This window comes from Amblyraja radiata, chromosome 5 (assembly GCF_010909765.2).
Source record: "Amblyraja radiata isolate CabotCenter1 chromosome 5, sAmbRad1.1.pri, whole genome shotgun sequence".
In the NCBI taxonomy this organism is placed as follows: domain Eukaryota; kingdom Metazoa; phylum Chordata; class Chondrichthyes; order Rajiformes; family Rajidae; genus Amblyraja; species Amblyraja radiata.
The window spans coordinates 70867521-70939609 of NC_045960.1; the positions used below are offsets into that span (position 1 = coordinate 70867521).

Below are 72089 nucleotides of genomic sequence, written 5' to 3' on the forward strand. Positions count from 1 at the left end.
TTTGGTGCTCAATACATAATAGGAGAAACAATGGCAGGAAGTTATTGATGTGTTGTAATTTATTTGAATGGATGGAAAGACAGAATTTTCATGTCAATGTGGCCAGTGTAGGTGGACTCCCTTCTGACAATGTAAACCTGGCACATCCGCCCTTGACTTTTGATGTTGAAATACAGTGCAGTGAAGTCGGACAGTCGCACTGACAACAAGGTGTCCCTCTCCAACAAACTTAATATATTCTCTGCTCACTTTGAACATAATGTCAGTGGAACAACATCATCCTCCCCAACAGCCTTGAGTGCCCCTGTATCCATGGCCACTGTTGCATAAATCATATTGGCCTTCCCGAGAGTGAACCTGCTGAAAGTAACAGGCTCAGATTAAGCCCCTGGAGTCCAAAGACTACGAGGCAGCAGTATTCGTAGACATCTTTTACCTCTTCCTACTACATTCCGAGGTTCCCACTTGCTTAAAAAAATTAACTAACATCCCAATGCCAAAGAAAACCTGGTGTCTTAATGATTATCCTGTGGCTTTGACATCCACTATCATGAAGTGCTTTGAGTAGCTAGACATGGCGCACATTAACTCCAACCTCCCAGGTAGCCTTGAACCACAGCGGTTTGTCTACCATCTCAACAGGTCCATGGCAGATGCCATCTCCCAGTTCCTACACATTACTGGAATGCCTAGATAAAGAGGACACCTACGTCAAACTCTTCTTTATTGACTATGGCTCTGCCTTCAACATCATTTTTTACAAACGCCCTGTACCTAGCATCCTATCTAGATGCCTCACTGCTTGGTTTGATAACTGCTCTGCCCAAGACAGCAACAAAAAATAAAAATTCTATCTGCCAGTGCTCTGCCCAATTTTCCAACATGTCTATGACCACCTTAATCCTTTCAGGCTTTCTTCCCTATTAATGTTCCATCATTTTTCGTGTCAGCAGTAAACTGAAAGTATAACCATCCTTTGTACCACAACGGCCTACATTTGTATTCTCCCGTCACTGGAGTGAGACGTGAGGCCACACAACCTGTGAATTGAGCCTATCTACAAAACTATAGACTTCACTCAAGGACAGAGGAAGAACAGATTAGTCTGAGTTTCCGCTTGCACTTTTTTTATGTTGTTGCCAGAGCATAAGGATTTACAACCCCATGAGTGTTACCCTTTCTATTGTCTCATGCATTACGACACCAGTCACATGGATCTATTGGCTGGAAGGACATGTTTTGAACAGTTACTGGGCCAAGCCCAGCACAGTATTGCATCCATGCGGTTATGGAATCCAGTAAGTTGCACTAAAAAGTTCCTGAAGTATAAACACCACAAATCTGGTGCCAGCATTGTTCTGTCACGAGGAAATGGCTTAACTTCTGTTGCTCTGTCAGTAGAAAGCTGGGAACTAAGATTTCAGCATGGTGGAAGAAAACTCAGACTCTCTTGGCTGGGTAATTATGGTGCAGGAGCATAAAGGTAAAGGTTCCTGATAATCACATGGAGCTTGGCCTTCAGCAAAGAATAGTGTATGCATGTCGTGGAATTCCAAGGCGTGTTTTGTGGGGAGCCCATGGAATATCATTAGTACTGAGAAAAATAAGTTGCATCGGATGTACGTCATGAGTCAATTGGAGCCGTCTCTTCTAATTAGGGGTTGACTAATTAGTATTGAATATCTTCCGACACTCACATTATCCATGAGGAGAGAAAATTGGCAGCCTTGACTGCTTGCTATTTTGTTCCCATTCAAGTGCTAAATTTTCACCCGACTGCAGTACACACTGTGCATTTCAAAAAGGCGATTAATTCAACCATTCATTCTTCTCAGGACTTTCGTCAACAGTTTAAAAGCACAGACTCTGGGAGACAATTCACATCTCCAGAAATATTTCTCTCATGATTTACATATTAGCTATAAACACAACTCACTTCTTGTTTATTGTAGTACAGGGAATCCTTTCATATTCATATTGGGGGCTTTGTTCCTTCCAGATCTGATCCCTGCTGGAGGGTCACTGCAGCTGTTGGAAATGAAAATTTGTCTGACAATCTCCCACACCAATGACCCCCCACTTCCGACTTTGAAAAGGCAAGTAATTGTTTTACAAGGACCTTTGAAAAGAGCCATTTTAATGATAAAAGATTTTTTGACTAAAACAAAAGAACACTCACAACTCCCAAACAAAGACCCCATTTTGCTGCATTTGAACTAATTCTTACCGTTGCAAATATCTTACTACAAATGTCCTCTGGTTACAAATGTTTTTTTCCGTGATGTCACTTTTCATTAAATTACAATAAGATGCAAAATTGAACTACTTAAAATGGGATATATTGTATTAGAAACAGCAAAAAAACATGATCTTTAACTGGAAATTCTTTAAGCAACTAAACAACACAGGCCATGATAATCTCTGTTCAGACACATGATTTCTGTTGACTTGATCTTATCTAAGTTGTGGGCACACAATGTCACAAAATAGAAACTGTATTCATTTAGAAATGTTGTTTAGTTTTGCACCCCCTTCAGTCCACTGAGTCTCTGCTGACTATCAATCATCAGTTCACACTAATTCTGTTATCCCACTTTCTCATCCATTCCTTACACACTAGTGGCAATTTACAAAGGCCAATTATCCTGCAAACCTGAACGTCTTTGAGATGCACAAGGAAACCAGAGCACACGGAGGAAACCCATGTGGTCACAGGGAAAAGAGTGGCTCAGCTGGTGGAGTTGCTGCCTCAGTACCAGAGACCTTATCTTCTATCTAAATGGAATGTTCACATTCTCCTTTGACCACATGAGATTCCTTCAGGTATTCTCATTTTCTCCAATCCCAAAATGTGTGGATTTGTAGGTAATTAGGCCTATAAATTGCCCCTAGTATGTGCGGAGTGGATGCGAAAGTGGGATAATATTGAACTAGTGTGAGCGGGTGATTGATTGTCAGTGTGCACTCAGTGGGCCGAAGGGCCTATTTCTATGCTGTATCTCCAAAACTGAAATCTAAAACATGTAAACTACCAGCATCAGAGGACAAGATTGAAGGTCTCTAGCAGCTGTGTCACTGTACCACCCTATAACCTTAATTTTAAATACTTCAGTGCACTTACAAATAACTTTTTACGTACTGATTAGTACGGGTGTCAGAGGTTAAGGGGATAAGGGAGGAGAATAGGGTTAGGAGGGAGAGATAGATCAGCCATGATAGAATGGTTGAGTAGACTTGATGGGGCGAATGGCCCAATTCTGCTCCTATCACTTATGATCTATTAATTTTCACATCTCTTAGACTTACTGAGAAGCGAAGGTCTTTTTTTTCAAATATATACCAATTTCTAAAATATATATTGATACGAGGGGTTTAGAACGATCTGGGACAAATCAATGGGGCTAGCCCAGACAGCCCACTTGGGCAGCCTGGATGTTGGGCTACAGGTGCCCGTTTCAATGCTATATTGCTCTATGACTCTACCAATACCTGACATTAGCTCACATTGTTTGAAGTCAAAGAACTATTACGGGCAAGAATGCAGCTGACAAAATGCATCAGAGATGTCCATTACTTTTAATACAAACTGATGTAAATAATAACACATATACATTGTGCGCCACATGTGACACAGCCATATAAATCTGCAAGCAAGATTTTCATTCTACCTGGACCTCACCATTCTTGTGCATGTGAGAATAAACTTGACTTAAATAAAACTAATACTTACGTCTGGAATTTAAAAATTTGAGGTGGATAGTGTTTAAGGGACATTAATAGATGGATAAAAAATGTGGTTTAGAGTCAACAGCTGTGATCTCCACATGTCTGTACGTACTTAACTGGTCTGCACCCACAGCTCCAGTGGGGGGTCTCAGGATAAGGATAGGAAGGAAATGCAGATGCTTGTTTAAATTGGATAGACACAAAAAGCTGGAGTAACTCAAAGGGACAGGCAGAATCTCTGGAGAGAAGGAATGGGTGACATTTCGGGTCGAGATCTTGCAGAAGGGCCTCAACCCAAAATGTCACCCATTCCTTCTCTCCAGAGTTGCTTCCTGTCCTGCTGAGTTACTCTAGCTTTTTGTTTCTATCTCAGGATAAGGCTGTTGTGTGTTATGGGGGAGAAGGCAGGAGAATGGGGTTGAGAGGAAAAGTTGGATCAACCATGCTTGAATGGCATAGTAGTGGCGGCGCTGGGAACGGATGCGGCTCGCCTGCAGTCCGTTTGTCTTTTACTTTTTTGTGTTGTTTTTTTCGTTTTGTCTAGTTACGTTTTTGGTTTTTAGGTCGTGTTTATGTGGGGGGGTGAAACGGGGCTTGCTGTCTCTCCCTTCGGGGGAATACGACCTTTTTGTCGTATCCCCCTTCTCTGCCTCCGTCTACGCTGAGGCCTAATGGCGGAGCTGGCGACCTCGGGACTCTGGAGGCAGCTGACAGGACTCGCCCTGAGCTCCCGTGAGGATGGCCCAGCCCGGGGCTGGAGCTGCGCTCTCGTGAGAGCGGCCTGGCGAGGGGCTGAGAGACTTTCCCGTGAGGGGCTGTGGCCCGTCGGAGTGGCCCAGCCCGAGGGAGGAACGGCACTCCCGTCGGAGTGGCCCAGCCCGAGGGAGGAACAGCACTCCCGTCGGAGTGGCCCAGCCCGAGGGAGGAACGGCACTCCCGTCGGAGTGGCCCAGCCCGAGGGAGAACGGCACTCCCGTCGGAGTGGCCCAGCCCGAGGGTGGAACGGCACTCCCGTCGGAGTGGCCCAGCCCGAGGGTGGAACGGCACTCCCGTCGGAGTGGCCCAGCCCGAGGGAGAACGGCACTCCCGTCGGAGTGGCCCAGCCCGAGGGAGAACGGCACTCCCGTCGGAGTGGCCCAGCCCGAGGGTGGAACGGCACTCCCGTCGGAGTGGCCCAGCCCGAGGGAGAACGGCACTCCCGGCGGTGACCTGAGTCCTGGGTTGAGCCGCGGGCCAGCGGCTGCGTGTGCTGGACTGGAGGGCGGCAGCTTCGACCACCCCTGGGCCGCGGTGTTTGAACCGGCCCGTTTGCGGGGTTCGGTGAGCCGCGGGACTGTTGTGCCATCGCCCGGTGGGGAATCGCTTCAGCGCAGAGGGAGAAGAGGAGGGAAGAGACAGTAACCCTAAGATTTTTGCCTCCACCACAGTGAGGAGGTGCTTGGAGGATACACTGTGGTGGTGTTAATTTGTGTTTATTGTTGTTTATTATTGTATGATTGTATGTATGACTGCAGGCACGAAATTTCGTTCAGACCGTAAGGTCTGAATGACAATAAAGGTATTCAATTCAATTCAATTCAATTTGATTGGCTGAATGTCCTAATTCTGCTGCGAGTACTTACGAAGCGGTCTCAGTCCAGGTAATGTTAAGGACACCATGGAAAAGTACTGACAGCCTTTGGCAGAAGGTAACGCTGAGGGGGTGATGCTTTGTATCCTATCAAATATTTAATTGACTTTTAACAGTTTTTAAATGACATTCAGAGATATTAAAAATGTTTTTTTAAAGAAATCTTTAAAAACTAAAATGAAATATACATCATAAACCACGAAGAGATAACGAAAACTTTATCAGGTAAAATAACTCAATAAATATAATGTATTTCTCCTTTTTAGTACGGGGTTGGAATTTTCCTTCAAATCAACAGAATCTTAAATTCTGCCACAGGTCTGACATGCAGGATTAGGGTGGCGAATCCAAGGTTGAAGGTTACATCCAAGAACCTTGCTCAAGTAATCCCAGCAAGGCTGCTCCATCTCCATGTGGAGCCCAGTAGTGAATAAATATGTTGCCATCTGGCAAACTGTAAGTATCTGACCTGGTTGTCTGGCAGTGTATATGTTATGGGGAGAAAGCAGGAGAATGGGGTTAGGAGTTTGAGATAGATCAGTCATGATTGAATGGCGGAGTAGACATGATGGGCCGAATGGCCTAATTCTGGTCCTATCTCTTATGTCAAGAGTCAAGTCAAAAATCAATAGTGTTTAATTGTTATATTGTTAATAGAACAATTAAACTTTTATTTGCAGCAGCAGAGCAGGTCTGTAAACACAATGCAAGTAGATATACATGGGGAAGAGGTCTGTGACCTAAGTATCAATATGCAAAAAAAAGTCTCTTCCACTCAGAATCACTAACAAGCCAGCATAATTAGCCTCATTATGAGCCTGCGGACTCCGGTGGGAAGCGGCCGTTTAGGAGGTCCAAGCTGCTGAGGTTGGCCTCCAGTCCCAACGTCGGAGAGCCAACATCCCGGCGAGCGGGCCTGAGCGGCAGGCTGCCCGTAGCAGTGACTACGGAGGGCTCCGGAGGCCCCAACCACGGGTGAACCGAGGAAGAGACTGACTTTGGTGCCTTCCCTCACAGTGGGAAACTTTTGATTCTGCTGTTTGGGGATGTTTTATGTTTAACTCTATCGTGTGGTGTGTTCTTTATTTTATTGTATGGCTGTATGGTGATCACATTTCACTGTGCCATCTGGCACATGTGACAAATAAATATCTTGTATCTTGTATTATTATTAATACCTGTATTACATTTTTGTAAATCTTTTCCCATTAATATTTATCCTTGTGAATTGAATTGACAATGGAACAAAAAGTGATCTGAAAAGTGTGGGGTGAGCACAGAGGAGTTGGAATAAGAAGTGTTCTGCCTGTCCTAAAAGGGGAGGCTAGATTGAAATGCTGTGAGTGGGTTTTCCACTCCCATAATCAGTGCACAAACTCACATTTTATTCAGTCTTTTAAAATGTCTCTTTTAGATCCAAGAACAATGCGGTCTGCTTAATTGGACATGGTTAGCAGACTGTGGGTTGAGTTTTCTTTCATCCCACAGAGACCCTAGAGTTGGCAATAAGCAGAATATGGACAACCTCTCCCAACATCATTCTAAAATTAGCAGCAGGGAAGGACACCCAAATTATACAACTCTTGCAAGTTTAATAATCATAGCAGGATTGATTAAGAACTAAAATAAATATTTTCCTTTTCGGAACTCAAAAGATGTGTTATTCAGGTGAGTGACACAGGCACGCTCTTTCACAAATTGTACCCATTTGCTTGTACAACTTGTTCCAAAGATAGTGCCAAAACCCATCTGGTCTCTTCTGCTGCATCAGCAAGTTCTATTATAGACAGCTGTTGAAAACTCACATGAGCAATAAACCATTCATTACAAATTTTTAGACCAGTGCCTGCTGTGAAAATTATTTATAGAAACAATTTTCACAGTTTATCTAGGAATGTGAATTAATTGTTGCTCATATTGAAATACACTATTATGCAAAGTAAAAGTCCTCATCTTTAATAAATAGATTTAATCAGCAATATAAACCAGTTGGGTGTTCTATTCTGATAAACCTTAATAATCCATAACTGCTATAAATATGCATATTTGTTTTCTTACTATTCCTTAGATAGTCAAATGCTATAGAAAGTTGTTCAATATTAGCATGCAGTAAAGTAAAATCTAATGAAATCCAAACAATTTTATGCAATCCTATCCTTTTGTTTAAAGGCCAACGAGTCTTTACTGGAAGCCATGATGGTTACGGGAGATAATGAGAAGAGATTTGAATGCCAGTATCTTAGTGGTGGGGTAAGGTCACCTGTGCATAATTTTTTTCAAAAACTTTGGGCAATGATGCCAATGAGTGATGAACACAAAAGTTACTAATGTGGAAACAAGGAACTACAGATGCTGGTTTACAATAAAGGACATAAAGTGCTGGAGTAACAGAGCTAGTCAGGCAGCATCCCTGGAGACCATGATTTGGTGACGTTTCTGGTTGGGACCCTTCTTCAGACTGATGTGGAACTACTGCTGCACAACCTCGTGGCATTTCTTGGGTCAGTCCCATAGTATTAATCAGAGCAGCTCCTGGCTTGGATTCATCCTGCTGTTAGTCCAGCAAAAATAGGTTTTGCAGCTGCAGCTCTTCAAAGGCAAGAACTGCTATATATATATCAGAAATGCTCCATTGTTGCTGAGCATATCTTCCCATTTCTCCTTCTCCTTACTATGATCTCTTTCTTTTGTTTCCTTCCCTCTCCATCCCATTTTACAAGAAGAGTAGTAACAGGCTGAAATAAACTATTTTCAGTGATTATGTCATCCAGTTTATCAGCAAGTTCTTTTTCGAGAGCAGGGTAGGATATCTCCTACAGGTGCATCCTGCAAGGGTTGCATTGTTTAAAGCTCATACAATAACAACGGAAGTACTGTCGAAGACATCTGTCTAAAATCAAATATTTGGTTGAGTCAGACTTCCATAAACAATTCCTTACAGAGCACATTAATGGTTTATCAATCAGCTAAGGTTTTGTTTCAGTACTTGCTAGCCTCTTCATGGAATTACATGACATAAGAAGCTAAAATAACGTTTGTATCCAACCAACATGTAAAAGGCACTGCAGTGCAAAGTTCACCAGTTTTACGTCCCAATTGTCCTTTAGGAGATTTTCCAAAGATTAAATTGTTTCTGCGTCGTGACATGAAATTGTGCTCCCTTCATCTTGCTTGCAATCATCATGTGGCTAACACGAGGTTACCTCTTTCCATCATTAAATCATTGAATTATACGAGGATGCAATTCCAAGCAGAATCCAAGACATCAAACTTCAATTATTGAAGTAATTACAATTTTAATCATTACTCTGCTGAGATTATGATTTTTAATGGGGTGTTGATCCAGAAGCGCAGAGACATCTTGTGGCGGCAGAGATTGTGTCTAACATAACCTGGAGGCATGTTTGCATGGGAGAATTGGCACATTATCTCAGCATTAGTCAATAATCAAGAAGCTCAAGCTGTGCTTGCCTGATATTCATACGTTAATACCTCCTAGCAAAAACTCATGAACTGAGCAGGGACTGAGGCTCAAAATGGAGACCCTGGTTTCATACCTTGCTGTACACTTGCCTCAGATCAAACCGCACTCCCAACAGCAGTCCAGGTGCAGGAACAACCATGGTCATGTGTAAGGAATGCCTCGGCCATTTTGTTGTAGCTCCTTGATATTTTTCAGGCAGAGCTTTTTGTTGTGTGTGCAGAAATCACTCACACACATGCATTTTGGGAAAGTTGTGAAGCCTGCAAACCCGAACAGATCTGTGTGTGTAATGCTGCTTTTCTTCCCCCACCTGAGATTTTGGCATTTGATTTCAAAGTCTGCCCTGACAGAAGTACAATAGTGCAATTTTTCTGGGGGAAGGAGTGTCCGGGGGTGACTGGCAATCACCGAGGTGCAGAGTTAAGTTGTGTAACAGCCGCAGGGAAGAAGCTGTTCCTGAACCTGCTGGTCCGGCAATGGAGACACCTGTAGCGCTTCCCGGATGGGAGGAGGATAAACAGTCTGTGGCTGGGGTGAGAGCAGTCCTTGACGATGCTACGTGCCCTTCGCAGACATCGCTTGCTCTGGACAGACTCAATGGAGGGGAGTGAGGAACCAGTGATGCGTTGGGCAATTTTCACCACCCTCTGCAGTGCTTTCCGGTCAGAAACAGAGCAATTGCCATACCATACTGTGATACAGTTGGTAAGGATGCTCTTGATGGTGCAGCGGTAGAAGTTCACCAGAATCTGAGGAGACAGATGGACTTTCTTCAGTCTCCTCAGGAAGAAGAGACGCTGGTGAGCCTTCTTGACCAGAGTTGAGGTATTGTAGGTCCAAGAGAGGTCATCAGAGATGTTGACCCCCAGAAACCTGTGGACGTAACTTAGCGACTCGTAATGTTAACGGCAGGTACAAGGAAAACTTGTTAACTCTTGAAAATTTTTCAACATGTTGTAAGATTTCCACGAGTCAAATTTACTCCTGAAGGAAAAATTTGAAACATTTAAACTTGTTGTAATACCGTAGTAGCCCGTGAGTTTACCGTAGTGACTCGTGAGTAACTCGTGGGTTTGGCCTGGGTGCCAGAAGTGAAACGTTGAAGATTAGTCATCTCCGGAGAACTTGGATAGGTGACGTTTCGGGTCGGTACCCTGCTTCAAACTTCAGACCCTTCTTTCACCCGAAACGTCACCAGTCCATGTTCTCCACAGATACTGCCTGACACATTGAGTTACTCCAGCACTTTGTTTTTTTTTCTCGTAAACCAGCTTCTGTAGTTCCTTGTGTTCCAAAATGTAATGCTTTATAAATCTCCAGAGATGCTGCCTGTCCCGCGGAGTTACTCTAGCATTTTGCTTCTGTCTCCCTGGAGACCTCGTTTCCCACGCAATGTGACATCTACCGTACATACATTGCCAACTGTTGTTTTGGCAGCAGCAACATAATCTCCCGGTTAGTACACTCAGTGTTGCTGAGGCCTAGTTTATGTAGAGACAAGAAACTGCAGATGCTGGAATCATGATCATAAAAGCATACACAAAGTGTTGGAGGAACTCACATAGCGCTGGAGCTACTCAGCGGGACAGGCAGCATCAGCGGAGGGAATGGACAGACGTTGATTCGGCTCGAAAAGAAGGGACCCGATCCAAAACGTTGCCTATCCATTCCCTCCACAGATGCTGCCTGACCCGCTGGCTTACTTCGACACTTCATGTCATAGGAGCAGAATTAGGCCATTCGGCCCATCGAGTTTCTCCAACACTTTGTGTTTCGCTCAACACGCTCAACATCTGTGGTCCCCCATGTCTCCATTTGAGAGCTGGAAGAACTCAGTGGGTCATGAAGTCTGAAGAAGGGCTCTGACCCGAAACCTCGCCTGCCCGTTTCCTTCCACCGATTTCATGTAGTCACTTTTCGATAAAACCCCACCTCCCCAGTTATTCCAAGTCCATTTAATTCCGCGTGTCTCCATTTCATTCATTAAGTCGCCGGTATTGTCACATCGTTTGTTTTTGGTCAATACAACGGAACAGTCTGAAGAAGAGCGACGATAGACACAAAAAGCTGGAGTAACTCAGCGGAACAGACAGCATCTCTGGAGAGAAGGAATGGGTGATGTTTCGCGTTGAGACTCTTCGACAGACTGGTAAGGGAAACGAAATATATAGATGATGATGTATTGTAGAGAGATAAAGAACAATGAATGCAAAATAGTGACGATGATAAAGGAAACAGACCATTGTTCGCTGTTCGTTGGGTGAAAACGAGAAGCTGGTGCGACTTGGGTGGAGGAGGGATAGACAGAGAGGGAATGCCGGGGTTACTTGAAGTGAGATAAATCAATATTCATACCACTGGGCTGTAAGCTGCCCAAGCGAAATATGAGATGCTGTTCCTCCAATTTGCATTTAGCCTCACTCTGACTGGAGGAGACCTCGGACAGAAAGGTCAGTGTGGGAATGGAAAGTGTTTGGTAACCGGGAGGTCAGGTAGGTTCAGGTAGCAACCGGGAGAGTCGCGATCTGAAACGTCACCCATTCCTTCTCTCCAGAGACGCTGTCTGATCCTCTGAGTTATTCCAGCTTTTGGTGTCTATCGTTGGGGTAAACCAGCATCTGCAGTTCCTTCCTACACAACAGAACAGTACGAGGAGCGGTTAATGTTAGAGGCTGCTCACTGACCTCACTATGTTTACATCGTTCTTCTAGCAATGAATAAATATCATTCGGTTACCGTATTATTGACTACAACTGCCCATTTAAAAACACCAATGACTGCTCTTTAATTCTCAACCACTGGATATTTGCCTGGAAACATATTGCATGTTTTCGTTCAGTGAGATAATTCAATTTTAATATTGAGGTGTTAAATCCGGCGCCACTTCACAACAAACTAAACGACCTATAATTTAAATAGAGCATTTAGGATCGATAATAAAATTCCCAAGACTATTTCACATATATAAATCCAGCACCACTTCACACTGAGCTGTCCATGATGTTTAAAGGGGCTGGCATCTGCCCTGATCCGTTGTTCGGATAAAACACTGTTTGAAATAATTTGAAGTTTTGAAATTAATCCTCGCCGCCTAATGTACACTTTGGGCTAAGATTTGATCCCTGCACAAAGCGCAATGTAAACGGAATGGAATCTCTATTAACTGATGAGACTCTCTACATAATGGAAGTGATCACATTCGGCCCTTCGAGCCAGCATTGCCATTCAATATGATCATGGCTGATCATCCAAAATCAGTAGCCAGTTTCTGCTTTCTCCCCATATCCCTTGATTCCGTAACTCTAAGAAATTTAAACATGGGAGGTTTTTTATAGTGAAAAAAAAAACTGCATGACATCATTTTTATCATGTGATAATTTTTCCACACGCCGGTAGTCGTTGTTGGCTCAAGAGGAACTTGGTAACTCGGGAGAGGAACTTGGTAGATCGCAGAAATGAGAAGTAAACGGCAAACTTAGACATACACGTGGGAACTCGTTTAAACTCGTGAACATAAACTTGGAATCTCGTAGAAAACTACGAGTTTGATTTTTTCTTTCACTCGGGATCATTCGTGGGTGGACTCGCACCGTGGGACAGGGCCATAACAATGCAAAATCCTTTCAGTGAACAACAAAAAATAGATAATCAGTCAGTCCCTTTCAGTCTACTTCACAGCTCCATTGTGCCTTGGCTTATCTGAACTTTAACTCAATTTATTTGCCTTTTCTCCATGTCCTTTCATACTGTTACCCAACAAGGACATCTTAATCTTAAAAAAAACAACTTGATTTAATATTCTTCACCTATCAGGCAACTGATGATTTCCAGTACCCTTTATGTGGAAATATTGCGCCTTGATTCACTACGAAACAAAAAGCAAAAAACTAACTGCTGGAAAAATTCAGGAGGTCAATATATTTTTTTATTTCAGCGTCTGCTCCTGGGCCCGGCCACCCGCAGGTCCATGCAGCGGGCAGTCGAGGCCCGCACCGGGGTCGACCGCTCGCCCCTCCTCCGGGCCCACGCCAGCATGTCCCCGGAGAGGGAACACGCAGTGTCCACAGGGACCTCGGAGGTCCTCTGCGAACCCTGCAGGAAGTCGAGCGCTCCCTTGATAAAGTTGGCGAAACATCAATTCGATGATCGTCTGCCTGCAAACTGTCAACCAAAGATACTAGAGGAGCAAGATAGACCACCTGACGAAAAAGCCGTAGTACAGTCATGGGCTCATGGGTAATTTTTTTCGCGCCATTTTGGGAATCAAATATATGAAGGTTTTTTTTTTAATGGGCTTCTGTCATGGCGTCCACATCTACCAGCGTAGCGAGCTGTTCTGCTATGGTGCTCGAATCGCCAATGTAAGTGATTTGAGCACTTTATAGCAGTGTTTCTTCAGGTTCCCCACTAAAGATGAAAGGTAAGAAAAAAATTATAACTTTCTGTCTTGAGGCCTGCTTGATCTCTTCCTATAGCTCAGATCGCGGAGCCGGGGGTCACCAGAAGAATTGTTCTGATCGCTGGCCCGCGGACTATAACACCCTGAAGCCACGGTGTGTGGAGCTTCTAGTCGCGGGGGCAGCGTGCACTTTCCCTCGCGGAGTCTGGGATTCCTCGCCGGAGAAGAGCTCTGACCGCCGGCCCGCGGCCTATAACAACATGAAGCCACGGTCTCCGGTAGGAGGTGGCCGATTCGGGACCCCCAAGCCGCTGAGATTCCGAATCGGCTTGTGTTTAAGCCGGTTTGAAATAGTGTTTAAAATACAGGATAAATGGTGTTAAATATACACAATGTACACGGATCAATGGTGTTTAAAACATATAATAAATGGAGTTATAGGGAACAACGACAAGCCACAAGGAGCACACATTAAAGCCTTAATTTCCTTCCCAATGTATGATGACTGTAACATATACAATTCTATTCTTATGATCCCGACAATGTATTATATTATATAAGACATGTTTTGGTACATGAGCAAGTTATTAGAAAGTCTTCTTTTATAGATCTAGACTTACCACAATAATAAAGGTAGACAAAGATGTTGGAGAATTTCTCCAGCATTTTTGTCTACCTTCGATTTTCCAGCATCTGCAGTTCCTTCTTAAACAATAATAAAGGTATCAATGTTTACACTGCTGTACATTTTTGGTTTTGTTCATGTTGTAAGGCATGCAAGGTATTGTAAACTCTTCTACATTTAAGATAAAGTGACCTATAAGAAGAAAAATGCATCTTCAATATACATATCTCTCCACACCCTTGAAAACAATTGCATTTAAGTGACATATCATCCATTCTGCAGTTATGTGGTTATAATCAGATTTGTTCTTATAAGTTAATTCTATATGATATTTTACTGTAATTTCAGATGTTGACAGTGGGTCCAGAATACTCGTTGATAAGATCTCCTCAAGCGAACTACGGAGTACTTGTCGTCTTTGTTCTGAAAGACGACAGTCTCACACATAAAACAATAAATTATGTAAATCTTACCATAAATGACAGAAATAAAAAGTGTTATCCTTTTTTATGAATTTTGATGTATAATTATTTAAAATTGAGTGAATTGATGCAATATACTGCTAACCCACAAATGTTTAGTTATGAGATATTCACATATAAAAACTCACTCAGTAGCTCGGGTGGTTGTGAGCGGCCACCGGGCCCGGACAGCGGAACCGCAGCTGGACCCGGGACTCGCAGGTGACCTGGGAACTGCAGCTAGTCTCGGAGGGTCCTGGCCCCTATACAAAAAAGGCTGCGGACCCCTGGACTAAACCAAACCCTTGATCCTGTCCCGCCATCCTTTTTTCAAAATGTACTAACTCAAATGGTGGTGTGTCTTCATTGCCGGGAAATACGGTAACTCATTTCACTCAAATATATGTTAGATTTTCCTCAAATATATGTTAAATTAAAAACTAAACTATGGAAGCACAGTATTCATGTCTAAAGCTCGCACTTCGACATCAATGTAGGTATGTATACACTATATTTCTTTACACTAATATAGAATTAAAAAATATCTGGGCATGTGTTCATTTATATTTTATTTACAATATTAGGATTTCAGAGAGAGAGGTAGAATGAAAGAAAAAAAGTTCAACAAAATTAGAGGAGATCACAAGAGAAATATACATATGTGTGTTATATATTTATATACATATATATCACACATATATACGCATCATATATATAATATATATACGTGTTTATAATATATAAATATAGGCAAATATATTAGCTTATGGCTTATGTTCCTTATACCTTATAGGCAAAAAAATAAAGGCAAATATAATTGCCTTTATGGCTTATGTACATCATGAGAATGGCTCATGTACATCATGAGTTGCTTTAAATCAATGTTGCTTCTGATCCATGAGGAACTTTGAAATCTATTATCTCTATCTTGCCACTCACACACAGAAACACACACATACCGTTCCCCCACAACACTGATTAAACCAAAGATCATAGAATGCATATGATCCAGAGACCTTTCATTGCGCATTGTCGCCCATTTTATACGCCCATTTTTAAAGAAGCTCCTTATTTATTATAAACAAAGATCATAATGGTTTATCATAGAAGGCTAAAATAGACCAAGATAAACTGCAAACTTCAATGGACTGACGTGGATTAAACTGCGAGAGGATTAACGGGGATCGGGGTCTTATTCATAAATTGGCAGAAATGACGTTCCGTTGCGTTCCGACATGTCAGTCCATTGGATATCATAGGAGTGGTCTATCTTGCTCCTCTAGTATCTTTGCTGTCAACATAGGCAGTCCCTGATTGTGTCAATACTAGCACTCGGCCGGCCATCCGCAGCGCAGTGCCCTGCCCCCTCCCCCTCCCCCACTCCCCCCTCCTCTCTCTCCCCCTTCCCCCCCTCTCTCCCACTCTCTCCCCCTCCTCTCTCTCCCCCCTTTCCCCCCTCTCTCCCCCACTCTTCCTGTCCACCCCTCTGCCCTCCCTCCACCTCACCCCTCTCCCCTCCCCACTCCACATCCAGCTCCCCCCCTCCCTTCCCCCTCTCCCATACTTTCCTCCACTCCCCCCTCTCTCCCCCCCTCCTCTATCTCCCCCTCCCCCCCTCTACCCCCCTTCCACCCCACCACCCCTCCAGCCCCCCTCGCCACTCACCTCCCCCTCCCTTTGCCCCCCCCTCTCCCCCCAACCCCTCTCCCCTCCCCTACACCCCCCTCTCCCCCTCTCTCCTTTCTCTCCCCTTCTCCCCCTTCCCCCCCTCTCTCCCCCTCCTCTCTCTCCCTCCCTCTCCCCCTCCACCCCTCTGCCCTCCCTCCACCCACCTCTCTCCCCTCCCCACTCCACCTCCCTCCCCCCACTGCCCCCTCTCTCCCCCTCCTCTCTCTCTCCCCATCCCCCTCCTCTCTCTCCCCCTCTGCCCCCCCTCCCCTCCCCTCCCCCTCTCCTCTCCCCCTCCCCATCCACCTCCCTCCCCCTCTCTTACCCCCCTCTCACCCCCCCCCCTCCTGTGTGTGTGTGACGCTGCAGGCCCCCCCCCCCCCCCCCCCCCCCACGCAATCGGGCATTGAGGGGACGGGACCCAACTGGTCCACCTTGGTCTAGTTGCTATTAAATATATATATTAAAAGCAATAACAAGCAAACATTATCTCAAACCTGACACTGTGAAAGAATCCAATGGTTTATCAACCATAATTCACTACAGAAATAAAAGAAACTTCAATATTTGCCAAATATCGCAGAAAATAGAGCAAAAATGGAGAAGCACATTTTGCTTCAGCTGAACTGTAACTGACCTTATAACTATCACCATTATACTGCCCGTGAGTGAGTGGGTCTATAATTAACGGTAACAGCAGTCGATAAATCCTGATAATAATTCTCCAGAGGCTGCAGGCCTAGAACAAAGCCATCAACCTAGATAAGAAACAAACCTTCTCTTTAAACACTTCTCTTTAAAAGCCTGCAAATATTAAAATTTTGAATTTCAGAATCATAAATTATTATTCTAATTTTATTTAAATTATGCTCTTGTTCATTTGACTTCCTTTTTAGGATTTAAACCTTTTTAAAAAAAACAAATCAGTTTTTAATTGTTTTTTTAAATGTTAAGAACTTAACAAATATTAAGGGGAAATTGCAATGCCCAAAGGAAATTGCCAGTTATAGACCAGTGCTATTTTTTGTTAATTTACAGCAGAACTCACTTCACTTAGTTTAGTTTGGGGTACAGCATGCAAACAGGCCCTTTGCCCCACTGAGTCCACACCGAGCATTGGTCACTAGTTCCCACTTTCTCACCCAGTCCCTACACACTAGGGGCAACTTGCAAAGATTAACCTGCAAACCTGCACATCTTTCGGATGTGGGAGGAGTCTGGAGCACCAGGAGGAAACCCAATGCCCCTGTTCCAATATGGACACCCTGGGTGTAGGGGAGAGGGTAGCGCCGAAATGTCCTGGTTGGGTTGTTCCTGGGCCTGGCCAATTCAGGGTTTGACTATTAAAAACATGAACACTGTCTATTCTGCCCTGCTAGCCATGTTGCCTGTTACAATATTATCTTTATTTGCAAATTTTCATCACCTACCTGAAGAAAGAATGAAGAATAGCATGAATTAGATCTGGCAATAGCATTGTCCTTTTAACACGAATTGCAATCTTCCAGCAGACAAAGATAATCTATATTACTAAATCTCTGTTCTTGACCACTTTTGGCCGTCTGTGCTGCGATGTCCGAGAGAACGACGCCACCTACATCCGTCATTTTTGGCCACCTCGCTCACAGCCCCCCTCCGTCACATGTGTGCCAAGGATTTTTCCCGTCGATGAAAAATGACAGAGATATTAATGTTTTTACAAAATTCACCATTCTCTCTGCTGCCCCTGCTGGAGGGAGAGGGAGGGACTATAAAACAAGGAAGTGGTGTGCCTCAATTAGTCTCTGCAAGACGGAGCTCTGTTAATTAGTCTCTGTCACTCTGAGCTCTGAATGACACTGAACAAATGTCTACATCACTGTGAGTACCCTTAATGTGGTTTGAAAATGAATATATGGTTAGTTTGAAGTAAAAAAGCATTGCCTGCAAATGGTTGTTTGGGTTTGGGTTTGGGTTGAAGTAAAAAGGCACTCTCTCTCTCTCTCTCCTCTCTCTCTCTCTCTCTCCCCTCCTCTCTCTCCCCTCCTCTCTCTCCCTATCCCTCTCTCTTTCTCTCTCTCTCCTGTCTCTCCCTTTCTCTCTCCCCTCCCCTCTCTCCCCCCCCCCCTCTCTCCCCCCCCTCTCTCCCCCCCCTCTCTCCCCCCCCTCTCTCCCCCCCCTCTCTCCCCCCCCTCTCTCCCCCCCCTCTCTCCCCCCCCTCTCTCCCCCCCCTCTCTCCCCCCCTCTCTCCCCCCCTCTCTCCTCCCCCCCCCTCTCCTCCCCCCCCTCTCTCCCCCCCTCTCTCCCCCCCTCTCCTCTCTCCCCCCCTCTCCTCTCTCCCCCCCTCTCCTCTCTCCCCCCCTCTCCTCTCTCCCCCCTCTCCTCTCTCCCCCCTCTCCTCTCCCCCCATCTCCTCTCCCCCCCCTCTCCTCTCCCCCCTCTCCTCTCCCCCTCTCCTCTCGCCCCTCTCCTCTCCCCTCTTTTTCTCCCCTCCTCCCCTCCATCCCCTCCCCCACCGTCCCTCCCCTCCCCCACCGTCCCTCCCCTAAACCCCCATCCCCTCCACACACCCCTACCCCCTTCCCTCCACCCTCCCACCCCCTCCCTGCTCCCCACCTCCCCCCCTCCCCTCACCTCACCCCCTCTCAGCACACCATCTCTCTCCCCCTCTTCCCCCCCTCTCTCCCCCCCTCCCCCCTCTCTCCACCCCCTCCCCCCCTCTCTCTCTCCCCTCCTCCCCTCCATCCCCTCCCCACCCCACCCTCCCCACCCTCCCTCCATCCCCTAAACCCCCTCCCCTCCACGCCCCCTACCCTCTTCCCTCCACCCTCCCCCCTCCCTGCTCCCCACCTCTCCCACTCACCCCCCTCTCAGCACCCCCTGTCTTTCCCCCTCACTCTCACCCTCTCTCTCTCCTCCCCTCCTCCCCCACCTTTCCCCCCTCACCCACCCTCCCTCTTCTCCTCCTCTCCACCCCCCTATCCTTCTTGCCCCTCTTTCTGTGTGTGTCTTTCTCTCTGTCTCTGCCCCTTCTCTCTCTGCTCTCACTCTCTACCCCTGCCCCCCCCCCCCCTCTCTCTAGATGTGACTGCAAGTTGGGGGCTATGCGTCAGTAGATAGGGTGGATATGGGGTAATAGGGGCAAATTAATAATATTAATATAATATCAAGGGGGGTAATTAGCGTGAGTGCGGGGGGGGGTGGGGATAGTTAGTGTGTGTGACGCTGCATGCCGCCTCCCCCCCCACAACTGCACGTTGGGGGAACAGACCCAACGGGTCTGCACTTGGTCTAATATAATTATAAAGATTGCATAGTAATGACTAAAACTCCATTCGTGGTTGTAAGTACTGTAAGTTTGTAAGTTAATTGAATCAAGCATAGGAAAATATCCTGGCTTTGTTTACATGAGTTTTTATCTGAGGCAGATTAAATCTTGTATTCCAAAATTTTGTGTAACCATGTCCAATTTAATCTATTTTGCTAAACTAATTTGTCTGGTAATGATTTGACTTCAAGAAACAAATCCCTACTAACAGTAACAAATTTATTAAATTAATTCAATTACTTAATGGTTTGTCCATTAAAAAAATGTTCCATATTCGAAGTGTCATGTAAAAAAGAAAAGTCTTTGGAAGATCTTTTCCAGAACTAAAACAAAATCATTAGGGCTGTTTAACAGACAAGTAACTTTATGTATGATCATATACATTGGTTCTTCCTTTGTCAGATTGAGGAATGTTAATGCAGGAATTGAACTAGTTTCCAATTTGTATACAGGAAGGAACTGCAGGTGCTGGTTTAAACCGACGATAGACACAAAATGCTGGAGTAACTCAGCGGGACAGGCAGCATCACTGGAGAGAAGGAATGGGTGACGTTTCAGGTCGAGACCCTTCTTCAGACGTATCTGTGATATCAGAGAGAGGAAGTAGGTGGGAGCCCATGTGAGAAACAGGGAAAGAAAATAAAGTGGGGGGACAGGTTAGTTAGAAGCTACCTAAAATTGAGAATTCTATGTGCATACCATTGGGTTTTAAGCTACCCACACGGAATAGGAGGTGCTGTTCTTTCAGTTTACGTGTGGCATAATTCTGACAATGGAAGAAGCTAAGAAGTGAAAGATCAGTGCGGGAGTGAGAAGGGGAGAATGGTTAACAACCAGAAGATAATCATAATCATAATGATCATATTTTATTAGCCAAGTATGGTTTGCAACATATGAGGAATTTCATTTGCCATACAGTCATACGAATAAAAAGCAACAGAACACACAAAATACATTTTTACATAAACATCCACCACAGTGACTCCTCCACATTCCTCACTTTGATGGAAGGCGAAGAAAAGGTAAATCTCTTCCCTTCTTTGTTCTCCTGCAGTCGGGCCTTCCATTGACGGAGCGATCTTGGCTCCCGTAGCCGACAGCGTTTCGACCCTCGCGTCGGGGCGATCCAGCTCTTGCATCGGGGGGGAATCTCAGCTCCCCCGCGCCGGGCTATCTGACCCTGGGTCGGGGCTGGTCGAAATCTTCTGTTTGGAGCTTCCCGAAATCGGTCTCTACCCGAGACTGCAAGCTCCTCGATGGTGAAATCCGCAGGACAAGGCTGGAGCGTCGTTCCCAGGCAAGGGATCGGCTCCGATGGTAAGTCCACGTCCCTGCAGTGGGGCTCAAAGTCAGTCCCGAGCAAGACCTCCAGCTCCATGATGTTAGGCCGCAGAGTGACTGAAGATATGATCCGGAAAACAATCGCATCTCCGGCAAGGTAAGAGATTGAAAAAAGTTCCCCCTGACCCTCTCCCCCACATAAAACAAACCAGAGGACATTAAAACACACTAAAAATAACAACAACAAAAAGACAGACAGACTGTTGGCGAGGCTGCCATCGTGCGTCGCCCCATTAGGTCTTGATGGATCGAGAGCAATTGTTCAGCAAAACAGTTGCCATGTCTACGTTTGATCTTAGTGATATACAGGAGGCCACATTGAAAACACCACGTGCAGTAGATGAGGTTTAGGACTGTAAATAGCAAGAAAAATTAACCCTGTTCATGCTCATTGTCCCGTGGCATTGACTGCAAAATAAATGGATGTCGATAGAAATCACATCCAGCCACAACGACCAATATGCTGAATGAACCACCACACTCATAGCCGGGGTTCAATCGAACCTGTTGAAACTGACTTAGACATCACAGATTGGGAATCAGATTTGTAGCCCTTCAGTCCACATGGTTATTGGCACATCAATGTGCCTTTACTCAATGAAATCGATGAGTGGAGTTGTACACATCATTCATGATAATAAATACGCCATCAATTGTTTCCGAAGGGATTGTGATTGTATATCGATTTCCCGAAGTTTTGCCCAATATGCAGGATGTAATCCTGTTGCTGTAAAATTGTTACTAAATGACATTATTGCCCCACAATGAGAATAATCAGTAACATGCAGACACTTATTCAATTATTTTACTCTACAGATGCTAATAGCTCAATACAATTTTAGGGCCCATAATAACTTGGATCACAGATGCAGTCTGATCTGATGATTACTATTGGCATTTTCTATGTCATTAGAGTAGAAAATTATGAGTACGAAGTTCAAAAAAGTGGTGAATTGGTCATTACCAATTAGAAAGAGGAAGCAAACAACTTGAAAGGACTTGCAAGATGTTTAATAGAAAGCTTTTAGAATGAGGATTTGTGATTTTTTTCATATAGAGCCGCTGTCCAATGAAAACAGAAGATTCCTCAAAGAACTAGATAGAAAAGCTATCATTAAAGATCATCCCAATGAAGAAACTGAAGGAAATTAATAGAAAAGAAAATGTATATAATGAACGGACACAGTCTAATCCACAAAGGGAAATGCAATAAAATGAAGCAAAGACAATATACTGAATTTGAAGTGAGGGAAATTGAGTTTTTAGTTTCTTTAATTTAGTTTAGATGCAGCATGGAAACAGGCCCTTCTGCCCAATGAGTCCATCCCCATTGATCACCCATTCACAGTAGTTCTGTTATCCCGCTTTCTAAACCACTCCCTACACACCAGGGATAATTTTACTGAGGTCAATTAACCCACAAACCCGCAAGTCATTGTTTTATTTTCAAGTGGAGATTCCCAGGTTCTTGATTAGTACGGGTGTCAAAGGTTACAGAGAGAAGGAAGGAGGCTGAGGGGGGAAAGAGAAATCAGCCACGATTGAATGGCAGAGTGCACACGATTGTTCGAATGACCTAATTCTGAATGAATGAACGAATGATACTTTATTATTGCATGTGACTTGTCACGGTGAGATTGTTTGTTTTACATACACAAGAGTCGCCACATATAGGGCGCCGACAAAGTTACAAAGTGTTCCATTTAGACCACAATGGTCACCCTTTGTTCTCGGCGGCACCCAAGCTGGGACCCTCTTTGTTCTCTGCGACACGTCTGCCACCCACCATGCGCTCGTCCAACTGTAGCCTCCTGTACATCGGTAACTCCAAGTGTAAACCCGCGGCCATATCGCCATACACGTGCTCGGTCCACCTAGGCTTGCAAGAGCTCCCAGTTGCTAACTATTTAACTCTCCTCCCCTTTCCTCTTCTGACCTTTCTGTTCTGGGCCTCCTCCACTGCCAGAGTTAGGCCACTCGCAAACTGGAAGAACAGCACTTCATGTTCCGTCTGGGTAGCATACAACCCAACAGTTATGAACCATTCTGCCTCTATGACGTATGTAGCCGGAACATCCAAAGGAAACCCATGCCAGTTACAGGGGGAACGTGCAAACTTCACACAGATAGCACACAAGGCCAGGATCAAACCAGGGTCTCTGGCTCTGTGAGGCAGCAGCTCTACTAGCTTTGCCACTGTGCTGCCCAAACAGTGACCAAAATTATACGAAGCACTCCCAATAAGTGCTAGGTAATTTCTCCAGAAAAATATTGAGTGGAAAGTTGTATTTATGTTAAAAAAATTACCTTAAGTCACTTTCAGCAGTTTTCAAATGAAGAGACATCAGGTTAACAAAATGTCATGCGGTGCTGTTTTTCTGCAGGCTTCCAAGATGATCTGTGCAATTGGGCTCACTGCCCAGAGTTGTTCCTTTAGATATTCACACTACAATGTGAAGCTGTCAGGTTGTTTTATCCACAGTGCCAACAATTAACACAATGAAGCCATTGGCAGACAGCCGGCCGGCCGAAAACATTCATCTGAAACCATGAGCAGAGAACTAGGTTTCACAATTACTTTGCTGGATCAAGGACTTACATTTAGAATAATCTTATAAAGTTTTCTAAGCTATCTTAAAAGTATTTTAATTTACAGATGTTCATTTCTGTTCCACTCGCACCATGACTTCTCTATCCTCAGCTTCCTACACAGTTTCTAATGAAGCTCACCACAAGTTCAGAGGGTCACACTTCCATTTCTAGTTAAGAACATTACAGTCCTCTAAACTTAACATCAACTTCAACAGTTTCAGGTAAACAGCACTCAGTATTTTCTGGTTGTAGTTCAGACACGAGCCTCCATGGTATTTTCCATCAGGAATTTCAAATACCAATTCCATTTATAAATCCTCAAGATCCATCTTCAATTACTTTACTTGCCTTATTTCTGTTTCTGTTACCTCATTTTGTTATTTAATTTCATTTACCTTCCACTTTATTATAGATTTTCCCCATTGTTCTCTCCTCTCACTCTCCTTTCTCGGCATTTTTAAAATCGTTACCTTTGACTTTCATCAGTTTGTTTTAAAAAAATCATTAAACTCCCCTCACCTGTATCCACCTATCACTTACCAGGCTTTGTCTTGCCCTCACTTGCCCTTACAGGCTTTGTCTTGCCTTGACTTGACTTGACTTCCCTCTCACAGCTTTCTCACCCCCCCTCCCCCAACACTGCAATCAGTCTGAAGAAGTGTCCTGACCTGTCGATTTCCTCCACAGATGTGGTGTCCAGTCAGGGAATGTTGCCAATTGACTCATTCCAGACTGCAGTAGTACGTGCTGAGGGACACTGAAGCTTGGTGTAGCCATTGCCAAGGCTCTGTTGGGGAGGACCAGTCGAGGGCCATTCTGCTGCTGGACATTGGAGGATACCCCTCAAACAATGGAAGGGATATCACCCCAGGTGGCCACATGAGTAGCAAGGTCGTTTTGTTTAAAGATAGGTGCAAAAACGACTGAGTGCTACACAAAGGAAAGTACTGATGCTGCAAATGTCGGAAGAGTTTTTACAGTTTTTGCTTTGTCTATATTTTTTATTCTGAATAAAGTTTATTTTTTGGGAAAAAAATCCTCCACAGATATTGCCTGACCTGCTGAAATGCTCCAGCACTTTGTGTCTTTTACCTGAATCTCCTTGAATAAATTGTGCATAAATCCTATTCATAAATGCTGCCTACCTGAATACTTTCAGCATTTTCAGTTCTTTTATTTTAGATGCCCCAACATAACGACATTCCCCCTTTGAAGAACATTAGAATTGCTTATGTGTGAGACATTTTATGGTTATTAAATCAGAAGATCTAATTTCATCACAAAATGTTTGCAATACATTGGATGATGACATTGTAAATTGTGTGTTGCAGATAGAGGCACAGACAGGTGCAGAAGCCCTCTCTGTCTGCTCCCGTGGACTGTGACATGGTGGCGCAGTGGTAGATTGCTGCCTTACAGCGCCAGAGACCCCGGCTCGATCCTGACTACGTGTGCGGTCTGTACAGAGTTTGTATGTTCTCCCCGTGACCTGCATGGGTTTTCTCCGAGATCTTCCGTTTCCTCCCGCACTCCAAAGATTGATAGGTTTGTAGTTTAATTGGCTTGGTATAAATGTAAAAAAGAATTGTCCCTTGTGTGTGTTGGGTAGTGGTAATGTGCAGAAATCGCTGGTCGGTGCAGACTCGGTGGGCCGAAGGGCCTGTTTCCACGCCATATGTCTAAACTAACTGGTATGACTGTATGGCAAATCAAATTCCTCGTATGTTGCAAAACATACTTGGCTAATAAAGTGTGCTTATGATTAAACTAAACTAATGGAAGAGTCTAGAATCGTTAGATTAAAAGGAGAGCACAGCATCAGATTAAAAGAACATACCTTCAGAATAGAGAAGGTGTTTCTTTAGCCAAGGGTTGGTGAATCTGTGGAAGTCATTGCCACAGATGGCTGTGGAGGTCAGAACATTGGGTATTTTTAAAGCAGAGATTGATAGGTTCTTGATTAGCAAGGGTGTTGAAAGTTACGGGGAGAAGGCAGGAGAATAGGGTTGAGAAGGAAAAACAGATCAGTCGTGATTGCATAGTGGTGTAGACTCTATGGACTGCATGGCCTACTTCTGCTCGCGTGTCTTAATTGCCTGTCCCACGAGCATGCGACTCCATGCGGCAAGTGCGAACTAAAGGGCCTGCCCCACGAGCATGCGACTGCATGCGGCAAGCGCGACCAAACCAGAAGCGGGGGCCGCGCGGAGTTCTAGTGAGTGACATGAAGTTCGAGCGAAGTCCGTGGGACGTTCGCGCGTGACATACGGCGTCGAGGCGGTGCGTATGGCGTCGAGGCGGCTGTGGGCCAGCAGGCCGTTGCCGCGCAGAATTTTTGAACACGGTCTGTTTTTCGGAGCCCCGCGCGATGTCGGGACCAGCTCCGCACAACTCCATACGACTCCGGCGATCGAAATGGGACCGGCCCCGCGAGGCCGTATGGCTCAAGCCACCACGTTAGGTCGCGCTTGCCGCATGGAGTTGCATGCTTGTGGGACTGGCCCTTTATGGTATTCCACCATATGCTGAAAATTCCAACAGTGTTCTCTCTATTGCAGAGCTGTTTGGTTCCATTTTTATATGTCCATTTATAGTCAGAGAATTGCCTCCAATAGCTTCTCTTTTTGGATCTACATTATTACCTTTGAATTCCCCCCAAGAATATTTTTGGAATGCTTCTCAGCCATTGAGTAACTTTATCTGAAAAATAGTGCTGGTTTACAAGTTCACAAGTTATGGCCCTGTCCCACGATGCGAGTTCATTCAAGAACTCTCCCGAGTTTAAAAAAAAAATCAAACTCGTGGTAAGCACAGAGAATGAACGAAGCGGGTACATCGGGTAATTCTAATTGACACCCATTCTAATCAAGAATTTGTCTATCTCTGCCTTAAAAATATCCACTGACTTGGCCTCCACAGCTCTCCATGGCAATGAATTCCACAGATTAACTACCCTCTGACTAAACACAGATAGGTTTACAATATCACAATGGCTCGCCGTATCCACATTGCTTCTAAATTGCAATATTGCTCAGCTGATATCTAGTACCAGATGAACAGAAAATTCCTCCACTAAGTGTTGGAAAGACTTTGGTTTTGGCCCTTGCTATAAATTGTGTACCATTGCCACTGACTCTGCCTTCTGGCTTCCTGACTGGTCTAGACTGAAACAAAATGATCGCATACTTGTTGGCATATTAGGATTAGATCATTTATCCACATTCTAACCAAGAGCACCATTTTCCACTTTGTGTACGGTTGATCGATGGCCAGTGTGGACACGGTGGGCCAAAGGGCCTGCTTCCATGCTGTATTTCTAAATTAAATATCCTGCTTAACTATCACTTTCATGCTCAGTGACCAGAACCAACTCGTGGTGAAGCAATACCTTGATATTACAACCATTTTACCTCCATGAATTCACCCTTCCCTAAATCTGTAATCTCTTGCATTCCAATAAATACTCCAAATAGCTGATCCCTTTGAATTCAAGAATTCCAGACTTTAATCACTCCATCTGTGCTTCCAATGCGTCAAGCTCTGGAATTTCCCTGGTAAATTCCGCACCTCTCTTTCCTTTAAAATGGCATTCGGAAAACCTACATCCTTTGGTCAAGGTTTTGGTCAGTTGCCCAAATGTCTTCTTCTGTGGATTAGAATCAGAGCTTGTGTTCAGACTCTTCTGTGAAAAACCCCAGTATATTCTGCAACGTTAAAGCCGTTTGCGTGAACAAGAGTCTTGCCTAACAATGCATAGTCAGAAATATTGTTACTTTGGAATGTAGGAAATGTAATAGAATTGATATTTCACTGAAATTTGCAGTAACATTTCTTGGATATATTTGTAGACACAAGGAACTGCACCTGCCTGTTTACAAAAGCCTGAAATATTTCTTCCCAGCTGTCATCAGGCTATTGAATCATCCTACCACAACCAGAGAGCAGTCCTGAATTACTACCTACCTTGTTGGTGACCCTCAGACTATCCTTGATCGGACTTTACCTTGCACTAAACGTTATTCCCTTATCATGTATCTATACACTGTAAATGGCTCGATTGTTGTCTTGCCACTGACTGGATAGCACACAACAAAAGCTTTTCACTGTACCTCGGTACACGTGAAAATAAACTAAACTGTAGAACTGAAGAAGGGTCCCAACCTGAAACATTGCCTTCCCAGGTTTTCCAGGGATGCTGCCTGACCCATTGAGGTGCTCCAGCACTTTGTGTCTTTATTTGATGTTTTTGTTGCCTTCAGACACACAGACTTTCAAAGTGTTAGCGTTTCCACAGGCACCAACCATCCTCTGGTACTTTGCCAAATGAGTAATTTTGTGCAAATCTAAATAACAAATGTCAGCAGATTATTCAAGTATGGGGACATGGTGGTTCAAACTCAATCTGGTTCCCTGCCAATGTTCATGTTTGGCATAGGGAGTAGAAGTCATGTACTAATTCTTCTCTCTGACGGAGTCACTTGTGCTACCACTTCAGCCAACACAATTCAGACCAGGAATCAAACCCTTTGCTACCAACATTTCCTTATTTCCATGCATTGACAAATTGGACACAGGTGGAAAGCATTAATGTATATATTTCATGCTAATTTATATTTAACTTATTATGCAGCCATACATTACTTTCACAATTAGATCATTCATTCTTGTCAGCACATGGTGTTAACAATATGAAGTCATTTTTGAAAGGTATATTTATGTTCCTGGATCTACATTTCAGGAAAGGTAGGAACCAATAGTGAAGGCACAACAGAGGATGTACTTTGTGCAGCAGCTGAGGAAACACAATCTGCCACAGGCAATGATGGTCCAATTCTATACGGCCATCATAGAGTCTGTCCTCACCTTCTCCATCATGGTCTGGTTTGGCTCATCCACCAAGCACAACACCTGGAGGCTGCAGCGAATCGTCCGATCAGCTGAGAAGGTTATTGGCTGCAACCTTCCCTCCATTGACGAACTGTACACCGCAAGGGCCAGGAAGCGAGTGGGTAAGATCATCTCTGACCCCTCTGGCCACAAACTCTTTGAATTACTTCCCTCTGGAAGGCAAATCCGGACGGTCAAAGCTGCCACAGCCAGACATAAAAACACAAGTAGTAGTTCTACTCAATAACCAAAAATCTGTAGCCTGCTTTTGCTCTGGTATTTTATTTAATTCACATGTTTAATCAATAATTTTTTATTATTAATGTTTAATGTTTTATGTGTCATTCCTAGCTGTCACTGTTTGTCATGTTGTCACTTGCGGGCGGAGCACCAAGGCAAATTCCTTGTATGTGAATACTTGGCCAATAAACTTATTCATTCATTCATCTCCAAGTTTATTTCTTCAGTTCTCACCTTCTTTGTGGATTCCTCTTAAAATAAAATTCTCAAATTACAATGAATCCAATTAAACAAATGGAGAATACTTCACAAATTCATTAAATTAATTCTACATAACTTCGTTTACATGAGCAGACAGAGCTATATTCAGTGTGTAGGAAGGAACTGCAGATGCTGATTTAAACCGAAGATAGACATAAAAAGCTGGAGTAACTCAGCCGGAAGAAGGGTCTTGACCTGGATCGTCACCCATTCCTTCTCTCGAGAGATGCTACCTGCCCCGCTGAGTTACTCCAGCTTTTTGTGTCTATATTCAAAGTATTCTTATTCTGCCAAGAATGCATAACAAATTCCAAACAAATTCCAGCAACCTGGAGCTGCAGATGTACATACTTATATTATTATTGTAGGCAGGTGCCACCTGTTTGACTGCAGCACACCACACCAAAGGAAGCAAACACAAAAGTTTGATCATTTTTAGCTGACTGACTCTGCATCTGATAGTATAAAATATTAGATGCAAAAAAGAAAAAGATCTGAGCAAGAAAAGTTCAACAATGATTCTGTTTATAGTACACAACGTTTTCCCCAAATACTAGTTGTGCATGCAGCTCTTACTGGGATTGTTTGGGGGGAGAGGAAGGATCTCTCCTTGTCCGAGAACACTGATGCAATCATAAAGAAAGCACATCAGCGCCTCTGCTTCCTGAGAAGATTACGGAGAGTCGGTATGTCAAGGAGGACGCTCTCTGACTTCTACAGGTGCACAGTAGAGAGCATGCTGACCGGTTGCATCGTGGCTTGGTTCGGCAACCTGAGCGCCCAGGAGCGGAAAAGACTACAGAAAGTAATAAACACTGCCCAGTCCATCATCGGCTCTGACCTCCCTACCATCGAGGGGATCTATCACAGTCGCTGCCTCAAAAAGGCTGCCAGCATCATCAAGGACCCACACCATCCTGGCCACACACTCATCTCCCCGCTACCTTCAGGTAGAAGGTACAGGAGCCTGAAGACTGCAACGTCCAGGTTCAGAAACAGCTTATTCCCCACAGCAACCAGGCTATTAAACTCAACTCAAACTAAACTCTGAACATTAATAGCCCATTATCTGTTTATTTGCACTTTATCTGTTTTATTTATTCATGTGTGTATATATTTATACCATGGTATATGGAGACACTGATCTGTTCCGTATTCATGCCTTATATAATTCTGTTGTGCTGAAGCAAAGCAAGAATTTAATTGTCCTATCTGGGACACATGACAATAAAATCTCTTGAATCTTGAATCTTGAATTGTTTGCTTTGTTTTTGAGCCATATGCTTTGAACGTTTCAGGTTCAGATTTTAATTTCAGTGAAGCATCAAGCTTCAGTTTCTCTCCAACAACCCCCCACCCCCCCTTGCCCCTCCTCCCCAATCTGTTCAACATTTTCTGAAATAAAATTTGCTTTCTATTCTCAGCTGCTTGACTTTCTGGTGTTCAAGATGGAAATGCGTTAATCAGATTCTTTACACAGACATTACTTACTAAAGCTTCAGCACTAGAATCCTCACCATCTCTCCCACAAAATCTTATTTATTCAGTCCTTTCTTTCATCAAAGAAATAGCAATTAGGAAACTCCTCCACATGCAAACTGAGTTCAAAAACACCCACTCTATGTATCCCATTAAACTCAATGTGCATGAAATTGAACAGTACAGGAAGTGCCCAACTGATTTATATAGTGAAATGCAAATCAGACATGCAGCAAATATGAAGGCATTTCAAAAACTCAGTGTCATTATCTATATAATTTAAATCTGAAGCTTGCCTTTGCTGCTTTAATTCTGTCTCCCTTTTCCACACCACTCCGTGCTACCACAATGCTTCCCTTTCAGCATTTCAAAGGGACTATTCATATGATAGGAGCAGAATTAGGCCATTCGGCCAGTCCGAGTTAGGCCTACTCAGCCAGTTAATCATGGTTCATCAAACTCTCCCTCCTGACCCCATTCTCATGCCTTCTCCCATAACCCCTGACACCTATACTAATCAAGAATCTACTGTATCCATCTCCGCTTTAAAAATATCCATTGACTTGGCCTCCACAGACTTCTGTGGCAAAGAATTCCAGATTCACTACCCTCTGACTAAAATTCCTTATCATCTCCTTTCTAAAGGAACGTATTTTAAGTCTGAGGCTATGACCTCTAATCTTTGACTCTCCCACGGGTGGAAACATCCTCTCCACATCCATTATATTCCCTTTGTGACTCCCAGATCCGTCCTTCTATCTCCACTAACTGTTCCCTTTCCTACATCACCTTTCTATGCACCTGCAGGGGATGCAATAGTTGCTCTTTTACCTCATCCCTTCCCACTATCCCAGGAACCCAGGCCATCCTTCCAGCGGAAGCACTTCCTCCAATCTAAAGTATTGGATTTGGTGCTGCTGCGATTCTCCAGTTCACTCAAGAAACCAAATCCTAATTGGATGACCAGTTTGAGGAGCCTTTGTTCAATCCACTGGGGATTGGTTTTCCTGTCACTTTAAGTTTTCCATCCCACTCCACCATGTGTCTGTGGCCTTGTTTGCTCTTCCAATGATGACAAATGTATTTCTGAGGACCAACACTTTATCATTAAAACCTGCCGTCTCAAAGTTGAGTGTAACAATTTTGCTTAACAAAGTGAGTTGGTTAACTCACTTTCTCTGTTTATATCAAAACTGGCCAGTTCCACTACACGAATGTCCATCTGTTGTTTGACCTTCTCCCTAGATACCACCTCATAAACTGTGCATTTCCATTAGTCTGAAGAAGGGTCTCGACCCGAAACATGACCCATTTCTTCTCTCCAATGATGCAGTCCGACCCGCTGAGTTACTCCAGCTTTTTGTGTCTATCTTCAGTGTTAACCAGCACATGCAATTCCATCATACACATTTCTATTATTTGGCTTTAGTTCTTTGCAATGGCTATGACCAGCATTTTACAGCTTTTATTTGTGTCTTCGTTGATTTTCTCTTTCTCCAATTGTTTTCACTAATGAGGGAAATGAGGAACATAGCAGGCTAGGCAGCATCTCAATGATGGATAGGTGTCATTTCTAGTTGCGGCCCTTCTTCAGACTGATCGTAGTTGTGTTGGGATGGGGGGACAAAATTAGAAGATGAAAGGGGCAGGAATGGAATGGCGGGACTGTCATATGAGGAAAGATTGCAAAGACTAGGCTTGTATTCACTGGAGTTTAGAAGGATGAGGGGAGATCTTATAGAAACATATAACATTATAAAAGGACTGGACAAGCTAAATGCAGGAAAAGTGTTCCCAATGTTGGGCGAGTCCAGAACCAGGGACCACAGCCTCAAAATAATGGGGAGGCCATTTAAGACTGAGGTGAGAAAAAACTTTTTCACTCAGAGAGTTGTGAATTTGTGGAATTCCCTGCCACAGAGGGCAGTGGAGGCCAAATCACTGGATGGATTTAAGAGAGAGTTAGATAGAGCTCTAGGGGCTAGTGGAATCAAGGGATATGGGGAGAAGGCAGTCATGGGTTATTGATTGGGGACGATCAGCCATGATCACAATGAACGGCGGTGCTGGCTCGAAGAGCCAAATGGCCTCCTCCTGCACCTATTTTCTATGTTTCTAGGACATAGCCTGGCGAGTGATAGGTGGACACATGTAAACAGGACCCCCCTTCAATTACTTCCCCAACCTTTCCATATCCAACCAATATCACACACCTCTGGAATATGTAATGTACCAATTGTATACCAAGTTCCAAATGAGGCCTACAGTATCAATATAAGGAATACCCAGTCCATTAAATTAATGCTTTTTGTAGAGTGCATAACTGCATCAACCCTACAAGGCCACCTCATACTCCACTCCATCCACTCATGTCAACCATTGCAAAATTGTGCAGTGACCATTTCTGAGTAAAGTTGTTTTTTCACTGCTGTTTACCAATGAAGTTTTGCTTGGTATTAATAGTTGGGACTGGAGAGAAAACAAAGGGTTAAGTTTTCATTCTTAGTTTGTAACCAAGTAGATCAATAACCACATGAGCTTCGAAGCTTTTCGTCAATAGCCACTCGTGTAACATCAGTAACTAATTTTCTGCTCTGCAGGAGAGAAAAAAAATAAAAGGCTCTAGGTCCTAAGTTTCTCCAGGACCATGCATTGCAGGCATCCTTAATCCCTCTCATCAAACCATAACCGGAAGAGAATGCTTTAGTTTGCCTGACTAGCTTTAAAAGGAAGGAACTAATTAGGACAAAGGAAAAGGTCATAACCCCCAAAGATGCGAGAAAAGCTACAAACAGGAAACTGCTGACAAAGATGTAATGTTGCCAGTTCTTGCAGCCACCTAGGGATTTGAGTTTGATTGTTTTGAGTAGGACATTGTGAACCCTGGGGGAGTGTGTGAATGCAGGACGATCGGACTGATTACTTTCATCCACACTAATTCGGTTGAATCCCAGAATCTTATTTAACAAAGAAATTGCGACCATTTAACAAACGTGCATACGCCGCCTCATCAATACTGTGGGATTAGTTCAATAATCTGCAGTCTGTGGATGAAAGCTGCAGTTGTCCAGTATTGTGTACAATTTGGATGATGTCCAGATTGCAAAGACCGTTTCTGAGCAACCGTTGGGGCAGAGTTTATTTCATGTCTGATTAATGTTCTAACAAAATGTTAAAAGCTCAGATGGTCATTGGTTTTCAAGAAATTGCAGCCGCAAAAATCTGCAGCTGTTCTGGGAACTGTAAACTTCTTGTCTGCTCGATTTGTTTTATGCTGGTTTCTCAAGAAGCCTTTTTACAAGGGAGGCCCCTTCAACTACCTCCACAATCTTTTCATCTCTTAACCTTACCCCACACCCCTGGCATTTTGGAATGTTAGAACATTTACTGGTGCCTTGTGATTGAGGCCTGTGGTGTGAGAAATCTCAATTTAGTTTATTTTCACATTTCTGAGGTACAGTGAAACACTTTTTGTTGTGTGCTATACCAGTCAGCAGAATGGCCATAAATGACTACAATCAAGCCATCCTACAGAGTACAGATACAGGATAAAGTGAATAATGTTCTGTGCGAGATAAAGTCCGATTAAAGATAATCCAAGGGTCTCCAATGAGGTAGGTGGGAGGTCAGGCCCGCTCTCTAGTTGGAGATAGGTTGGTTCAGTTGCCTGATAAGGTATAGTTAAGGATAAGTTAAGGAGTAGCCAGTGCATTAATTAATTTACATCTGCCCACTCGTGAAGTTGAATATGAGATGCACTCCAGGTGGAACTACAAGGAACATGTAGGATATTAGTCTGAAATTGGTTGAAAGATACAGCATAGAAACAGGCCCCTCAGCTGACCATTGATCACATGTTCATACGAGTTCTATGTTATTCCACTTTCATATTCATTCCCTGCACACAATTTACCAAGGCCAATTAACCTGGAGAAGGATCTCAACCCAAAATATTACCCATCCATGTTCTCCAGAGATGCTGCCTGATTTGGTGAGTTACTCCAGCACTTTTGTCCTTCTGTGTATTAACAAGCATCTGCAGTTCTTTGGGATGTGGGAGGAAATGAAGCACCCGGAGGGAATCCACATGGTTACAAGGAGAATATGCAAACTCCACATGGGCAGCACCTGTGGTCCGGATCAAACCCGGGTATCTGGTGTTGTGAGGCAGGCAGCAGTTTGTCCACCACTACTGTATATTAGCATTTTCTGGAACTTGTGTGGACATGGAATAATTGCATGGGTCATATTTTTTTACAGATTCCATCACGTACTTGGAAACAAATAATTTACAAAATTACAAACAATGTTTTTTTCTGCAATACAAATTTCCATAAGCAGCAATCAATATTTCCCTTGCAACCTGATACAAGGGAAGTAACCCAGTAAATAACATTTACAAGATTGCTGGTCTTTTGAATAATCCTGTAATAAAATCAAAATTAGTGTAGAATAGCACAGTCAGTTCTAACAAATAGGTTTAGACTCCAAACGTTAACACCGCTTCTCTTTCTATAGATGCTGCCAGACCTGCTCATTATCTCCAGAGTTTTCTGGTTTTGTTCCAATGTTCAATTTTACACAAAGGAAAAATCCAGCCATTAATTAGCACATTGATAGAATTTGGGAGTCGGGATGTGGTCTGCAACAGATGATTGATGGTCATCATGAACATTGATGATCATTAATCATTAGTTCATAAGTGATAGGAGCAGAATTAGGCAATTCGGCCCATCAAGTCTACTCTGCCATTCAATCATGACAGATCTATCTTTACCTCTCAACCCCATTCTCCTGCTTTCTCCCCATAACCCCTGACACCCATACTAATCAAGAATTTTTCTATCTCTGCCTTAAAAATATCAATTGACGTCCCCACTACCTTCTGTGGCAATTAATTCCACAGATTCACCACCCTCTGACCAAAGAAATTCCTCCTCATCTCCTTCATAAAGGAACGTCCTTTATTTCTGAGGCTATGACCTCTGGTCCTAGACTTTTCCACTAGTAGAAACATCCTCTCCCCATCCACTCTATCATGTACATTCTTTATGACATACACTGAAATGCAAAGGCAATCCTAATAGATGACTGCAAACTGTAAGTGAAGACTAGCCTTTCACCCATTACAAAACGCCTAAAGCCCTCTTGTGGCACTCGATTATGCTCCACTGAAATCAAATCAGACAGTGGATGAGATAACTAAATAGAAAAGTAACATCCTGAACTGTATTCATTATAGATAATAAATTCCCCTGTTTGTTGATGATCTGTGTTTCCAACACAGTCTTAAACCACAGAGCTACTAGCAGAACAGACCTGAGCAAGGATCTGGTGAAATTCCCTCCAATTGATGATAATTTAAAAGGCAGGTTTTAAAATTGCTCAAAAAGGGCAGAGCATCTGGCGGAGAATTGAATCTTTCCCCATTAATTGACTGGTTTCTATTAAATGTTGAGTACAAAGTGGTTTGTGAAATTAAAAATGAACGAGGCAACACAAATTGAATAAAGGATCACTGGAATCTGTCCTTTTCCAATTCTCCTTTGAGCTCTTTTACATTGAACAAGGACAATGTCAGAACACATGGGGGTGGGGGAGCAAAAAAGGAATATAGAATTCAAAGCCAGAGATAGCCGTGGGCTGTCATAAATCACATCATTGATGGGCATTTGAAAAGGAAATTTGAGTCTCACAGTATAATGCCATAATCTTAGCCTTCAATAATCAGCTCCACTTTCAGGTTGTTAACATGGCCACTTTTAACAGCTGCTAATTCTTTCATTAGTGCTGCGTAGCAGAAGTCCAGAGTTTCTGTTCCTTATGCAATTCTTCAGATAACGACACAATCTGTGACCCCAGGACATCAAAATACTCTAACCATGTCCACTTAATATTCCACATCATCAACACCATTGCATTCACCAATAATGACCACAGTCATCATTGACTAGAAAAGTAACTCAGTCAGTAACATAATGTACTGCTTACAGGAACAGATCTGATTCGGGAACAGGTTAGATTTACTGCAGCGTGTAATTCAACTCCTTTCTTTAATAAAAAAAAATCCAATCACAAGTTAGTAAATGTGATGGGAGATACCTGGATAAGTGCAGCTTAAAAGAATGCATACTGTACAAGCAGATTAACATTGAAGACAAAGCATGCAGACTTAAAATTACCTGGCACCACATTCATCACAGTGAACATTCAATCTCACCACTACTCACCACTTGGCTGTCATACGCACCATATGTAAAATGCACTGAATTAATCAAAACTTTTTTGACAGTACTTCCCAACCGCATGACTACCATTTAGAAAATCAAAGTGATACAATTTTTTGCAGTTCTCCTCCAAGTCACACATTACCCTAGCTTGGAAATAGAGTTATATTACTTCATCATTAGGTCTGAATCCTAACACCCCTTGCCCATAGCACTGGAGAGAATTACTTCAAGGTGTTTGTTCACCACAAATTAAAGGCAAATAGAGAGAGGCCAATAAATATTAGCCTTGCCATTTAATGTTGATATTATATTGGAGACTTATAGAAAAGAAAAGGTGTACTTCAAAACAGTTGGAGAAGGGGAGAGAGACTGGGCCCTCCAAACCGGTTGTGATTTGTTGAATTTCATTCTTAACAAACATTACATTTTATGTTCAGCACATCATGGCACCACTTGTTTCAACATCCCTTTTCTTTCATTCCGGTGCTTTCCTCCAATTCTTATTTTGAATGTGTTCATTGCCCTTTCGGCTATGTTTTGTATCTCATTATTTTTCTCCATTGTGGCATTTAAGGGCCTTTTGGATAGGCATATGGATATGGAGGGAATGGAGGGATATGGATTATGTGCAGGCAGGTAAGAATTGGTCTCGACATCTTGTTTGGTACAGACATTGTGGGCTGAAGTGCCTTTTTATTCATTGTTTTTGTGATACAACGCGGAAACAGGCCCTTCGGTTGTCCGAGTCCATGCTGACCAGCGATCCCTACACTCTTACACTATCCTACACACACTGGGGACAATTTACAATTTTACCAAGCCTGTACATTTTTGGAGTGTGGGAAGAAACCTGAGAAAACCCATCCAGGTCACGAGGGGAACGTACAAACTCCATACAGACAGCACCCATAGTCAGAATCAAACCTAGGTCTCTGACGCTGTAAGGGAGCAAATCTATCACTGTGCCACCTTGCCACCCTTAACATGCTGTACAGTTCTATGTTCTATGGTTTTCATTTTTGTTGCTTAATCAGTAGACGTCCTAATCTGCAGTTCACTGCGGCTTACCCATAATACCACATCTCGAGTGCACCCTAGGTATGAGACCACTATCTTCCCTCACAAGCTGCTGATGTTTTGGTCACACATGCAATTCAAAGAACCATTTGGGTTTTCAGTTTGTTCTATATATTAAAATAATTAACTGTTATAAATGGTATCATACTCCTATCCTAACTCAAATGAAACATGTCTGGACCCAAGGCATTTGAGATGGAGGTGGGAGATGAAGGAGTCTCATCAATAAATAACAAACCTCTAGAATCACAATACTTTAGTCACAACTTTGGAGGAGGTATATTGCAACCAAACTTCAGTACACTGTACGAAATGGTGTAGCAGAAATATAAAAGCAATGTCATAATCCAACTTAAAGGGCCTGTCCCACTTGGGCGACCTAATCCGTGAGTCCAGAAGAGTGGCTTCGACCTTCAGGCTCGAGGGCACTCTCCTGGAAAGCCTCGAGCTGGATCAACCGTCCCCATTGAAACCGCGAGCTTGATCAACCGAACCGAACACACACACGCGCACACACACGCGCACACACACGCGCACACACATGCACACACACGCACACAGCGAAGGTGGGGGCTAGGGAAAGCTGAGGAGCGCTATCTGCGCGATGAAGAGGAAGGTAAACGGCTGCCACAGTGAAGGGGGAGAAGGGGGGGGAGAAGGAGTGGAGACACTTTTAAGAAGTATAATAAAGTTTAGCGGGCATTTAACCTACCGGTCGGTTTTCCTTGGTCCTGAAAATCCAATGAGCCAATTAAAATGCCCGGTCAGCGAAGGAGATTGCCTATGGCTGCCCTTGAGTGCCTGAAAGTAAATAGTAACCCCACTCCACTGCACTACGAGTGAAAAAGACCCATGCCGACCAAATTTTACTCGCGGAACATTTTTCAATATACTGAACCATTTTCCGCGACATTACTGAGACCACGAGTATTCGGGAACCTCCCTCGAGCATGAAGGAGAGTTCCAGCGACCTCATAGGACCTCCTAGGACCACGTGTCGACCATGCTAAGCAAGCAAGATAGCCCACTCAACGAAAAAGACATAGTACGGTCATGGGCAGATTCATGGTAATATTCGGCCCCATTTCCGTAACCGGCGTCCGTCTCCGTACCAAAGATCCCATAGTTAGCAGAGATACTAGTGCGGAGACGGAAGCCGATTATGGAAACATCCTCGTAAAAATAAAAGTTCTTCGGTAAAAATCTTCTCCTCATTTTCAGAATTGTAATTTATTAACACAAACTGTTCCCCTGCAACGTTGATTACACTGCAAGTCGGGTCGGGTTACTGAAATGGATGAAAAAAGGCCCACGCTCCGGTCCGTTGCGTACTACACTACGACATGTTGTTTTCAAAAAATTTGTGCTAAATGTTCTGTTTCACATCCTGATTTGCCAATTCATGAAATACAGAAACCATGGTGTCTTTCACATGAGTGGTTATTGTTACCTCATTGAAATAAATAATACAGCATCATGTTGTTAGCAGACCAATTCTCCATTCCTATAGTAACGTTTTCAGACAACCCTTGAATGTTTAAATGATATTGGCAGCAAACAAGTTTCATATCTGCTTCACCATCCTGCAATTCTGTGCATAGGGATATTGCAAAATACAAGTTGTATATCATAATCAGTAAATCATGATGCAGCTTTAGAGAACTTTGGTTAGGCTGTATTTGGAATCTTGCATGGAGAGGGTGCAGACAAGGTTTACTAGAATGATATTAGAGGGTTTCAGCTGCAGGGAGAGGTTGCTTAGACTTGGATTGTTTTCACTGGCATGCCAGAGTTGTGGGGCAACCTGATAGAATTTTATAACGTTTTGGGAGAGTCAGAATCTTATTTTTCCCAGATTCAAAAATCAAATCCTACAAAGCACTGCCAGGGGTGGTGATTGAAGCAGATACTTTAGTGACATTTTAAAGACTTTTGGATAAGCATTTGGATATGTGTAAGAAGGAACTGCAGATGTTTAAACCGAAGATAGACACTAAAAGCTGGAGTAACTCAGCGGTACAGGCAGCATCTCTGGAGAGAAGAATGGGTGACGTTTCGGCTCGAGACCCTTCTTCATACCAAAGCTCTGCTCTAAGATCTTTGCTTCAGACTGGTTAGGGATAAGGGAAACGAGAGATATAGATGATGATGAGGAGATAAAAAAAACAATGAATGAAGGATATGTAAAAAAGTAACGATGACAAATGAAACAGATCCTACTAGATGTTTGTAAGTTGAAAATGAGAAGCTAGTGCGACTTGGGTGGGGGAGGGATAGAGATAGAGGGCATGCCGGGGCTACCTGAAGTGAGAATTCCTTCTCTCCATAGATGCTGCCTCACCCACTGAGTTACTCCAGCATTTTGTGTCTACCTTTGATTTACCAGCATCTGCAGTTCTTTCTTAAACAGAAATCAATATTCATACCACTAGGCTCTAAGCTGCTCAAACAAAACATGAGATGCTGTTCCTCCAATTTGCATTTAGCCTCACTCTGACAATGGAGGAGACCTAGGACTAAAAGGTCTGTGTAGGAATGGGAAGGAGAATTAAAGTGTCCGGCCCAGGAGATCAGATAGGTTCAGGCGGGCTGAGTGAAGATGTTCCGTGAAACGATCGCCCAGTCTGCGTTTGGTCTCACCGGTGTATAAGAGTCCACATCTTGAACAACGGATACAGTCGATGAAGTTGGAGGAGGTGCAAGTGAACCTCTGCCTAACCTGAAAGGACTTTCAGGGTCCCTGGACAGAGTCGAGGGAGGAGGTATAGGGACAGGTGTTGCATATGCAGGGAATGGAGGATTTGGGTTATGTGCAAGCAGAACATTGATGGTCTTGACATCATGTTTGGCACAGACATTGTGGGCTGAAGGGCCTGCTCATGTGCTGCAGTGGTTCTATATTCTAGGACAAGATATATATAATTGTTAAGTCTGAAGAAAGGTCCCCACCTGAAACATGCCTGTCCTTTCTCTCCGCAGATGCTGCCTGACCTACTGAGTCCCTCCAGCAATGTGTTTTCTCGAAATACATAATTGGCTTGTTTGCATTTCTGGCTGACCTGATTAAATATTACAATGCTCTATAACGATATTTCTATTCAATACTTGATTGATTGCATCTTCCTTGACTGTCGAGCAAGTCTAGTACACCTTAATATAAGTGTCAGACACATATTGTGCTTCTGCTACAAACAAATGTTTCTTAACATTGAAACCTATAATCCTATATAATAGAAACAAGTCTCTATTTTATTTTTTTTCTTACTGCAATCGTTTTGTTTTTTCCTTTTTTCTTTTTCTTTTTGTCTTTTTATCTTTGTGTTTTTTTTACATTTATAAGTTTCCTTTTAAAGATTTAAACTACACTTACATAGAGACCGGGAGGTCTATATTCATTGTGTATTTTGACACTGGTCTCATATTAGGTTATACCTGTTATTAATGTAATCCTGATCCCTATGCATCAATACCATTGTTATGTTTATCATTATTGCTTTTGCTCTGTTTTTTATGTTTTATTTTTGTTTTTTTTGGAGAAAAAAAACAATAAAACGATTTAAAAAGAAAGAAACCTATAATCCTGATAGTTTTCACTTTTGCTGCCATCTCATTTCTACTTCTGTCTTTTTGAGTCAAGTGAACTAATCATTTATTTTGTCACAACCTAAATGGCCTTTGCTGTGCGGTTCTAAAACTACCAGTTTGGTTTCCAGTAGATAAATCACTTTGTTTTCACCCTTTTTACATGGCTATCCAGGATTTCTGGCATCAAGTCTCTATTTTATTTTTTTTCTCACTGCAATCTTTTACCAAGGCTGTTCTTCAACACTCCTAATAGCGCTTTCTCACGGGGCGACTTGACGCAAGAGTTAACCAGAGTTGAACATCGTGGGAACCTCTTGCGATAACCATACAGCATTCGTTGACCACGGTGGACCTAACGGCAGGTACTCGTGTAACTTGGTGACTCAGGAGAAAATTCAAACAAGCTCGAATTTCTCCAAGAGTGACTTGTACACTTGTGGTTGAACATTGCAACATTATATGCACGTAGTGGCCAGTGCGATATCCGTATTGACTCTTGCGGTTACTGTGGGAACTCCTGCGAACGGTGAACCCAGAAGCTGGACAGAGGGGACAGAAGGTGAGTAAAAATTGTCTTCTGTGGGATTGAATTTAAAAAATAAAGATTTGCATCCGCATATGGACATCAACTTATTCATGAGTTATGTTAATGAGATTCAAGAAAATATCTATCTATCTATCTATCTATCTATCTATCTATCTATCTATCTATCTATCTATCTATCTATCTATCTATCTATCTATCTATCTATCTATTTATATTATATTATATTAATTATATTTATTATATTATATTATATTATATTATATTATATTATATTATATTATATTATATTATATTATATTACATTATATTATTAATATATAAAGCTCTCGTGCCATCCGTCCGGCTGCCGTCCGGCTGCCGTCCGGCTGCCTTTCTGCCTTTTGATTCGTTTCCATCGTGTGATGTCACAATGCCCAATGCTCGCTGATGTCCAATCACAATGCCCAATGCTCGCAGATGTCCAGTCGGAATGGATCCATTTACATGTACGGCTTCCGACTGCATTTCTTCCTTTGATTCACTGCAACTCCGAAACCAGATGCAGAATCGCCGACATCTTTTCCATTTCGGTAGAGATTTCACTTTTCTTTCTAAGTATCCGCTCCTCATTACATTTCGTCGTGTTTAAGTACACGTTTTTAATCAAATCCTTCCCCCCCCCCCCCCAATATTTCAAAAATAAACTGGCTTTTCACCCATAAAAGCAGCACCAGCCCCAGCCCCTGCTGAACGTTCCATCGTGTGATGTCACAATGCCCGATGCTCACAGATGTCCAATCGAAATGGATCCATTTACATATGCCTTTGCAGGAGCCCCAGCCAATGATGAACGTTACATCGTGTGATGTCATAATGCCCAATGCTCAAAGACATCGTTGCCATAGAGGGAGTACAGAGAAGGTTCACCAGACTGATTCCTGGGATGTCAGGATTTTCATACGAAGAAAGACTGGATAGACTCGCCTTGTACTCGCTAGATTTTAGAAGATTGAGGGGGTATCTTATAGAAACGTCTAAAATTCTTAAGGGGTTGGACAGGCTAGATGCAGGAAGATTGTTCCGGATGTTGGGGAAGACCAGAACAAGGGGTCACAGTTTAAGGATAAGGGGGAAATCCTTTAGGACAGAGATGAGAAAAACATTTTTCACACAGAGAGTGGTGAATCTCTGGAATTCTCTGCCACAGAAGGTATTTGAGGTCAGTTCATTGGCTATATTTAAGAGGGAGTTAGATGTGGCCCTAGTGGCTAAAGGGATCAGGGGGTAAGGAGAGAAGGCAGGTACAGGATACTGAGTTGGATGATCAGCCATGATCATATTGAATGGTGGTGCAGGCTAGAAGGGCCGAATGGCCTACTCCTGCACTTAATTTCTATGTTTCGATGTTTCCCTCTCCACACCCGTTCCCTCTCCCACCGATCCCTCTCTCCCCCACCCCCCTTCCCTCTCTACCACCACCCCATTACCCCTACCCCTCTGTCCCTCTTTCACCACTCCCCCTACCCCTCCCTCACCACTCTTCCACTTCTATCCCCTTACCCGATGCCTCTCCCTCCCCCACCCCTCTCCCGCTCTCTTCCCCTCTCTCCCCCACCCCTTCCCCTAACCCTCTGTCCCTCTTCCACCACTCCCCCGTCCCTCTTCTACCACTCCCGCTCCCTCTCCCACCGATCCCTCTCTCCCCCACCTCCCTTCCCTCTCTACCACCACCCCCTTACCCCTACCCCTCTGTCCCTCTTTCACCACTCCCCCTACCCCTCCCTCACCACTCTTCCACTTCTATCCCCTTACCCGATGCCTCTCCCTCCCCCACCCCTCTCTCTTCCGCTATCTTCCCCTCTCTCCCCCACCCCTTCCCCTACCCCTCTGTCCCTCTTCCACCACTCCCCCGTCCCTTTTCTACCACTCCCGCTACCCCTCTACCCCTCCCTCCCTCCGCACTCTTCCACTTCTCTCCCACTCTCTCCTCCCCCTCTCCTCACCCCTCTCCCATTCCTCTCTCCCCCACCCCCCTTCCCTCTCTACCCCACCCCCTTCCCTCTCTCCCCCCACCCCCTTTCCCCTATCCCTCTGTCCCTCTTCCATCACTCCCGCTACCCCTCTCCTCCTCCCTCCCCACTCTTCCACTTCTCTCCCCCTTCCCCTCCACTCTCCCTCCCCACTCTTTCCCCTCTCTCCCCCCACCCCTCTCCCCATCCCTCCCTCCTCCCCTCCCTCCCCATCCCCCCTCCCCCACATCTCTCACCCCATCTCTCACCCCCTACCCTGCTCTCCTTTCCCTCCCAAATATATCCCGTTTCCTCCTCCTCCTCTCCCCTCCCTCCCCTCTTCACACCCCCCCACCTCCCCCCCGCAAACGCCGTTGGGGAAACAGACCCAACAGGTCTGCACTTGGTCTAGTCTATTATTCTATAAAACTCTCGCCCCATCCGTCCGACATCCGTCTGGCTGCCTTTCTGCCTTTCGATTCGTTCCCGCCGTGCGATGTCACAATGCCCGATGCTCGCAGACGTCCAATCGCGATGCCCGACGCTCGCAGACGTCCAATCGGAATAGATCCATTTACATGTACGGCTTCCGGCCGCATTTCTTCCATTGATTCCCTGCAACTCCGCAACCGGACGCAGAATCGCCGACGTCTTTTCCATTTCGGTAGAGATTTCACTTTTCTTTCTAAGTATCCGCTTCTCATTACATTCCGTCGTGTTTAAGTACACGTTTTTAATCAAATCCTCCCCCCCCCCCCCCCCAATATTTCAAAACCAAACTGGCTTCTCACCCACAGAAGCTTCACCAGCCCCAGCCCATGCTGAACGTTCCATCGTGTGATGTCACAATGCCTGATGTTCACATATGTCCAATCGGAATGGAATCATTTACATATGCCTTTGCAGGAGCCCCAGCCCATGGTGAACGTTCCATCGTGTGATGTCACAATGCCCAATGCTCAAATACATTGTTGCCATAGAGGGAGTACAGAGAAGGTTCACCAGTGATTCCGGGAATGTCAGGATTTTCAAATGAAGAAAGACTGGATAGACTCGCCTTGTACTCGCTAGATTTTAGAAGATTGAGGGGGTATCTTATAGAAACGTATAAAATTCTTAAGCAGTTGGACAGGCTAGATGCAGGAAGATTGTTCCGGATGTTGGGGAAGACCAGAACAAGGGGTCACAGTTTAAGGATAAGGGGGAAATCCTTTAGGACAGAGATGAGAAAATCATTTTTCACACAGAGAGTGGTGAATCTCTGGAATTCTCTGCCACAGAAGGTAGTTGAGGCCAGTTCATTGGCTATATTTAAGAGGGAGTTATATGTGACCCTTGTGGCTAAAGGGATCAGGGGGTATGGAGAGAAGGCAGGTACAGGATACTGAGTTGGATGATCAGCCATTATCATATTGAATGGTGGTGCAGGCTAGAAGGGCCGAATGGCCTATTCCTGCATTTAATTTCTATGTTTCTATGTTTCCCTCTCCCTCTCCCACCCATCCCTCTCTCCCCCACCCCCTTCCCTCTCTACCACCACCACCTTACCCCTTCCCCTCTGTCCCTCTTTCACCACTACCCCTACCCCTCCCTCCCCACTCTTCCACTTCTATCCCCTTACCCGACGCCTCTCCCTCCCCCACCCCTCTCTCTTCCGCTCCCTTCCCCTCTCTCCCCCACCCCTTCCTCTCTGTCCCTCTTCCACCACTCCCCCGTCCCTCTTCTACCACTCGCGCTACCCCTCCCTCCCCACTCTACCACTTCTCTCCCACTCTCTCCTCCCCCTCTCCTCACCCCTCTCCCATCCCTCTCTCCCCCACCCCCCTTCCCTCTCCCCCCCCACCCCCTTCCCCCTATCCCTCTGTCCCTCTTCCATCACTCCCGCTACCCCTCTCCTCCTCCCTCCCCACTCTGCCACTTCTCTCCCCCTTCCCCTCCACTCTCCCTCCCCACTCTTTCCCCTCTCCCCCCCACCCCTCTCCCCATCCCTCCCTCCTCCCCTCCCTCCCCATCCCCCCTCCCCCACATCTCTCTCCCCATCTCACACCCCCTACCCCGCTCTCCTTTCCCTCGAAGTTAGACATAAAAAAACCTGGATAAACTCAGCGGGTGCGGCAACATCTATGGAGCGAAACCCGGAAGAAGGGGTTTCGGCCAAAAATGTTGCCCTTTTCCTTCGGTCCATAGATGCTGCTGCACCCGCTGAGTTTATCCAGCATTTTTGTTGTTGTACCAGCCTCTCTCTCTCTCTGCCCTTCTCTCTTCTCTCGACTCATGCACGCCCGCTCCAACCCCTCCACCCCCCCCTCCCTTCACCTCTCTCCCCCGTCCTCTCCTCCCCCCCTCCCCCTCTCCCTCTCCACCCTCCTCCTCCCCTTCCTCACACAATATTTTTTGTGGGGGCGGGTCCACAGTGTGTGTGACTGTTTGTGGAGGCAGCCACACGCTCTCCATTCAAGAAGACGCTCATCTGTTTGTGGAGGCTCGTGCTTAGTATGTGACCAAAGATCTTATAGCGGAGCTCTCCGCAACAAGATCTTTGTGTGTGACGACACACGCCCCCCCCCCCCCCCCCCCTTTGGTGCAGGAGGCGCGCGCAGCATCTGAACGCTCAGCGATTATTCGAATTCTTCACTAACCGTCATTCTGACTTTGCTTGTGAAGAGAAAAGTCCTGAATTGCATTTGTCTGATGCAGGAAGATTGTTCCCGATGTTGGGGAAGTCCAGGACAAGCGGGTCACAGTTTAAGTATAAAGGGGAAATTCTTTAGTACTGAGATGAGGAAAACATTTTTCACACATATAGTGGTGAGTCTCTGGAACTCTCTGCCGCAGAAGGTAGTTGAGGCCAGTTCATTTTTTATATTTAAGAGGGAGTAAGATGTGGCCCTTGAGACTAAAGGGATCAGGGGGTATGGAGAGAAGGCAGGTATAGGATACTGAGTTGATTGATCAGCCATGATCATATTGAATGGTGGTGCAGACTCGAAGGGCCGAATGGCCTACTCCTGCACTTGATTTCTATGCTTCTATGTTTCCCTCTCCTCACCCCTTTCCCTCTCCCACCCTTCCCTCTCTCCCCCACCCCCCTTCCCTCTCTACCACCACCCCCTTCCCCCTACCCCTCTGTCCCTCTTTCACCACTCCCCCTACCCCTCTCCTCCTCCCTCCCCAATCTTCCACTTCTCTCCCCCTTCCATAGAAACATAGAAACATAGAAATTAGGTGCAGGAGTAGGCCATTCGGCCCTTCGAGCCTGCACCGCCATTCAATATGATCATGGCTGATCATCCATCTCAGTATCCCGTACCTGCCTTCTCTCCATACCCTCTGATCCCCTTAGCCACCAGGGCCACATCTAACTCCCTCTTAAATATAGCCAATGAACTGGCCTCGACTACCCTCTGTGGCAGGGAGTTCCAGAGATTCACCACTCTCTGTGTGAAAAAAGTTCTTCTCATCTCGGTTTTAAAGGATTTCCCCCTTATCCTTAAGCTGTGACCCCTTGTCCTGGACTTCCCCAACATCGGGAGCAATCTTCCTGCATTTAGCCTGTCCAACCCCTTAAGAATTTTGTAAGTTTCTATAAGATCCCCTCTCAATCTCCTAAATTCTAGAGAGTATAAACCAAGTCTATCCAGTCTTTCTTCATAAGACAGTCCTGACATCCCAGGAATCAGTCTGGTGAACCTTCTCTGCACTCCCTCTATGGCAATAATGTCCTTCCTCAGATTTGGAGACCAAAACTGTACGCAATACTCCAGGTGTGGTCTCACCAAGACCCTGTACAACTGCAGTAGAACCTCCCTGCTCCTATACTCAAATCCTTTTGCTATGAAAGCTAACATACCATTTGCTTTCTTCACTGCCTGCTGCACCTGCATGCCCACTTTCAATGACTGGTGTACCATGACACCCAGGTCTCGCTGCATCTCCCCTTTTCCTAGTCGGCCACCATTTAGATAATAGTCTGCTTTCCTGTTTTTGCCACCAAAATGGATAACCTCACATTTATCCACATTATACTGCATCTGCCAAACATTTGCCCACTCACCCAGCCTATCCAAGTCACCTTGCAGTCTCCTAGCATCCTCCTCACAGCTAACACTGCCCCCCAGCTTAGTGTCATCCGCAAACTTGGAGATATTGCCTTCAATTCCCTCATCCAGATCATTAATATATATTGTAAATAGCTGGGGTCCCAGCACTGAGCCTTGCGGTACCCCACTAGTCACTGCCTGCCATTGTGAAAAGGACCCGTTTACTCCTACTCTTTGCTTCCTGTTTGCCAGCCAGTTCTCTATCCACATCAATACTGAACCCTCAATGCCATGTGCTTTAAGTTTGTAAACTAATCTCTTATGTGGGACCTTGTCGAAAGCCTTCTGGAAGTCCAGATACACCACATCCACTGGTTCTCCCCTATCCACGCTATTAGTTACATCCTCGAAAAATTCTATAAGATTCGTCCGACATGATTACCTTTTGTAAATCCATGCTGACTTTGGCCAATGATTTCACCACTTTCCAAATGTGCTGCTATCCCATCTTTAATAACTGACTCTAGCAGTTTCCCCACTACCGATGTTAGACTAACTGGTCTGTAATTCCCCGTTTTCTCTCTCCCTCCCTTCTTAAAAAGTGGGGTTACGTTTGCTACCCGCCAATCCCCCCCACTCTTTCCCCTCTCTCCCCCACCCCTATCCCCCTCCCTCCCTCCTCCCCTACCTCCCCATCCTCCCCCTCCCCCACATCTCTCTAACCCATCCCCCTCTCTCACCCCCTACCCTGCTCTCCTTTCCCTCCCAAATCTGTCCCGTTTCCTCCACCTCCTCTCCCCTCCCTCCCCTCTTCACATCCCCCCTCCCCCCACCTGTGTGTTTGGGGGGTGGTTAATGTGAGTTTGATGCTGCAGCCCCCCCTCCCCCCCCCACCGCAAAACGCAGTTGGGGAAACAGACCCAACGGGTCTGCACTTGGTCTAGTTAATATATAAAACTCTCGTGCCATCCGTACGGCTGCCGTCCGGCTGCCTTTCTGCCTTTTGATTCGTTTCCATCGTGTGATGTCACAATGCCCAATGCTCGCAGATGTCCAATCGGAATGGATCCATTTATATGGACGGCTGCTGGCCACCTTTCTTCCTTTGATTCACTGCAACTTCGAAACCAGACGCAGAATCGCCGACATCTTTTCCATTTCGGTAGAGATTTCACTTTTCTTTCTAAGTATCCGCTCCTCATTACATTTCGTCGTGTTTAAGTACATGTTTTTAATCAAATCCTTCTCCCCCCGCCCCCAATATTTCAAAAATAAACTGGCTTCTCACCCATAGAAGCAGCACCAGCCCCAGCCCCTGGTGAACGTTCCATCGTGTGATGTCACAATGCCTGATGATCACAGATGTCCAATCGGAATGGATCCATTTACATATGCCTTTGCAGGAGCCCCAGCCAATGGTGAACGTTCCATCGTGTGATGTCACAATGCCCAATGCTCAAATACATTGTTGCCATAGAGGGAGTACAGAGAAGGTTCACCAGACTGATTCCTGGGATGTCAGCACTTTCATATGAAGAAAGACTGGATAGACTCGGCTTGTACTCGCTAGATTTTAGAAGATTGAGGGGGGATCTTATAGAAACTTACAAAATTCTTAAGGGGTTGGACAGGCTAGATGCAGGAAGATTGTTCCAGATGTTGGGGAAGTCCAGAACAAGGGGTCACAGTTTAAGGATAAGGGGTAAATCTTTTAGGACCGAGATGAGAAAAACATTTTTCACACAGAGAGTGGTGAATCTCTGGAATTCACTGGCACAGAAGGTAGTTGAGGCCAGTTCATTGGCTATATTTAAGAGGGAGGTAGATGTGGCCCTTGTGGCTAAAGGGATCAGGGGGTATGGAGAGAAGGCAGGTACATGATACTGAGTTGGATGATCAGCCATGATCATATTGAATGGTGGTGCAGGCTCGAAGGGCCGAATGGCCTACTCCTGCACTTAATTTCTATGTTTCCCTCTCCTCACCCCTCTCCCTCTCCCACCCATCCCTCTCTCTCCCACCCCCTTCCCTCTCTACCAGCACCCCCTTCCCCCTACCCCTCTGTCCCTCTTCCACCACTCCCCCTACCCCTCCCTCCCCACTCTTCCACTTCTATCCTATTACCCCACCCCTCTCCCTCCCCCACCCCTCTCTCTTCCCCTCCCTTCCCCTCTCTCCCCCACCCCTTCCCCTACCCCTCTGTCCCTCTTCCACCACTCCCCCGTCCCTCTTCCACCACTCGCGCTACCCCTCTACCCCTCCCTCCCTCCCCACTCTTCCACTTCTCTCCCCCTTCTCTCCTCCCCCTCTCCCTCTCCTCACCCCTCTCCCTCTCCCATCCCTCTATCCCCCACCCCCCTTCCCTCTCTACCCCACCCCCTTCCCTCTCTCCCCCCGCCCGCTTCCCCTATCCCTCTGTCCCTCTTCCATCACTCCCCCTACCCCTCTCCTCCTCCCTCCCCACTCTACCACTTCTCTCCCCCTTCCCCTCCACTCTCCCTCCCCACTCTTTCCCCTCTCTCCCCCCACCTCTCTCCCCTCCCTCCCTCCTCCCCTCCTTCCCCATCCCCACTTCACTCCCACACATCTCTCTCCCCATCTCTCACCCCCTACACCGCTCTCCTTTCCCTCCCAAATCTATCCCGTTTTTTCCTCCTCCTCTCCCCCCCTCCCCTCTTCTCAACCCCCCCCCCCTGCAAACGCCGTTGGGGAAACAGACCCAACGGGTGTGCACTTGGTCTAGTAATCTTTAAAAGGGACTTTACTGAAAGGTCCCGCATTTTGATGGTCCGTGAGAAATTTTTCACATGTACTTCTTTGAGAGATACAGCTCGGAGTCCTCGCCGACTAGCGATTGATGCCTTTCCGAAGCAGGGTCCGGAACGCTACCAATCAATGTTCTCCAGAGACCCGTGTAATGGAGTGAACTGCACATGCTGGTTTAAACCTAATACAGACACAAAAAGCTGGAGTAACTCAGCGAGTCAAGCAGCATCTCTGGAGAAATATAGGTGATGTTTCGGGACGAGACACATCTTCAGACTCAATTCCGATTAGGATGTCTGAAGAAGGGTTCCGATTCAAATCGCCACCTATTCTTTTTCTCCAGAGATGCTGCCTGACCTGCTGACTTACTCCAGCTTTTTATGTTTTTCTTCCCAGATCTGACTTACCTGCTGAGTTACACCAACATTTTGTGTCCTTTTGTGCGTATTAACCAGCATCTGCAGTTCCTTTAGACATTACCTAACTTCAGATTTTAGAGATATAGCGTGGAAACAGGCCCTTCGGCCCACCGAGTCCGCGCCGACCACCTATTCTTATACACTCTAGGGACAATTTTACAATGTTATCGAAGCCGATTAACTTACAAACCTGTAATCTCTGGAGTGTGAGAGGAAACCGGTGCACCCATGGTCAGGATCGAACCCCGGTCTCTGGGGCTGTGAGGCAGCAACTCTACCACTGTGCCGCATGTAGTCAGATTTAATAAATTGCTGGTGTTGCTTCCAAAGACAGAGGCACTGATAATATTAGATCAGAATTGCATCTTTCCGCTAATAGAGTCAATTATTAGTCAATTAATAATAGAATCAATTATTGTTGGTGACATTTCACCTACGATTATCAGACTATTTTCGCAGAGGTAAGGGCCAATTAGGCATAGCAAAAGGTATGAACACTTTTAAACATTTTTTTCCCGACTATTTTGTCAAATGCAAATACAGGGAGAATGATCAAAGTGCTCACATGGCTCACTCTGTTAGAAGCGTTCTGAGTTTAAATGTTCCGTGTATTCCTTCTTAAAGTATAAATTTTTGTGTGGCCAGGGGTGCGATTGAGAACAGCTGGGAAAGGGCGGAGGGGGCGTCACGAATAACAGCGTTTCCCTGGCCATATTATGGCCCATTCCCCAACCGTAACATTAATCAAGCTCTGTCTAACTCCGCCTTCACACCATCCCCCTGTGACATGGGTTAGTCATCGCTGGGCGGGCTGTGGGCCGAATGGCCTGCCAACGGGAGTCAGAGACTTGACACTGAGATCCATTGTGCAGGAAGGAACTGCGGATGCTGGTTTTTACCGAAGATAGACACAAACGCCACCTGTTCATTTTCTCCAGATATGTTGCCTGACCCATTGAGTTACTCCAACATTTTGTGTCTGTGTTCACTATGAACATTGAATTATTTAATTTTAGGTAACTTACACTCTCTCTCTCTCCCCCGCCCACCCCCTCCTGCCCCCCCCCCCCCCCCCCCCCCTCCTCCATGCAGTAAATGTCGGTTAACCAGTCCAAGGTTTGCAACGATGGTTCCCTCTTGGGATCACACTATCCCTAGCCAACAATTGGCCTATCAGGGAACCAAATATAGACATAAAGTGCTGGTGTGACTCAGTGGGTCAGGCAGCATCTCTGGAGGAAAGGGTTAGGCGACATTTCGGGTCGGGACCCCTCTTCAAAATACCCTGCTGAGGTCATTTGTTGTTGGCCCTGATTTGTCCCGGTCTTTTCTTGCTTCCAGTTTCCCCCTACAATCATCCCGAAGAAGTATCCCGACCAAAAATGGAATCTATTCCTTTTCTCCAGAGATTCCTTTTCTCTCTCACAGGCACACAGACAATCAACTGCTGCTTGGCCCGCTGAGTTACTCCAGCATTTTGTGTCTAACTTGCTGATTCAGACAGTTTTTGATTATCAAGGATTCTGCGCTGACTCTTTACTCTGAAACACACGTTGGAAATTTAAACTTGGGCGTAACTAACATCGTCTTAGTGTATCGTCAGTCTACCGTGGGAACTCTTTAACTCAGCGGGCAGGCAGCAGTTGATTGTTGCTCCCTTCAGTTTCCCAGGGGGTCGGGACGGGACTGGAGTTGGGAGGGAAAGGTGGGGGAGTCGAGGGAGAGGAGGGGGAGACAGATGGGGGTGTCTTCATTTACTGGCGGCGGGTGTCTGTCACTGAAACAGGCAGGTGAGATTTCACATCCACCTTGTGTGTGCCTCTCTCTCTCTCCCTCCCTCCCTCTCACACAGGCTGAGAGACTCTGCCTCTGTGAGTGTACGTCTCTTTCTCCCCCTCTCCCACACACAGTAAGACCGAGGTACTGTGCTCAGTCCATCTTTGTCTCCCACATACACAGTAAAACTCTGCTTTGTGTGTGTATATACGTCTCCCCTCATTTCTCTCTCTCCCCCCACCCCTCTCTTTCTCCCCCTCCCCCACCTCTCTCTTTCTCCCCCTCCCCCACCTCTCTCTTTCTCCCCCCACACACAATAAGACCGATGTATTCTGCTTAGTCTCTCTTCGCTCCCACACACAGATAGACCAAGGTCATGTGTGCTCTTTCTCTTCCGCCAGTCACCCCGAAGTACATCACACTGCCTCTGTGCCTCTCTCTCTGTCTCTCTCCCCCTCTCTCCTAAGTAATGTGGCATCTTCCTGCAGTAAAGTCACGGCATTAGTACAGGCATGTCTCCAAATGAGCCAATTCAACCAAGGGAGGATATTTATAGTGTGTGAAAAAAAAGTGACATCATTTGTGCCACGTGATGATTTAACAACACTTCACAGTTCACAATGTTCATTCAAGGGAAAGCTCGGGAGACGGACAAGTCACTCGCACAAATAACAGAAATGCCGAGTACCGTGGGAACTCTTTATCTACCCCCCGTTATATCGTGTGATATCGTGCTAGACCACGACCACTTCACTCTGGTTACATCTTGCGTCAAGTCGCCCCGTGAGAAAGCGCTATTAGCTTCAACCTCCTGAGATACTGTCCATCTTTCATAACAGTGAAATATTTTCCATTTAATCATTTTGTGTTACTTTTCTGCTATTTTGTTATTTCCACATTTGATGATCCCGGCAAATTCATAAAGCAATTCCCCTTCCTCTCCAAATCTTTGCACATACTCAATCCTTTCCACTCGTCACTTTAATTTTATGTTTCATGTATCTTGTGTTTTACGACTTGGCAAATCAATCCTGGGACAAATAAAGTTATATTGTATCGTATCTATCGTAGATACTGTTTGGGATTCAAGAAAAAAAAGGGCTGGGGGCATTTGTTTCATTACATTTTTGGCAGAGTGGAACCACAGTTTTTTTTTAGGCAATATTGCTTCTATTTTTATATAGTTGTTCATTTAATATTTAATAAATTGGCTTGAAATGCGAGGTCCAATTTAAGGTTGACTGTTATAGTCATAGAGTGATACAGTGTAGAAGCAGGCCCTTCAGCCCAACTTGCCCACACCGGCCAACATGTCCCTGCTACAATAGTCCCGAGGCACAATTCATATCCATAATTTATTGTTTCTTATACATTGTGATAGTCCCTGCCTCAACTACCTTCTCTGGCAGCTCATTCCATACATCCACCACCCATTGTGTGAAAAAATGACCCTACATGTTGATTAGTTACTGTTTTCTAATAGTTTCATGCAACCTATGGAAGAGTCTTGAAACATAAATCCCCCTGATCACTCTTACATAAACCTCTTGCACTCTCCAATCCCTACATGCTACACCTGCTAACCACATTAAAATGAGTGTTTCTTTTCAGGTTAGGTAATAAATCTTTTCTCTAACACAGATCTAAACATGCAAGCATGTCCAAGGTATTTCAAATACTTGGAAAACAAAGAGAAAGTATGGCATGGCATTAATTCATTGCCATAACTCTGTTTCGTTAAATAGTGTTAGCAGTTTAGATGGTCTTGTTAAACATAGTTGATGTGAATTCTTACAGCAGCTTAAATGTGATGATGCAACATTTGGATGCAATTAACTGTGAAGATGAAATCATGATTAAAGATGAAATAATTATTAATTCTGTGTTTGAGACAAGCTGCAGGGAAAAGTCTATTTTGTGCATAAAAATTATTGGTTTTCATGATAGATAAATATGGTGCAAATGATTACAGCACAATTCACTCTGGGAACGTAAATAATAGTAATGTTGCTTACAGCCATCGGCAGCTGTATTTCAGTGTAAATTGTATTGTTTAAATTTTCACCACAGCCTCTTTACAAGGCTTAAATAGCACCGAGATTCACTCAGATCACAAGGTAATTGCAGCGGGAAATTTATTCAAACAAAAAACCCCATGGAATTTGATTTGTAAATGATTCTAGAGTTTGCATCTACACAATGATACTTGGAGAGATACATATAGTTTACACCTCCGTGGAATAAAACGGATGATTGTGCAGCAGAAGTGGGTGTAGCAGAAGTATCTTAGCAGTAATAAAAATAAGTATAAGGGGTGCCATAATACAGTCAGTTTACAATTAATTGGTCGCCATTGGTTACTGTGGTACAGCAGGTATTGCTGGATCAAAGTGCCAGGGACCCCAGTTCGATCCATACCTTACGTGCTATCTGCGTGTAGTTTTCAGGTTTTCGCTGTGACCACGTGGGTCTCCTCCAGGTGCTCCAGTTTCTTTCCACACCCCAAAGATGTGTGGGTTTGTAGATTAATTGGCCTCTGTATATTGCCTTTAGTGTAGGGAGTGGATATAAAAGTGGGATAACATAGAATTGAAGTGTACGGGTGATCGATTGTCTGCATGGACTCGCTGCCAAAGGGCCCGCTTCCATGCTGCATCTCTAAATTTGTTTAAATTACATCACAGTTAGTCATTTTTATATTTTTTGGGTGCTTTGAGGCAGGTTTGATTAAAAAAAAACATATTTCACATTGTCGCACTTCTACCAGGCCAGTCAAACATCGTAAAGTTTATATCCAAGCAATCTGGGATTCACCAACATCAAAATAAGGGAATTAATGTTACTGCCAAAAAAACAACTATCCACATTCCCTTCTCCAACAAATATTATTGTTCCTAAGTACAGACCAGCTATTAATTTTACTTACTGATTGATATCATACACCATTGCTTTTATAAAAATGCTAACTAATGGTTACGTCGTGAGAGGTATTAAGTGTAGAAGTGAAATTTGTCTTCACTTAAGCTCAGTTCAATACATACCCCAAAATGTTGCTGTTTACTTATAACAATCCAAGCAACATTAAGTTGCCGTGTAGAAATAATTCCTGACACAAGGACTTTATTCCATGTTTGCTCTGACTATCATAGCAACTCCATGGAAAATTTTAAAGCCTGCATCACTTATTAAATCAGAGGCCTGATTTCTCATAAATCCAGTTTATTATGTGGGGATAGAGCAGAAGCACTAATCTGCCTTGAGACATACCCTGCTCTGGAAGATCAGCATCTACTTTCCCAACTGATATAAAAGGTCACCACATTTTATCGTACAGAAAAACATCAACCCAAGATTCATATGCTGATCTTTCTGATAACGTTATAAAAACATTGATATATTGTTACAGCAAAATGTGGTTTTAAAAATGTGGGGGTAAAATTGGTAAGAAGAGCAAAATTGCATATCCTAGTCATGTGATAGGAGCAGAATTAGGCCATTTGATCATGGCTGATCTATCTCTCCACTCGATGCACCACTAGGGGCGGTGCATTGACAGCAGCCTCTGCCCACAGCCTGTTCGTTTTTCAATCTTTTTTTAATTTTTAGTTAGTTTAAAGTCTGTTTTGGGGGGAATCTTTGACTTTTCTATGTGGGGGAGGGGGGCAGGGTAAGGGGGAAACTTTTTCCCAGTCGCTTCCAGGCGGGGACGCGACTATTTCTCCGAGTCGCGTCCTCGCCCCCCTCCTCGTTGCCTACCACCTGGGTCGGAGCGGCCTTTCCTGCTGGGGACCGGACCAGAGCTACAACAGCGGCGGCGCAGTGCTGAATTCACTGCGGAGCGGGCGATGCCTACCTGGATCGCCGTTTGGAGCTCCGGAGCGTTGGGCGGTTTGGGAGAGCTTCCAACGTGGGCGGCGCTGACCGTCATCGCGGAGTCCTGGGGCCCTTTGCTGAGGGCAGCCAACGTTGCATCTCCGCCTGCGGACTCCGGTAGGAGGTGGCCGACTCTGATGTCCAGGCCTCTGAGGAGGTCCCCCAGCCCCGACGTCGGACTTACATCACCCCGGCGAGCGGGCCTGAACATCGGGCCGCTCGTAGCGGCGACTGCGGAGGGCTCGGGGAGGCCCCGACCACGGGTGAACATTGGGGAACATTAGAGGAAGAGGAATGACTTTGGTGCCTTCCCTCACAGTGGGAAACTTTGATTCTGCTGTGTGGGGATGTTTTTATGTTGAACTCTATCGTGTGTTGTGTTCTTTATTTTTATTGTATGGCTGTATGGTGATCATATTTCACTGTGCCAACTGGCACAAGTGACAAATAAATGTATCTTGTATCTCCTTCCTAACCCCATTCTCCTGCCTTCTCCCCATAACCTCTGACACCCGTACTAATCAATTGGTCTTCTGGTGGACTTCTCACTGGTTGAATAAACCTCGAGTCCCCATCAATCATTGTCTACAACTTGTTTATGTAGAGTTTGGAGGCCAGTCCCTGCCCTTTACTTGAACAACAATGGCCATATATCAATTCTGTGCATAAAACCATAGGCGTCAGGCAATGTGGTTGCCAAGGGTTGTTATGGAAATACCCGTTTTTATCCAGTCTATCTTTACAGCATTTGCAGCATGCTGATGGAAACATGAACATGGAAGACTCTTGCAATAAGTCAAAGGCCATGGTACAATGTAGCTTTGCACAATTTACACACCAATTCTTTGCAGCAGGAGAGAATTTTCCGCGGTACCTCCCATTAATTACAACATTTTGTATATTATTTTTCCTTCCATTGCATGTCTGTGTATTCCTCGCAGCAGATCACCACCTGCACTTCAGAACAAACTTCCTTTTGCTCTTTTTAGACACAAAAAGCTGGAGTAACTCAGCGGGACAGGCAGCATCTCTGGAGAGAAGGAATGGGTGACATTTCGGGTCGAGACCCTTCCTCTGAAGAAGGGTCACTACCTGAATCATCACCCATTCCTTCCCTCCAGAGATGCTACCTGTCCCGCTAAGTTACTCCAGCTTTGTGCCCATCTTCGGTTTAAACCAGCACCTGCATTTCCTTCCTACACATACTCCTTAAGGGCCTGTCCCACTTGGCAATTTTTTCGGCGACTGCCGGCGTCATATCAGTGTCGCCAAAAGATTTTGAACATTTCAAAATTCAGCGGCGACAAAATAAATGTTGCGACACTTGAAAAAAACACCGCGCATCAAACATCATCATGCCGCATCACCGCCGCGTCACGCTGCATCATGCCGCAAATTTGTCGGTGACCTGATACGTCAGTCAATGATGCCGGCAGTAGCCAAAAAAATCGCCAAGTGGGACAGGCCCTTTATCTTTTTGCTCCACTTCATCAACTTATTTCCTGTCCTTTCCATGTTTTCAATTATGTTCCTTCCTCCCCCTCCTGCCTTTTCATCTCTCTATCCACTCCTCCTGCCACTTTGATTTGAACAATCAATGAAAGGCAAGAGTTTAACTGCCTTTAGGGGTTTCTTAAGGGGTTGGACAGGCTAGATGCAGGAAGATTATTCCCGATGTTGGGGAAGTCCAGAACTAGGGGTCACAGTTTAAGGATAAGAGGGAAGTCTTTTAGGACCGAGATGAGAAAATTATTTTTTACACAGAGAGTGGTGAATCTGTGGAATTCTCTGCCACAGAAGGTAGTTGAGGCCAGTTCATTGGCTATATTTAAGTGGGAGTTAGATGTGGTTATCCTTCTCTGCATAAAGCATGAGATAAGGCACAATAGGTGTTCCACCAAATAAGGTCATGCCCCTTTGGTCATGCCCCAGTATTCCTTTAGCCACAAGGATCCCTTGTGGCTAAAGGGATCAGGGGGTATAGAGAGAAGGCAGGGATGGGATACTGAGTTGGATGATCAGCCATGATCATATCGAATGGCGCTGCAGGCTCGAAGGGCCGAATGGCCTACTCCTGCACCTATTTTCTATGTTTAGCAAGTGACCATGAGAGAAATTGGCTGATCCTGGAATAGGTAAGAATACATACACAGTGATGGGGGCCAGGGTCTTTGTTTGCTTAGTTATGCAACAGCCTAATTGCTATTCAAACACTCAAATGTTCCCAGAGAGCAATTTTTTGGAGCTATACTTGCAAGGCACAAAAAGCTCTGGGAAGAAATGGACCCAGAAAACACTTCTTTTCATTCAGATATCAATGAAATTGCATTCTGTTAATTTTTTGTTTTGTTTAGTTTAGAGACACAGCACGGAAACAGGCTCGTTGGCCTGCCGAGTCCGCACTGACCAGCAATCCCCACACATTAATGCTATCCTTCACAGACTAGGGACAATTACATTTATACCAAGCCAATTAACCTACAAGCATGAAAGCTTTTGGCATATGGGCGGATACTGAAGATCTCTGAGGAAACCCAAGAGCAGGTCACGTGGAGAACGTACCAACTCCGTACAGACAAGCACCCATAGTCAGGATCAAACCTGAGTCTCTGGTGCTGTAAGGCAGTAGTTCTACAACTGGTACACTGTGCTGCCCTATTTAAATGCACAACTTTTTTCCTTCTTTACTAGCCATCTGGCAAAGCTAACAGCGAAGGGTTGAGGCAGTGGGGAAGGTGATCAACGTGATAGCTCTCATTGCACCTGTGAAACCTGGAAATTTGGAATACTGGGGCATGACCAAAGGGGCATGACCTTATTTGGTGGAACACCTATTGTGCCTTATCTCATGCTGAAGCTTTATGCAGAGAAGGATAAACATTCCTCATCTCTTTAAGTGTTATCTTAAATGGTAAACAGCAACATTTGATTGTAGTAAGGCAGTTGCATAAATAACTAATCCTGGTGCATTTAAACAATTATGGCTTTAGGGAATTTATAGCTTTCCCACAATTTGAATTAGTTTGAGAAAAATAAATCAGGGACAGACACAAGGCAACAAAAAAACCCATTCAAAATAGCATGCATAATCACCTGTGATGGATTTGGATTGTTGCCTAAAGGGCGATTTCTTGGGAAAATGTCAAAATATACTTAAAATGTGGTTTTAGATTGAAAACCGAGCATACAAAAATGAAATTCAGCTGTTGAATTGGATTCTTATAGTTAGGCCATGCTTATCACCACTTCAAATTGTGCAAAAGTCTAAGCAATTAAAACCAAAATGAGGTTAATTGCACCAGGATGACCTGTGCTGATACAAACTACTACCACCATAATATAAATGTTTCAGCTTCCAAGTTTAAAATAACACTTGAGGGATCAACATTCCACATCTCTCAATTAGCATAACACTCAAGAACCACAAGATAAAACAATAGATGTTCTATCAAATCGAGTATCGCCTAAGGTAATTCATAGTTTTAGGATTTCCAAAGATATACAGTGCTTGAATGAGGAAGATTACATCAGCCTGCACCATAACACCAGCCTTGGAGAACTCCAGTAGATAGCAGTGTTTAAGAAGGAACTGCAGATGCTGGAAAATCAAAGGTACACAAAGATGCTGGAGAAACTCAGCGGGTGCAGCAGCATCTATGGAGCGAAGGAAATAGGCAACGTTTCGGCCCGAAACGTTGCCTATTTCCTTCGCTCCATAGATGCTGCTGCACCCGCTGAGTTTCTCCAGCATCTTTGTGTACCTTCCAGTAGATAGCAGTTGTGTTGAACAGCAGTTCATTTTGTGCTTTCTTCTCATAACACACTATATATCCAAACAACTTGTGACACATGTAGTTATGCAGCTTTTTGATCATTTGTTATTCAGACAACCAGATGATTTCTATTCACATCTCATAAATGTCAATGTATAACATTGATGTAGAAGCCATCACAAAATAATAATGTTACCAGACTAAATATTTCAAACACCTGGATGATGGATTCTGTGACACAAGTACAAATGCATCAACAGCAACTAGGTACTTAAAGTAGTCAAGATTTTTTTGTTAAATCTTACCAATTATCATCATTAAACTACTGGGATTGTTGTAAAACATGCTCTGCAAGAAAACAATGTGTGTACCTGTTTAATTCCTGTGCTTCTGGAGCCACAGCTTGGTTTTTAATTTGTGCCTGCCATCTTAAAAGCCATTTAGTATTTCTGAACACTATTACAAACAAAAAAATAAGAATACTAAACCAGAGGGAGCTAGGTAGTCCCTTCACAGCCAATTCTCAGGCAAAAACAGGGTCAGATGTCAAGAATCGTCATTGTGCATTGGTTACAGCAAACGCTGTAGGAACAACAACATCCCAGCTACATTGATCAATGGTCATTAACCAGAAATGTTAGCTCTAAATGTTTCTCCACAGATGTCTGGCCTGTTGAGTAATTCCACTACTTGTTTTATTTGCCTTCTCAATCATGTTGTTGGAGAGTTGTACAACAGTTATATGAGAAATTGACCCAAGTTTGTTCGGATCTCAGTAGGAAAGCTAATCCTACCTACCCTGTCACTGCTTCCATGGCTTATTTTCAATCATCGTCCAGATTAATGCAGAAATCTTCAACAGTGCTATCAAGCATCACCGACACATCAGTTACCTGCTTCAAAATTCTGATTAGGCTTCACCAAGATATTTTGAATACCCAACAAGGCAGAATTAAATGCTCCAAAAGGTTTCAGATGCAAGGTGAAAGTGTCCTTAAAATCAAGCTATCATTCTACCTAATATGCATCAACAAACACTAGTAAATTAAAGTCAAGATGGGGGGGGGGGGGGGGGGGGGGTTTCATTGACTAGAGTCATACCTTCCTTTCTCTCCAGGGAAGTTGCCTGATCTGCTGAATTACTCCAACGCTTGCATTTTATTCAAGTTTTGACATTTGCAGTTCCTTTTATCCCCTCCTTACACTAAGGAACATGGTTATGTCATTAGATCTGTATCAAGTCAGCCTTAGAAGGGCCTCGATTCCAGAGTTGCTGACTGCCCCGCTGAGCTCCTCCAGCATTTTGTGTCCATCTTCTGCCTTAGGAAATCATTGCAGGTGATCCTCTGCGATCTTCTTTAATTATTCTAACAATATTAATTTTGGGAGATTACTATTATCCATTTCTCAGCAACATCACAAGCAACATCCTAAATCTTTGCTTTTTTTCCTCTCTCAATCAATTTGGCTAATGTTTAAAGTACAACAGAAGTTAACCAAAAAGACAATAGGGGAAAAAAAGATGAGGTACGAAGGTACTAATGTTTAAAGAACAACAGAAGGTAACCAAAAAGACAATACGGGAAGAAAAGAAGGTAAGCTAGCCAAGAATATAAAGCAGGATAGTGAAAGCTTCTTTAGGTATGTGAAGAGGAAAAAATTAGTTCAGACCAAACTTGGACCCTTGAAGACCGAAAAAGGTGAATTTATTATGGGGAACAAGGAAACGGCAGATGAGTTGAACAGGTACTTTGGATCTGCTTTCACTAAGGGGGACGCAAACAATCTTCCTGATATAGTAGTGGCCAGAGGATTTGGGGTGACGAAAGAACTGAAGGAAATCACCATTAGGCAGGAAATGGTGTTGGATAGACTGATGGGACTGAAGGCTGATAAATCCCCAGGGCCTGATGGTCTGCATCCCAGGGTACTTAAGGAAGTGGCTCTAGAAATTGTGGATGCATTGGTGATAATTTTCCAATGTTCTATGGACTCAGGATCGGTTCCTGTGGATTGGAGGGTAGCTAATGTTATCCCACTTTTTAAGAAAGGCGGGAGAGAGAAAACAGGTTATTATAGACCAGTTAGCGTGACATCAGTGGTGGGGAAGATGCTGGAGTCAATTATAAAAGATGAGATAGCCGAACAGTTGGATAGCAGTAACAGGATCGGTCCGAGTCAGCATGGATTTACGAAGGGGAAATCATGTTTGACTAATCTTCTGGAATTTTTTGAAGATGTAAATAGGAAAATGGACAAGGGAGAGCCAGTGGATGTAGTGTACCTGGACTTTCAGAAAGCATTTGATAAGGTCCCACATAGGAGATTAGTGGTCAAAGTTAGTATTGGTAACATGGTATTGGGGGTAGAGTGCTGACATGAATAGAGAAGGGGTTGGCAGACAGGAAACAAAGAGTAGGGATTAACGGGTCCCTTTCAGAATGGCAGGCAGTGACTAGTAGGGTACCTCAAGGCTCAGTGCTGGGACCGCAGCTATTTACAATATACATCAATGATTTGGATGAAGGGATTCAAAGTAACATTAGCAAATTTGCAGATGACACAAAGCTGGGTGGCAGTGTGAACTGTGAGGCGGATGCTATGAGAATGCAGGGTGACTTGGACAGGTTGGGAGAGTGGGCAGATGCACGGCAGATTAAGTTTAATGCGGATAAATGTGAGATTATCCACTTGGGTAGCAAAAACAGGAAGGCAGATTACTATCTAAATGGCATCAAGTTGGGAAAAGGGGAAGTACAATGGGATATGGGGGTCCTTGTACATCAGTCTATGAAAGTAAGCATGCAGGTACAGCAGGCAGTGAAGAAAATGAATGGCATGTTGGCCTTTATAACTAGAGGAATCAAATATAGAAACATAGAAACATAGAAACATAGAAACATAGAAATTAGGTGCAGGAGTAGGCCATTCGGCCCTTCGAGCCTGCACCGCCATTCAATATGATCATGGCTGATCATCCAACTCAGTATCCCGTACCTGCCTTCTCTCCATACCCTCTGATCCCCTTAGCCACAAGGGCCACATCTAACTCCCTCTTAAATATAGCCAATGAACTGGCCCCGACTACCCTCTGTGGCAGGGAGTTCCAGAGATTCACCACTCTCTGTGTGAAAAATGTTCTTCTCATCTCGGTTTTAAAGGATTTCCCCCTTATCCTTAAGCTGTGACCCCTTGTCCTGGACTTCCCCAACATCGGGAGCAATCTTCCTGCATCTAGCCTGTCCAACCCCTTAAGAATTTTGTAAGTTTCTATAAGATCCCCTCTCAATCTCCTAAATTCTAGAGAGTATAAACCAAGTCTATCCAGTCTTTCTTCATAAGACAGTCCTGACATCCCAGGAATCAGTCTGGTGAACCTCTGCACTCCCTCTATGGCAATAATGTCCTTCCTCAGATTTGGAGACCAAAACTGTACGCAATACTCCAGGTGTGGTCTCACCAAGACCCTGTACAACTGCAGTAGAACCTCCCTGCTCCTATACTCAAATCCTTTTGAGTATAGGAGCAAATCCTATAGGAGCAAAGAGGTCCTTCTGCAGTTGTACAGAGCCATAATGAGACTACACCTGGAGTATTGTGTGCAGTTTTGGTCCCCTAATTTGAGGAAGGACATTCTTGCTATTGAGGCAGTGCAGCGTAGGTTTACAAAGTTAATGACCGGGATGGCGGGACTGTCATATGCTGAGAGAATGGAGCAGCTGGGCTTGTACACTCTGGAGTTTAGAAGGATGAGAGGATATCTCATTGAAACATAAGATTGTTAAGGGTTTGGATACGCTAGAGACAGGAAACATGTTCCCAATGTTGGGAGAGTCCAGAACCAGGGACCACAGTTTAAGAATAAGGAGGAAGCCATTTATAACGGAGACGAGGAAACACTTTTTCTCACAGAGAGTGGTGAGTGTGTAATTCTCTGCCTCAAAGTGCGGTGGATGCAGGTTCTCTGGATGCTTTCAAGAGAGAGCTAGATAGGGCTCTTAAAAATAGCGGAGTCAGGGGATATGAGGGGAAGGCAGGAACGGGGTACTGATTGGGGATGATCAGCCATGATCACATTGAATGGCGGTGCTGCCTCAAAGGGCCGAATGACCTACTCCTGCAACTATTGTCTATTGTCTATTGTCTATTTCAGCCATGCCTTCCTTTTCAAAAAGTAACACACTATTTTGTATTTTAATATCCCTCCCCTTCTTTGACAATCCTTTGTGTATTAGATGTTTAACACAGAGTTTTTGCTCCTTCTCATATTACCTTTTAATTTATTCTCATTCTCCCTCGCTTACTTTCTTTATCAGTTATTTTGATAGCCATCTTCACCTTGTTTCTCTGCATAACCGTGAGCTTGATATTTATTAAAGCCTCATCCTCCTGTCTTATTTCAACTCATTTTTTGCCCTTGCCACCAGTGATCCCCACACTAACACTATCCTACACACACTAGGAACAATTTACATTTATACCAAGCCAGTAAACCTACAAACGTGTACCTTTGAGTGTGGAAAGAAACCGAAGATCTTGGAGAAAACCCACGTGGTCACGGGGAGAACGCACAAACTCCGCCACCTCTTTAAAGGACTGCCACAGGTTATCTAGTGTCTTACTTCCAAACATATCGATGAATGAAAACTTTTCAGCTCCTCTCTGCCTGACTATATCCATATATTGATTTTTTTCTAATTGAAATTGGAAGTTAATAACTTTAATGTAGGTTTAAAAATAGAAGAGAATAAAAAGCTACCACATTTATGGACTGAATAACCTGGAAATCACTGAACAGAAGTTGATGATCTGAGGAATCATCCTTGTCACATAATTCAATGGCACCAAAAGAATGGAGAAATAGCTGCAATAGCATGACGGTACAGGTGAAGTCTGAAATAACAACAGAACATGCTGGAAACACTCGCTGGGTCAGACACATTTGTGGGAGCTATAGTTAACTCTGTTCTTTTTTCCACTGGTTCTGCCTGACTGTGAGTTTCAGGCATTTTCTGACGTTATTTTCATGCATCATTGTTGCGTATCTCTTCTGATAACTACTCTAGTTACATTAATCATGGACGAGCATCTGCCAGGAAATTTTCACCAGGACATATTCACCTTGGACGTCAAGGAAGAGAGACTGAGCAAACAAAGTTGCAAATTGCTTAAAATTACTGTCTACTTTGATGAAGATTTTCATCATAATGTGGGGAATTGAAAAGATGGGTAGAGAATATTGATTTTCACTGAATGGCAGTGATATGTACTTTGGCAATGCATCTGCAGAAATGTGCACAAGCTCTTCAGCATCCATTCTGCACCAATTCTGTGGCAACTCATAGTTCTGAGTGAATGATTGCAGACAGTAGAGTCAAGAACGCCGTGTCCTTGAGAGAGGCACTGATCCAAGTACCACAGCAATAACAATTTGCCTCCATTCGTGCCTTTAATGGATGACGAGCAACAGCAAGATTGAGACATATTTGTTCGGAGATATAGGATGCAAGGTTGGAAAAGAAAATGAAGGGAAATCTGGAATGTTGGATTTGGGGGGCTGAACGGAGGGAAAAGGGAGAAAAGGGAATATTCTTGCACAAGAATTTAGTGTCAGAAGAACAGAGAAATCGAAAGATTTGTGCAGCTGAAACAAATAACATGAGGAGAAACTTAAATTGATTTAAATATGAGGATGCACAATGAGAATAGTTTTGTAGATTTGAATCAATAATTATGAACTAGTTAAAAGCACAACTATTTTAGTTGTAATGAAAATAGAAAATGGAGGAAATACTCAGCAAGTCAGGCAGTGTCTCTGCATAGAGAAACAAGGCCAATTCATCAGCTCAGCTGTATTATTTGCAATGGACTTGTGTTTTCCCTGCTGTCAAAGCACTGGTGCGATGGGGCCATGTGTACCAAAACACGATAACAAATACACAAAAAACACACAAAAAAAAAACCACACGCACACACACACACACATCTTCTTCCTCAGCTCCCCTACCTCATCCCAAATCAATCTATTCCCCTTCATCAGACCGCACATATCCAATCACCTCTCAGGCACCTTCAGATCTTTCCACTTCACTCATCCCTTTCCTCATAATGTCCGTTGAACTTCCCTTTACCTTTACTTCTCTGTCTCTTTCCCACACCCCACCAGACTCCTGTACCCCCCCTCCACACCCCACCTTTTCCTGTATCCCTGCTGGCCGGCAGCTTGGTCTTCCCTAGTGCGAGACAGGCTTTCCCCCTGCCACCACTCCTCCTCCTCCTCCTCCTCCTATGCAGAGTCACTCCAAGAGAGACTGACTACCCACCGTAACCATGCTACTTAGAGATTATTCCAGATTAACCATTCCCACTAGCGACCCCCAATTCTCTTCTCACAGGAAAGCATGTGAGAAACTGTAGCCACCCACTTAATGTGTAGGAAGGAACTGCAGATGCTGGTTTATACCGAAGACAGACACACAACGGTGTAGTAACTCAGCAGGACAGGAAGCATCTCTGGAGAGAAGGAATGGGTTAGGTTTCGGGTCGACGGGTCTCGACCTGAAATGTCACCCATTCCTTCTATCCAGAGATGCTGCCTGTCCCGATGAGTTACTCCAGCATTGTGGTCATAATGCTGCAAAAAGACAACCAGTTGTACCAGCCAGAATTTGGTTGGACCAGATGCACAATTCTCTAGCTGACAGAGACAGATTTGTCCCATGGCCACCATGGAAATGTTGCTGATTTCTAGCTTAACCTGCTTGGTTAACAATGGAAAGATTACCTTTTGTAGAATGAGTTTATTTCTTGATAGAAATCTCATTCATGCAGAATTCTGATATATTTCTTCAAATATTTGTCATAGTTCATCCACTAATTAACCTTTTTAATCTTGTAGCATACTTTATTCAATTAACCTCTCAAATCTACTGGGTTTATTTAAATACTAGACTCTAGATTGGGTTGAAAATCACTCTCAAAATGAATACAAAAGTCTACAATGTTTTCATCACTTATTTTCTAGCATCCTTTATTATGAGATTACTAATTAACACGATATGCATGATAAGGTCTCAGTTAACCTTTTTTTCCAGATGACATCTTTCTGGAAAACGGTCTTCCTTCTTAATCCAACATGCCCAGTAGCAGTGATGACTGAAGTTCGCCCTGACTGTTATATCAGTTGATGAATTGTTTCTCTTACAATGAGCCTGTTGTTAGGTGGCCAACAGACCCATCTCAGCTGTGTTTTTTTTTCGTTTCTTGTTATCTCTTATCTCCACCATTACCGATTCTACTTCTTGTGCTAATAAGCAAAGATGATTCTTCTGTTCATTTGTCAGTCGTTAGTATCAACGCTCCCTGTTGATTTACCCTCCAACACCCTTCTCCAAATTTGACCTTGTTAATCAAGTACCCTGAAAGCATTAATTCTCCACTTTGGCTACCATGCAGCTGAGTCTTTATGATGGCTGTCAGGTTAAACACATTTATTTTCCATTGTGCCATTACTTTTAGTTTGTTGCAGTTGCTTCATGTGTTTGGATATAACAACATTGTTTTTTTTTACCATTTTAGAATGTTTTTTACTTTGTTCAGTGATGCATTACTAGAATTAATCTCATCATCCTCTCCTGTCACATTCAGTTTATTATTCCTCATATTGCAACATTGCTTTTTTGTACTTGATCTCTCCCTTTAAATCTGTAACCATATATCCTGTCCAGTACCCCGTCGTCTCTTTCTGAAGCCTTTTTTCCCCCCATTTGAGAGCACAATAAAGTGATCTTTGAAAATGATGAACAAACACTGATTACAGACAGCCTATGATCAAACTATCCATGTTACCTTTGCTCAACCTGATGTGCCATGGGTTTTGTTTTGTAAGATACATTTCTAGGTTTATCCATTTAAAAAATGTTCCCTCTCTGTTCAGAAACTTAATCTGTGATTCATTTATACCAGAAGCACCGTGAAAGGGTTCTTTTCGTTTGGTTCATGCTTACTCTCCTGAGTAACAGTAATTATGCAGTAGATTACATTTGGACTCGAGTCAATGCACAACACAAAGTGAATGAAATTGAATTAAATTTCCCTGAAAACTGGATTATCTATTGTTGTATACCAACAGCTTGTCCTCATTGCAGATAGAATGGTTCAGATGAAATCCCCTGTGCACAGCCTCTATTTGTTAATACTTTCTAGCCTCATCAATCAATGGATTCAAACACAGCCAGTGTCAGTGCTGCATTATTGATCGTTTTGTCTTTTAAGTCTTTGCTGGAAGCATATTTCTCTCCTTGCACTCAATACACTACAAACATGATGCTATTCTAGCCCGCTAACCTCAGACAATTGAAACCAGTGTTTCAAAGGCCCAATTGCATGCAAACTCAATTAGTTGCCTGGTTGGACAACAGCACTCTGCAGCTTCATTGCTTGCCCCACATAGAGCTCATGCTTCATATTCAGTTGTCTTTGCAAGTTCAGCATTATTTTTGCACTCATTTCTGTAGCCCATATATTTTACTGTTTTATTTAAGCTTGGAAGTCTTATAATTTGACAAGAAATTATGCAGATGCTGCTGGAGGTACTAGTTTCTTGCTGCTGGATCCATCCCCTTCCACTCCACCAGCCCTGCCCCAAGGCTGCATTCTCAATGCGTTCAGAATCTGGACTCTTGCTCCCCACCAAACAAATGAAATAGACAATAGGTGCAGGAGTAGGCCATTCGGCCCTTTGAGCCAGTACCACCATTCAATGTGATCATGGCTGATCATCCGCCATCAGTACCCCGTTCCTGCCTTCTCCCCATATCCCCTGACTCCACTATCTTTAAGAGCCATATCAAGCTCTCTCTTGAAAGTATCCAGAGAACCGGCCTCCACCAGTCTCTGAGGCAGATAATTCCACAGACTCACAATTCTCTGGGTGAAAAAGTGTTTCCTCATCTCCGTTATAAATACCTTACCCCTTATTCTTAAACTGTGGCCCCTGGTTCTGACTCCTCCAACATCGGGAACATGTTTCCTGCCTCTAGCATGCCCAAACCCTTAATAATCTTATATGTTTCAATAAGATCACCTCTCATCCTTCTAAATTCCAGAGTATACAAGCCCAGCCGCTCCATTCTCTCAGCATATGACAGTCCCGCCATCCCGGTAATTAACCTACGCTGCACTCCCTCAATTGCAAGAATGTTCTTCCTCAAATTTGGAGACCAAAACTGCACACAATACTCCAGGTGTGGTCTCACTAGGGCCCTGTGCAGTGCAGAAGGACCTCTTTGCTCCTATACTCAACTCCTCTCGTTATGAAGGCCAACATGCCATTCGCTCTCTTCACTGCCTCCTGTACCTGTATGCTTGCTTTCATTGACTGATGAACAAGGACCCCCGATCCCGTTGTACTTCCCCTTTTCCCCAACTTGAAAATCTGTGCATCAAGATGCAAGAATGAAGATAGATGTATTGATAGATATAACAAAGGCTCAGCCAATTCTGGGTATGCAATTCAGAATCATTTCAGATCCTTTCAAATTCTTTGACTGAAAGCTGGAGTTGAATTTGCTTAAATGAAGTTTAACTTGAGTTAATTAACTATCTACCGACCACTCTCTTTACCCCCAGAAGCTGTTCATCAGCGAGACAGGACTCGCTGTGATTAGTGACCTGTTTTGACAGCACTCACAGGGCCAGACTGCTGTCTCAGTCACTGTCATGGCTCAGTCTGAAGAAGGGTTCTGACCCAAAATGTCACCTTCCCTTTCTCCAGGGATGATTTCTGACCTGCTGAGTTACTCCAGCACTTTGTGTCTTTGTTTTACTGTCCAGGTCACCATCAGTATTCCTGGCCTTGTGATCATTCCAGACATCTGCTACAACCCTATGTCATATCTACACACCTCACAGCTTGCTGCTCACTGGGGAGCTCATTATGACCTACATTCCAAGAGATAACTCCATCTATTTTTCCTGCCGCCCAGAAGTGAGACAAACTGGGCACAAAGTTTGGAGAGACAGGATATTTAGGATGCTGAAATTTTGAGCAAAAAAACAAAGTGCTGGAGAAACACAGAGGGTCAGGCAGCATCTGTGGAGAGAATTAATTGATGACAGAAGGCTTTTCATCTCTAGCCCTTGTCACTTACTCCACCAAAATGCCAATCTCTCTCCTCACCTATCACTATCCAGACTTTGCTGCACTCCTACCTCTCTCCCTACTTCAAAAGCCTTGTCCAAGTTGTTATCTGTCCATTCGCTCCACGGCCTGACTCATAGCTCCTCAAGCGCTTTGTTTTGGGCACAAAACTTGCTGGCAATGCAGATATTCTCATTGTTCAGACATTCATTCTTTATACAAAGATAAAAGTTTCCATAGCAGAGATGTTGTAAGGACATACTTGCTGAGAGAACCCAGCTGTGGCCCTAGACGGTATCTGTGGCCATCCCCCACACAATCCATCTCTCGTCCTGCTTATCTCCATTATCTGAGTGTTGTGAAATATGCTCCCTCCCTTCTTCTTGATCAGCTGCATTCATTTGTCACACAGCACCATTCAATACAACTAACAGAAGTGGTAGACACAAAAAGCTGGAGTAACTCACAGGTCACACAGCATTTCTGGAGACAAGGAATAGGTGACATTTCGGGTCAAGACCCTTCTTCAGACTGAGAGTCAGGGAAAAGGGAAACAAGAGATATAGACGGTGATACAGAGAGATATAGAACAAATGAATGAAAGATATGCAAAAAGTCAGGATGATAAAGGAAACAGATCATTGTTAGCTGCGGGCTAGGCACAAATGAATTACAGACAATGAGACTCAACAAGACAACTTTGAAGCTAGTACAATGACAGGTGCGGGAGCGATGGAGAGAGAGGGGATGCAAGGGTTACTTGAAGTTAAAGAAATCAATAGGCATATTGCTGGGTTGTAAGCTGCTCAAGCGAAATATGAGATGTTATTCCTCCAATTTGCATATGGCCTCACACTGACAGAAGTGGTGGCTCTTTAAGGACTGAATTCCAAGATTGCAGCTGTTTACATAAGTGCTGCCAATTGCACAACATTAATATGACATTTAAGTGTCCCAATGGAACAGGCCATCCCTTTGGTCTCGACCCTGAAATGTCACCTATCCCTTCTCTCCAGAGATGCTGCCTGTCCAGCTGACTTACTACAGCATTTTGTGTCTATCATCCCTTTAACCATCACTGACAATTAAAGAAAGGACAAGATTGGGTGCAGGAGCGAAGGTTAATTGTGATGAATCCACAACTGTATTAGGACATGGGGATTTATAACACATTACATTAGATGACCAGAAGTCAATGTTGATTAGACAGGTCAGGAGTGATGGATAGAAAGAGCGTGATTAATAGAAAGGCATTATTTACTAAAATTGCCATTTTGCAACAAATTTTCTCTCAACAACTTGTTTTTTTTTGGTATCATAATTAAAATGTGTGAAACTTGGATACATAGCATAATTTTAAAAGTGCTAACGTAGCAACTTCAGTCAACTCATTGATATTCCACTTCGATTAACATGCATTAAATTTTAGGATTAATCAATAATAATGCTTAAACATATTACAGATTCTTGAACGATCAGAACAATGCACCATTTTATGGTGATGGTGATTTCCATGGAATTTAGTTCCATTAATTCTCTAGACTTTCCAGCTACTGTTTCCTGTTTACCCCTCACTCCCTCCTTCACTAATCCACATTAGCAACTTGTCCTCCAGCACAGTGAATTACAAGGCACCATGTCCTTTTAATTGTGGCCTCATCCCAACTGACTGAACTATTTAATTGAATCTTGTCCCATTCTTCAAATGTCTCTGCTACTCTTTGTGAATCCCTTGTGATTGCATATTTGGAAACCTTGCGCTTCTTGGTTTCAT

General features: G+C 44.2%; 1 long non-coding RNA gene across 1 annotated transcript; it reads left to right on the forward strand.

Annotated features, from left to right (window-relative positions):
• Nucleotides 1–1291: 1291 nt before the first annotated feature.
• On the forward strand, nucleotides 1292–14278 carry LOC116973446. Its single transcript, XR_004412058.1, has 3 exons — nucleotides 1292–1483; nucleotides 7526–7606; nucleotides 14213–14278. It is a non-coding gene; the product is annotated as an uncharacterized LOC116973446 (long non-coding RNA).
• Nucleotides 14279–72089: the final 57811 nt, after the last annotated feature.